A 72,089-nucleotide genomic window follows, 5' to 3' on the forward strand; every position below is an offset into this window, starting at 1 on the left:
ATAGCCGATAAAAAAATCTAAACTGTTGCGGTCCGGTCCAAGAGGTCACGTGATTTGACTTTTGCTGCGCAGATAAGTATATAACGTTAGTTTAATGAACGTTACCTGAACAGGCAACAAAACTGAACTCAACTAATGGGAGGATCCAGGATTCTAGGCGATCAGGGTACCTGAGGGGGAAGATGAGACCGTAGACTTTTGGGTAAATCCCGTTCTAATGTAAAATATGACAGATTACAGGATTAAAGAAATGTCCAGTATACTACATGCTATCACACATAAAAATCCCCCTCCATAAAATGGGAAGAGATTTATTTACCTGCAAGTTGTTAACCGTGTTTATTCCTCTCTTTATCAACTACAAATCATGTGATTTCAGTAGCATCTGTTCCTTATTTGCCAGAGTTATGAGGGGGAAACCATATATTTAGCTGACTGTAATAATCTGTTCCCCTCCATAACATGGGATTAAATAAATGTAGCTGTAAGTCTGTTAACTGTATTCCTCTCTTCATCAACAACCGATCATGTGGATTTGGTGACATTTGATTATTATTTGCCAGAGTTATGAAAGGGAAATCAAATATTTTAACCACCTGATATAATCCATTCCCCCAGTAACATGGGATTAAATAAACAAATCTTGGGGATTTTTAAACTGTCATTTTTATATATTATGTTTTAAACATTTATTATTTTATATTTTTGAAATCCAAAACAGTTAAAATAAATATGACTGTTGGTTTGATGATCTTTATTAAAAGTATTTTCAATTCTCAATTCATGTGTTTCATGTGCATGCTGCCACCATCTGGTGAATTCCAGTACTGCACATTTTACTCAGATCAGCTCAGAAGCGAGATCCAGGGCTCTGGGGGAAACATCCAGGGCTGTAGCCCCCCCACCCCCAACCCCTAGATCCGCCACTGCAACCAACCTTACATTGTTACACCTTTCTCAACAGCTCGGCCACTGCAGCAGAGAAATGGCTGAGAACTCTGATGATCTGTGGGCGTTTCTCAGAAGCCGAGGTGTTGCTGAGGAGAAAATTACTGAAATGAGTGAATACGAGGTAATTCATGTCAGGAATGAAGCTACTATTTCCTTAATAATGACTGTGTAAGCTAATATGGGGTTTTAGTTGGCATTGTTTAGACCAAATTAGATTAATGACCATAGACTATACAAAACTGGGACCTGTAAAGATGTGATGTATGACTGCTGATGTTGCATTTAGGAAGTATTAGATCATTTCATCTGGCCTTAGAGTCTAAGGCTGCATAAGACCTAATAGCCTTTGGAGTCTGCGAGACAAATACACATTTTTTAATTGGGAATAGAGCATTTGAGCTGATACTGAAAGGCTTTTACAGAACATTTGTAAGTCCCATAATCGATATAAGATTAATTGTGTTAGAAATGTGCACTAGCACTAGTTGCCGCTACATGGCAATAGCGTTTTAGACATGGTTAAATTCTGGGTTCTGTCATGATTTAGCAGGTTACTAGCCCAAGATGCAGAACTCCACAGACACTGAGGCAGGATTAAAGTCCAATATTTAATGGATTCAACACAGGGTTCTGCCCTGGAAGTCAGAGAAGACAGAGCACAGGTTAAACTCAGGGACAGATAAACAAGCTCAAACTCACAGGTTCGCTGGTTAGACAGGCTGGGTTTAACAGGCACAGATAAGCAGATTCAGGCAGGCATGGCAATGGCAGAGCATGGCAAGGCAAGGCAAGGCAAGGCAAGGCAAGGCAAGGCAGCACATGGCAGAGCATGGGAGAACATGGCAAGGCATGGAAGCGATCCGGCCCAGAGTGAAGCTATCAAACAGTTTATATAGGGAGAGGTTAATCAGCAGAGCTGATGGGAATCAGCTGAGCGCTGAGAACCAGCTCCCAGGAGAGGATCCTAAGCGCCCTCTGGAGGGCAAACCTTTGGATCCCAACAGGTTCGAAGGTCTTTTCACGTTCAGTAAACAAGCCTCCAGGTTCTGATGTGACGGAGCTTCACCTTTTCAGACCGCAGTTTTAGGTCTTATGAATTAAAAACATGAAGGCAAGTGAATAGAATTAGTTTATAAGCATTTTTGATCGTTTTGTACAGTTTTATTCTGCATTTTTTGAGCAAATATGTTTTTTAAGTTTTGGAAACCTCAAACGTGAGTTGGAACGTGACTTCCCCCTGCTGTGTGGCTCTGCAACATTTTTTATTTTATTTTATTAAGCGTGTGGGGTCCACAATTTCTGACTCAGTTACTCAAATACTTTTTCTTTTCAAAATAATTGCCTTCTGTTTATCTCCTCAATCTCATCTCTGTTACATTTTTCTTGTGGGTTGGGCTACAAAGGGCATGATGGGAACACAAAATAAGACATTAATTTATATTTATTTACTCTATAGCAAAGAACATTTTTGAAGTATTGATTACAAAATTGCATATTACAGTATATGTACTTTGGTAAAACAGTTTGGCAAATAACTTAAAGCTAGCGCTGCTAACTTTTTCTGTTTCTGCATAGATTGACAAATCACTTCTGGGAGAAATAGCTGATGACAGCAACAGCCAGTCATGGTGAGGAATCTGAACTGGAAAACTGGCCTAAAAGGAAAGCAAGGATTGATCGATCTAAAAACGCCTTAAAGGCAGCATGAAAAATTGAGACGGGGTGGATACATGAGGGAAAACAAGTCAGAAAGCGTTGTGGTGGGGGCACCAGGTTGCTAATTGTATCCAAGTCATCCACCAAAAACGACCTTATTTCTCAATGAAACAACAGTTTTTTCCCAACGGTGAGTCAACAAAAGGAAAATGGGAGGACTTTATCCATGATGTTTATGATTTTAAGGAATCAGTACTCGATGACAGCACTACTGTGGGTGACTTGTACACACTTTCTAAATTTGGGATATTAAAAAAAAGTGAGCACTTTTTTTACACTGAAAAAAGAAAATCCTTGATCCAACTTAATTGAATTGCTTCAATTGGTAAAAAGTAATTCAGTTAAGTTTATCCAACCCAATTTATTGATTTTGGTTAACTTGACATTTACTTTATTCCAAATAAAAAAAATGTAAATCCATCTTACTTAATTTTAAAGAAAGTCAACTCAAAAGTTCAAGTTGTTCCAACTTAAAAAACGAAACTACCCCAAATTAAATTATCACTCACATTTTACTTAAGATATAGCTTGCATTTAAATCATTTTAAAAGTGTTTTTTTTAGCATGTTATTTTAGTTTTTCAAATAGGAGTAAAATACTTTATGCTACTCAGAAATTCAACTTGGTTAAAATAATAAATCTGCACAAATGGAACATTTTAAATTTTATTGTGAAAGCATCACAAACTTACAGGTTTTTCATAAAATATTGTACATTTAACATGCTGCATAGACCTTTTGAAACTTCATACGGGATTTTACTTTTCTGCTTAGTTGGGGTTGTTGTACTTTTGAATCCTTAAACCTTTTTGGTCAGCGAGCTGCTAGATCAGAGGCGCTCAAATCCAGTTCTGGAGAGGCATCATCCTGCAACTTTCAGATGCATCCTATACATCTGAATCAAATGAACTGCTGAGCTGAATGTCTGCTGGTGTGTGACTTTAGAAATGAGCTTCAGGTGGGATTGAAATAGGGTCCATCTGAAAGTTGCACAATGGTAGCGCTCCTGGAAAAGACTTGGACACCCCTGTGTGAGGTTGTAGAATCCAGAAGTATTCCTCAGGAAAAAAATGTGTTTTTTTAGATTAAACACAAGTCCTCCTCTTAAACCATAACATTTGCTGATACCATGTTTTTGACATAAAATATAATGACACTAGTGACTATTTTTACACTGAAAACAAGTGCAATACCCAAAAAATATTTAGGCAAGAAGTTTTCAAACAAAGATCTGCTGTAATAGCTGCCTAGTTTAAACCAAGTCCGTTAATTTAACTGACACCAGAAAAGAACCAAAGACTATGATCTAGATCCATTAAACCTCCTTTAAAAAACAATTGCACAAATCTGTTGATTCAAATAAGAAAAAAAGTGCAAAATGAAAATTCTGTGAAAGTTTCCACAAACTGCCGTAGCTCACTACTTTCCTTAACCTGTTTTTTTTTTCCCCCAGACAAAACCAAAGAGATGAATCATGTAACTTTATGTTATCCAGTAAACTCTGTATGACTTGTGGCTTTAATATGAACAATGTCCCAAAAGAAGTTCACAAAGCTCAGGTCCTTCAGGTGTTAAGCTTCCAAAACATGTTGCTCTTCTGTTCCAACAAACAAGATAATCTGTCCTGTTGCACAACATGCCAGTGTCTTTACTGTGAGGTCCTAAGTCTTCCAAACAAAGTTTGAACTTGTGACATCTTGTGCTGCTCAAGCTGCATGAAGATGTTTTGGAACATTTCAAATGTGAAGCGCAGAGCCTTTGGATAAGCCCGGTTAAGGGAATATATCAAACCCATGAGCAGGGCACATGCTGAGGCAACTGAAGTCAGGTCATGCAACACCTCCACTCCCTCAATGACGATGCCGATGTCTTCTGGGGTTCTTTCAATCCCTCTCCCTCCTTCCGAATCACAAACACTGCCATGGTGATTCCTTTGAGTTCCTGTCATGATTTAATTAAAGGTCAGACCCAAAATGCAGAAGTCCAAACAGAGAGACACGGACGAAAAGTTTGACAGATTTTATTGAAGAAGTTAAGCTCGGTGCAAAGTTGCTCTGAACTCTGCTCAGCCGGAACTGGAAGGCGAGGGGAAGACAGACTATTAGTTCAGGCTCAGTGGGAAATCTGATTCGTTAATTTGAAGCAGAGGATCTGGTTGTTGACTCACGTCTCCAGAGAAGTGAAGGATCCTTGACTCCAGTCTGTGTGTTGGTTTTTTAGAGTTTGTCCGACTCGGTGAAGGGCGGAACAGGGTTTACCCAGAACTCGGACGGTGTAGGTGAACGGAGACGCTGATTGCCACTCAGATTTCCTGCTGTACTTGAATGGGTCGTGGTGAAGATGATTCCCTTGCTCAGAGAGTAATTTCAACATCCTCAAAGGAGACTTGATCCAAACCTCCTGTTTGAATCCCTGGCTCAGTTTAGACTCAGTTGATCCCTCCTGGGAGAGGAGGTCCGAAAAGGTCCAGTTTGCAGGATGACTTCCTGCCGAGAGGCAAAGACGAAAAAAAACAAAGTTAAAACTCAGGGAGACATGAACTCAGTGTTACTCAGAAAAAAATCAGCTTGGCTAGAGTACCAAAAACTGGCAAACACTCTGGCGTCGAGGTAATGGCTATCAGCAGCTTAAAAGCACTCTGTTAATGAGGTAACCGTCAGCAGGTGTGTGAGGAGGCGAACCAGAACCAGGCGCCTCCTGTTGGTGGAAGGGAGACAAAGACAAAAACAAACAAACAAACAGACAGGAGTCCTGACACTAAGAGCAGGTGACGCCTACAAACGTTCTCCTAACAGGTAGAAACTTTGAATCACCTGCGCATCCCCCTCATGTTGATGCTGTGTTCCATCACACAAAAAAAATCCTAAATTGCTGTTTCCAGCCGCTTCGGATGTTATCATCCAAATGAATGGTTGTTATTAGCACCTATCAATCCCACAGAATGGCTTCAGATTGTGCCTTTAAATCAGTAGGTTGTTATAACCAAGTAAATCCTAAAGTTCCTTTTCCCCCCTAATCTATTTATGTGTAATCTGAAAGTAACTTCAGTAGTTCTTCATGTACTGTTAAAAAAAAAAAAAAATAAAATAAAAAAATGATCCTCATCTCGTTCATATTAAACAAAGCAGAATCCAACAAATCTTATATCCTATCAATGTCAGGCTCAGAACAAGAGGACCCAATATTCGAGGCAGTGAGACAGTAAGGATTAACAAAATTTTTATTTAGGATCTAGGAGTAGAAACCAGCAACGGCATCTAAGGAACCTCTGCAGAAGGAGAACACAGGTTAGTGACCACGGCTGTCTGGTGGAGGACGATGATGAACGTGTGAGTCACTAACCTGCTTGAGAAGTTCAGTCTGTGCTCATAGGACGAGGTAGATTCTAACCAGTCACCTGCCAACGAGATGTGGCGGGCTCCCACAGAGAGTCTGAGGTGCTGTAGTCCCGGACTACACATCTCTGCACATCTCTGCAGCTTCTCTACTGTTACCCACTCTTTACTCCATCCAGACAGTGTCTTGCCCACGACCAAAATCTAATAAATTAGCAAATATTCCCAAAGGAGTAAATCATGATAATCTAATTAAAATCAAAATAACTCCAATTGGGGAAAAAGTTAAAACAATTAAATGCGGTCTGTTTAACATAAGATCGCTTTCCTCTAAAAGTCTGCTAGTTAATGACTTGATTTGTGATAATCACATTGACTTGTGTTGCCTTACAGAAACCTGGCTGCAGCAAGAGGATTATGTGAGCATAAATGAGGCAACTCCTTCAAGCTATTTAAATTTTCACATACCATGAAGTTCTGGGCGAGGAGGAGGAGTAGCAACAATCTTCCAGTCTGACTTACTGATTACTCCCAAAACAATTAATACCTACAACTCTTTTGAACATTTAACCCTTAATTTCCCTGATCCAAATTTCAAGGCAAGAAAACCTCTTTTTTTTGTAACTTTGTATCGTCCACCAGGTCCTTACTCTGAATTTTTTGTTGAGTTTTCAGAGTTCCTTTCTGATTTGGTATTAAATACTGACAGGGTCGGGGACTTCCGGGAAGGCAATGGAGGAGACGGACGCATAATTTTGCTGCTCCACCAGACCCACAATAAATAGCCGACAAAGTAATGAAAAGTGATAAATGAGTACTAAAATAAAAGGAAAGGGCTCAAGAGGACGGAGTTCTAGTCAAAATACGGAGAAGAAAGACATGAAGGCTGGTAGAAAAGACGACGTTATGGCAGGCTCCAAGCAGCTAACGTTAGCTGAAGCTACACCGTTGAAAGCTACAGGAGAAGCTAGCGGGGAAACAGCGATGCTAACAGAGTAACGAAAACTACGGCAGGAAAACACAGACTCATTTCGGGACCTGAAAAGCTCTCTACATCGAGTAGAATCATCCATGGAGGATTTAAAGAAACGAATGGAGGGGCTGGACAGAAGACTGACTCAAGCGGAGGACAGAGTAAGTGCAACGGAAGACCGAAGCATACGGCAGGAGAAGGCGCTGGGATACTTGCTAGAGAGGGAAGCTATTGTAAAGGAAGAAAATATTCTAACATAGTTAACTTTGGAAAAAGGTTGGCTTTTCATTCTTCCCTTTCCAGGTCCACCCGGCGAGCTGCGTGTGGTCTCTATGAAAACCAACATTGCGTGTTGACATCACATAATTACACAGTTTAATCCAATATAAGACAATGCATACACTTAGAAATAAGACAATGCACAAACCTACACCAGAAACTGCAGAACAACAGAGACATACATTCTATTACCTGACATGAATGGAGAGAAGAAAAGAAAGCAAAGACGTACAAGGACATCTTTGGAGAGTTGCATTAGCAAATCTGATTTTTTACTTCTATGTAAAAAGCTTTATCCTCTTGTGTTTAATTTATTCACATAAGGCTGGCCCTTGGTCCTCCAACCATAAGCCATCTCTGACACTGCTAGGGCTTCACCTAATTTACTGCAAACATCTGGGGTCATTTGCTTCTTTGTTTTAACAAGAAAAGGCGGAAAGCTTGTCCTGGCATCTAGAATTCTTAAAGTCACAAAACACAAGATAAGCTTCCACAGACAGCTTGTGGAATGCGGGGGGCCTCACCATAAATTCTCAGGAACAAACTTAAATTTAGTAATCTGGTTCAAGGAAAGGTTATCTTCACAAACTTGTTCAAAATAAGAAATATGTTCACAAGGAGAGTATACAACATACCTTTTACACATGCCATAAGATTAACTGTATTAAAGACTAAAAATAATCATTTTTCTTTAACAGTCCCCGTTTTGAGGTCTGAGACACACAGACCTCACAAATAAATTGATTACGCCTTCTAATAGAGGAACCAAAAAACTATTTAGTATACTAAAAAACTAAAACATTAGCCCAATTTTATAACAGTCCCCTTTTTAAACAGCACCTCCTAGTTCCACTGCCAGGTCATGTGTCTGAAGCTGAACTCCATTATCTGAACTTATCAAATGTATCTTGCACTGTCCAACAATTTAATACTCACCTGATGAACCACAAAATTTTAACCAGTAAAAACTAAACTAAAAATACATTTCACTTATCAAACATGAAAAATCATAAAACTCAGTTATGTCAATAGAAGAAAACACACAATAGAAATATCAGCCCAAGTATAAAATTAGAAAACCAGAGTAAGATATCTCGAAATTACTAAAAAATGCTCAGCAGACTTAAAAGACAATACTCGCCACAAAAATTACAATTTGTCAATACAAAACAATAACAACATCAAAAAAGAAAATAAATCATAAACACATAAAAATTACAAAAGACCTTTTTTTTTTTTCTTTTTTTCACAATTCAACAATAAGAAGTTAGAGTTCGTCTCTATGCTCCTTCGATAGTCTTTCAAAAATGAATATGAATTCTTCGTCAGGAAACGATCCAAAAATACGCGCAAAAAAAACGAATGTTCTTGAAGAGTTCACAAAAAACGAAAACACGCAATAAAGAGAAGATAAGTTAATGATGATCTTGTAGCCTGATCCTTCACGTGTTCCTCCTCGGTTGTAAACCTCAGGTTTTCCACCTGAGTGTCCGTTGCTCACTGAAAATTGGAGTCTTGTGCCAATATAACAGTGAGTTTAAGGAGAGGTTGCAATCTCCTTTTCTCAATGGAAGGACACCGGAACAGGATTATTGTGCCTGTCCGGGCCTTTTAAGCCTTGTAATTCAGGAAAATTGAGTGGTTTTGGCAGGTCTGCCTGCCACACTTCTGCCTGGAAATGCAGATCCTCCTCCGCGCTGTGATGGCCCTCAGACACTCCTCGACCGCAGGTTGAGACTGTAGATTCTCCTGTATGCCCTGCAGCGTGCGTTGTGGCTCCTCAGCTGACTCCAATGGAACCACGTGTCTCCTTTCCCTTGTAGACGGACAGCATGAGATGTCCTCTCCACGACTCGGTATGGTCTGGTGAAGCGAGGTTCAGACCACTTTCTTTTGATGACCTTCAGGCGCACCCAGTCGATTTCCAGAACTGATCCCGAGCCTGGACGTTCCTGTGTCGTCTGGTATTTTGTAAATTCCGCTGCCAGGACCTGTAACTCATTGAAGAAATCTTTATGAGATAAATGTGCAAGCTTACCTTTCCATCCTGGAATGCGGGTAGCAGGTCCTGGAAACATCCGTCCTGTCTGGAGCTCATATGGAGAGAACCCTGTTGATTGGTTAATGATTGATCCGACACTTTATGACAGCTTCACTGTCTTCCTTTTGTATTATAAATCTGCTACTTTGGAGCTGTATTTTATCAATCCTTTGACCCTCTTTTTATATAAGGCCTACGTGAGAAATAAATGTTTCCTATCATGTTGAACCCAAAACTTAACTGTATTTTAGAAGCAGTTCCATAATTGTTAATTTGTAAATCTCCAGTTTAGACCAATTTAATTTCAATCATCATATTTTCTATTCTTTAAAACCTTAAAGAATGATCAGCCTGTTTTACATGAGTCACTAAATATCAAAAATGACCTACTTTATTCCAATCATAGTTTTAAATCCCCAAAATTTCAACCATTTTTACCTTTGATCCATTTATTCATTTGAAAACCTATTTATAAAATATTTAATTGAATAATGTATTACCCTTTTTATATTGTTTATCAATTATCAATGCCTTTTCAGTTTTGGAGAGAGATTCGATACAGCTAAATTTATTAAATGATGTAAATCTTTAGTTTAGACCTTCCTGGATGTCTTAGTTAAACAACTTATTTTAAAACATATGAATAGAGATGCAACAATTCAACAATCACCTTCCTTAGTTTAAGAAACACTATTTTATGTAAATTATTTGATAGGCAATATTTTGTTTAGTATATTCAATTTATAAATTTTACTTATTTCATATCCAAATAGTTAGCTCATCTTTAATGCTGCTAATACACCGTAAAACATTTAATGTATTTTGATTTGACTTCAATAACCTCTTTTTCCGAAAAGTAAATTCAATTCAATTCAATTCAGTTTATTTATATAGCGCCAAATTCACAACACATGTCATCTCAAGGCACTTTACAGTTCAACCAGATCAAATTGATACAAAGTTTTCTATCTAAGGAAAACCAGTTGATTGCATTGACTCATTGACTCAAATACAATCCCCCACACTAAGCATGCTTGTAGCGACAGTGGAGAGGAAAAACTCCCTTTTAACAGGAAGAAACCTCCAGCAGAACCAGGCTCAGTGTGAGCGGCCATCTGCCGAGGCCGACTGGGGTTCAAGGAGACAGAAGCAGAGATACAAAAAGCAGCTGTAAAAGGCGGCCCCGTCCAGGAAACACACAGCCAGGCAGACGAGCTCCAAGGCAGCTCCCATGCCAGAGGACGAAGAAAGCACATCCACTCAGTCACGGTCAGAGAAACAGGACCACACTGGAAAACAGGCCGATCTCCAACATCTATAAACAAGGGTGTTGATAGAAGCAGCACAGCTGATGTTTCTTTCCAGGATGACGTCACAGCCAAACAGGAACAGACGAGGCAAAGCTACTCTGAGGAAAAGCAGAGAGAGCAGAAGGTTAGAGATTGAACTAACAGATTCTGCAGAATAGGAGAACAGAGAGAGAATGAAGCAGAATGATGAAATGGGGGTCCCTATGTCCTCCAAAAGTCTAAGCCTATAGCAGCATAACTATAGAGATAGCTCAGGATAACCTGAGCCACTCTAACTATAAGCTTTATCAAAAAGGAAAGTTTTAAGCCTAGCCTTAAAAGTAGACAGGGTGTCTGCCTCACGGACTAAAACTGGTAGTTGGTTCCACAGGAGAGGAGCCTGATAACTAAAAGATCTGCCTCCCATTCTACTTTTAGAAATTCTAGGAACCACTAGTAAACCTGCAGATTGAGAGCGAAGTGCTCTGTTAGGAACATAAGGAACAATCAGATCTCTGATATAAGATGGAGCTTGGCCATTTAAGGCTTTATATGTGAGAAGGAGGATTTTAAATTCTATTCTTGATTTAACAGGAAGCCAATGAAGAGAAGCCAGGACAGGCGAGATATGATCTCTCTTTTTAATTTTCATTAGAACTCTGGCTGCAGCATTTTGGATCAGCTGAAGGCTTTTAACTACAGTTTGTGGACTTCCTGATAGTAAAGAATTACAATAGTCCAGCCTTGAAGTAACAAATGCATGGACTAGTTTCTCAGCATCACCCCTGGACAGGATATTTCTAATTTTTGCAATGTTCCTCAGATGAAAGAAGGAAATTCTAGAAACCTCTTTGATGTGGGATTTAAATGACAGGTCCTGATCAAAAACAACACCAAGATTTTTTACTTTATTATCTGAAATCAGTTTAATCCCATCCAAATGAAGTGACTGGCTAATCAGTTTCTTTTTCAGAGACTCTGGTCCAAAGACTATAACTTCTGTTTTGTCTGCATTCAGAAGCAGAAAGTTAAGAGTCATCCAGGTTTTTATGTCTTCAAGACATGCCTGTAATCTATGTAATGGGTTAGCTTCATCTGGATTTATAGACAGATATAGCTGGGTATCATCAGCATAACAGTGGAAATTAATCCCATGCTGTCTAATAATTCTACCAATTGGGAGCATGTATAAAGTAAAGAGAATTGGTCCTAGCACTGATCCCTGTGGTACTCCACAGGTAACCTTTGAGCGTGTTGAAGATCTATCATTAACATGAACAAACTGAATTCGATCAGATAGATAAGATTTAAACCAGTCTAGTGCTGTTCCTTTAATTCCAACAAAAATATTCAAGTCTTTCTAAAAGAATATTATGGTCAACTGTATCAAATGCAGCACTAAGATCCAACAGGACGAGCACAGATACAAGTCCATTATCTGAGGCCATGAGAATATCATTAGTGACTTTCACCAGAGCTGTTTCAGTGCTATGATGAGCTCTAAAGCCAGACTGAAACTCTTCAAAAAGTTCATTATGGTGGAAGTGATCGCAAACTTGTTTGGCAACTACTTTCTCAAGAATTTTGGATAAGAAAGGAAGATTGGATATAGGTCTATAATTGACCAAGTCATCTGGGTCAAGAGACGGTTTCTTAAGCAGAGGTTTAATTACAGCAACCTTAAAAGCTTTAGGTACATATCCCTGTAACAGAGATAGATTAATCACATCTAAAATGGAGGAGGAGATCAAAGGGAATACCTCCTTAAATAACCTGGTTGGAACTGGATCTAACATACAAGTTGAAGGCTTAGATGAAGACAATAATTTTGCTAATTCAGAGAGTTCAACTGGATCAAAGCAGTCTAAACCCAGTTCAGATTCCATGACTACCTCAGGTACAATCGCGGATAGAGGAGTGCTTATGATCTTATTTTTAATAAGATCAATCTTATTTATAAAGAATCCCATAAAGTCATTGCTGCTAAGAGCAGGTGGAATGGACGGTTCAACAGAGCTATGGCTCTGGGTGAGTTTGGCAACTGTATTAAAAAGAAATCTAGGATTATTCTTATTCTCCTCTATTAATGAGGAGAAGTATGCTGCTCTTGCTTTACAAAGGGTCCTCTTATACAGCAGTAAACCATTTTTCCAGACTAGGAAGGACTCTCGCAGGCCTGTGGAGCGATATTTTCTCTCCAGTTTCCTAGCATTTTGCTTCAAAGTACGCAGCTCTGCATTAAACCAAGGAGCAAGCTTTCTATTTTTAACGGTTTTCATTTTCAAAGGAGCTGCGTTGTCTAAGGCAATACGCAGAGAACTAGCAACCCCATCAACAAAATCATCAACCTGTGAAGGGGAATAAGCTAAACTTTTGCACTCTGCAGCACTGCTCAGTGACACAGAGGAGAGAGAAAGTGAAGCAGATTCTTTAAAATTTATAACTGCACTATCTGATAAAGATCTACTAAAATTGAACCTTCTTTTGGGGGAGGAGAACTCTGTTAAAGTAATCCTGAAGGTTATTAGAAAGTGGTCAGAGAGGACAGGGTTGTGAGGAAATACTGTTATTTCTTCACATTCTATGCCGTATGTCAGCACAAGATCCAAAGTATGAAGATGAGAATGCGTGGGACTATTCACATTTTGAACAAAGCCAATAGTGTCTAAGATAGCATTAAAGGCTGCTCTTAAGCTATCGCCTTCAATGTCAGCATGGATGTTAAAATCTCCCACTATGATGACCCTGTCAGTATTTAATACCAAATCAGAAAGGAACTCTGAAAACTCATCTAAAAATTCAGAGTAAAGAGAGATCCAAACTAAAAATTTGCTTATCAGATCAATTCCATTCATGTCCCCTTGTTTCTATAACAGAACAAATGTTCTGTCATAGAATACAATAAAAATCCTATACAAGTCATTGAGATGAAATCCGCTATCACCACTAACTTTAGCCTCATGTAACACAGTTGGATGCAATTCAAACATGGTGTCCCAGATGCTGCTACAATCTGCACACCTCAATCAAAGAATTTAATGTTTGATTAAATTTATGAAATCAACACAGAACTTGGTGTCATTTGCTCAGTAAGCTCTATAGACACCCATCAATCCACTTTAACACCTTAATTTCAAATTCCATTTAAATTGAAATTTAGTTTTACTGAATGGTAGCCACTGTACTATGCAAATAAAATTTAGATCATCTTCCTTAGTAGATGAAGCGTAACACACAATGCAATTCAGCTATAGTTAAAAAAAATATGTAATTGCAATAATTAGTCCCTGCCCATGCTTTGCAGGCAGGAAGGGAAAAAAGACACATTAGCATTTTTGTGAGACAAACAGAGTGAACCATTGAGAGTTAATGCATTTCCGAGGAATGCAGTGTCCCTCAAACTGCATTGTAAAACCTCTGACCCCAGGAGATGGGGTGTCCTCAATAGTTAGAATTACACTGCAGGGCTTCAGGAAGTGAAGAAAACAGGGCGCCTCAGTGCTATAACTAAAGTAAGAAGAGAAGAATGGCATCACACACTACAAAAATTTAAAAAAGAACTTATTCACCACTACCAAGTTTAGTTGGCACCCATTTCGTCTCCAACCTGCAGACTGAAGGGAACCCCAGGAGTGGGCTTTGGCGCCCAGGTCACATGATCAGAGGTGAGAATCCAGGATCAAACATGAGAACACACAACAGGACCACCGCTGAGCGACTTGCCATGCCCTATTTCTTTATCTGCTGAATCAGAAGGTGTCCAGAATAGCAGTCATTCCTGCAGTGCAGAAACATCTGGATACAGTCCCGCGTTGATGAACTTTGGTCAGCCTTTCGTGGTCGACAGAGCAGGACATAGAAACCAGCAGACCAGTCATCTACTGAAACCCCCGTCCGGGTTTGTCTATGATCTTTGTGGTCCCGACTCACTGCTGATTTCCAGCCATAGAAGACTCCCACAGATAACGCCTGAGTCCCTTTTGTTTTCATCCAGGTGTGAAAAGCAACACTCAAAGGAGACATCTGTTGCCAGGTAACAGTTCGCCTTCACTGACCTTCGTAATTGCTCAACAGCGTTTGGCTTTCATACAGCAGTCCAGCAGAAGATGGGCACAGTTCAGCATCATCATGTCTTTGTTCAGCAACAACAGCGGCCTGATGCGGTAATCAAGAAGATCCCTTCAAATACATCGTCCCATGATCTCTGAGCTTAAAAGACCCTTCCCCCAAGATCACCATCAAGTCAGAAGGAAGGAGAACTGCCAGAGAAAAAATAATACAAAGTAATTAAAAAGCAAAACTTATATTTGCCACATTTTGTTACTTTCACTATTATAAATAAAATTTATCTTGTGATGCATCCTCCCGTGTGGCTCTAGATTTGTTGTTGTTATAGGACAAACGGCCAACCTCCCCAAATCCTGAACTGCAAAAAGAATAAACATAGAAATGTGTACATGATCAGATTTGCCAGAATTAAGAAAATAATGACACTTACTGTTCAAAATCAATAAACGTCAACACCTCGATGACATTCACTCTGCTTGTGCCAAATATCAACTACAAATTTTAAAATCACAACCTCACAAACTCATTAAAGAATTAGAACAAACTCTAGAATGTCCAAGTACTGATACTTATAAAAGTTGTGAAATTTAGTTGCACTTTGTCAAATAATTATGAATTGCATATTGTTCTACTAAATACCAAACATCCATATCATTGTCCCATGCTTCAAGACAAAGTCCTATTTTAAAATTTCAGAAATTATTTACATTTTATTTGAATTTCATAGCAGTTTTAACCCAAATTTTCCTCAACAAAGAATTTACACCCAACTGTATATAATCAAAGTCAGCAGTGATGCAGAAATCTATCAACAATTTTAAATGTAAATAAACATGGCACAGATGTTATTTGAAACCGTTCAATTTGAGATGATCAAATCTAATTTAGTAGAAGCTTCTATATCACATACACCATATTTTAGCAAAGCAGGAAGGCCATATGACTCTACATTAAAGAAATCCATAATTCACTATTGTTGAATCGAAAAAAAATCAAAATTATTGATTAACTAATTTACAATTAACCATATCCAAAAATTTACCAGGAATTAGGGTCTACTTCTCCTTCTCCCCCTGTTGATATAATAAAATTATCATTTTGAAAACAATTTGGAATCTATGTCACTTTTATATAATAATTTGCTGAAAAAACAAAATTTTATAAGATGTTCCACCATTTCTCCAAATCTTCCATTTAGTATTCAAACTAGACTGAGATTATTTAAATTTCAAAGTTCCATCCGTAATATTTTATCTTTATAACATCCCCCTGTGTTTTCTTATTTCCAAAAGAAAAACAATTTAGAGGTGGAAAAACAAAAATGGAAGAACTTTCCCCCATTATGCTAAAATTTCAACATGTCCAATCAGTCACCCATATGAAATATAAACCAAGTTTACGTGGTTAGAATTTAGGTTAGTTTGTTAGTGTTGTTAGTCAAAGTGGATAGCACAGTTTCCTAATAACTACATTTATCTGCTTTAAACCAAGGCTGAATTCTCGTTTCATATTAATTTCACTGCACAAGCAGATGAATCAGCTTCAACCAGATTGTGACACCAAAATATGAAATCGTCATTACCTTAAAATTGTCCGTAAAGCAGTAATAAAAACATATTTATGAAACAAAACCTTTACTGTCCCTAAATAGTTTAAAATAAGAAAAATATCACACAGCTACACACTAAACTGAGGTCATATTTACACAGAGCATCCTAAAACCCATCAAAGGCCATCTGCCTACACATTCACTCTCATTCACACTCAAGCAGACTCATCAACACCCCATTGTAAGAAAGACGCAGGATGTTACCCCAGATTTCAAACCAAAATTCATCCTGTAAAAGTCTTAAACACAAATATTATAACACCATGGTTGAAAAAAAAATTATCCAATAAGTCTAATATTGTTCAGTTTTGAGTGAACCTTTTTTTTTTTTTTAAAACTCCATATTATACACACAACCGTATTTCATGATAGCCCACTGTTATTAAATGGCTACCTAGACCCCCTGTAGGAAAACCCAAAAACCGTTCATGTGGTCATTTAATATGCAAAATGGGCTGCACACGAAGATCGTCCTACAAGAAACAAAGTCATTCATTAGTGTTTCAACATGTCCTACATTAACAGTGTAGAAAACACTGTCAAGCAGAAAAACATCCATATGTTCTCATTTTTGTTCTCCTGTTCCAATCAGTGAGGGTGTTCCATCCTGTCAGGAAACCTAGAAATTGAAGTGATTGTCAATGTTACAATATTATAAAAAAAACAATTGGATCATTCCAGTGCTCCAGCCTGGAACTGATGCCACACATTTCTCCCACTGAGAAAGTAAAAACATCTGTAAATCTGTTATTTTGTACTTTTCATTTCAACACAAAACAAAGTTCTAAAAGTAATTCACATCAAAATCCAAGAATCCTGAAAGCGTGAGCTGGAAATAGCACAGAACTGAAGCACTCCCAAAATGCAAATGGGGGGGTCAATCAATCCCCCTGCTGTGAAACAAAACTTGCATCCAAAATGGAGACACCTCTGTCCCACAGAAGCACATTTTAACAGAAAGTTAGTAATACAACATCCAGCAAAAATATTTAAGTATTTCATAACACAATCTTGAAACACAAATCACTTCCGCACAATCTCAGCACAATTCAGACACAGACAGACGAATAGACAGCAGCGCGTGGTGGAACATACATTATAACGGGGGGAGACAGACACAGCAATAGATCAACCCGCAGCCAAGCATGCACACAAACACAAAGAAACGTACAAAACACAGAAACACAGACAACGTCGTTGTTCAGTGAAGAAAAGACAGAAAAGAAAAGAAAATGTCAGGTGCCGGCTAAAAGAATGTATGACGCATCTTTTAATTTTCCAATTTCAATTTTACAAATCCCTTTTATTCTCATTTCAACTTCTCAGTCCTACACTTCAGAGCTGGGTGAAGCTCGAGGCGAAAATAAGCCTCAATTTAGTTTATTCGATCAATCAATCCGCCCAGTGACAAAAGTTTTTTTTTCTTTTTCAGCTGGGGAGAGCGATTGAACCCGTATTAAATGAAATAATTTATTTTAGTCCTTTATACTATAAGCAACCCGATTAAGGGTGCCAAAGAAAGGTGATCCAACCTGCTATTAGTCCTTTATTTTCCACGAGTGATACAACTCGGTCCAATTAACCCAAATAATTATAAGTCCACTGGAGATGAGTCGAAATCTCCGGGCTGATACAAGCCCCTGCTAATTAATACACAGACACCCGAAATTCTTTTTTAGAGGCACAGGCATTGTTCCTCAGGGTAAAAAGAATATACATTTTATAAAACCCAGCTTAAGTCAGAGTTAACGTAAAGCCTCTGTTTTGAACTAGCCACAGTTCCCTGTAATGTGTATTTATTCAAATCCTTAAACAACCGACTCTTAGGAGGGATGATTCTATCTACCTCTGCAGCTTCTGAATTCTGTGAGGCCGCACACAGCAAATCAGCCCCGGTCCGACCACACGGCGCTTCAGACAACTGAAAAATAATCAAATACTGTCTTACCACACCGAAGCGTTGGGCCGAAACGGATCAATCAGGACCAAACAGCCGCCCGCCGAGACTCCAGAACCGGCACGAGCCCCCAATTGTAAAGGAAGAAAATATTCTAACATAGTTAACTTTGGAAAAAGGTTGGCTTTTCATTCTTCCCTTTCCAGGTCCACCCGGCGAGCTGCGTGTGGTCTCTATGAAAACCAGCATTGCGTGTTGACATCACAGAATTACAGAGTTTAATCCAATATAAGACAATGCATACACTTAGAAATAAGACAATGCACAAACCTACACCAGAAACTGCAGAACAACAGAGACATACATTCTATTACCTGACATGAATGGAGAGAAGAAAAGAAAGCAAAGACGTACAAGGACATCTTTGGAGAGTTGCATTAGCAAATCTGATTTTTTACTTCTATGTAAAAAGCTTTATCCTCTTGTATTTAATTTATTCACATAAGGCTGGCCCTTGGTCCTCCAACCAGAAGCCATCTCTGACACTGCTAGGGCTTCACCTAATTTACTGCAAACATCTGGGGTCATTTGCTTCTTTGTTTTAACAAGAAAAGGCGGAAAGCTTGTCCTGGCATCTAGAATTCTTAAAGTCATAAAACACAAGATAAGCTTCCACAGACAGCTTGTGGAATGCGGGGGGCCTCACCATAAATTCTCAGGAACAAACTTAAATTTAGTAATCTGGTTCAAGGAAAGGTTATCTTCACAAACTTGTTCAAAATAAGAAATATGTTCACAAGGAGAGTATACAACATACCTTTTACACATGCCATAAGATTAACTGTATTAAAGACTAAAAATAATCATTTTTCTTTAACACTATCCTCACGGCTAAATGTGACGACATGGAAAACAGACTTCGCCGTAACAACATCAGGCTGTATGGCATCCCAGAGGGAGCGGAAAAAGAAGATATGGTGAACTTTGTCACAGACTTTCTGAGCACTTCTCTAGAGTTTCAGGAAGAAGTTGTAATTAAACTAGAAAGAGCACACAGAGCGTCAGGTCCAAAACCTAAAGCCGCGGCGCCCCCAAGATCCATTATAGCCCGATTTCTGGACCTTGATGTAAAACAAAAAGTGCTATTACAAGCTTGGAAGCAAAGAAACATAAAGTACCAAGAGCACACAATTTACTTCGACCATGACTACTCACCTGACTTGCAGAAGAAAAGGAAAAAGGTCAGAGAGGTAATAAAGAAGCTTAAAGAAAAGAACATTAAAGCCCAGTCACCATACCCAGCTAAGCTTAAGCTCTTCATGAATGGGGGTACAAAACTCTTTCCCTCACTTCTAGCTGCACACTCTACACTGAAAGATCTTGGCATTGAAACATCCCTGGAGGACAGAGAGATATTGGAAGAGGAGTTGACAAGGGACAGATGGACAACCCAGGGAAAGAAGGGGAAGAGCCAACAGCTTAACCCTGTTGAGATCAGAGCCATTATCCATGGTGACAACAGAGAGGAGAGAGCCAATGGTCGTGAGTAAGGTCCTCATGTCTACTCTAGAACTGGTTGGAAGGTAAATAAAGACAAAATCTTTTGACGAAGAACACGGAAGACAATAGACAATAATTGTAGAATAAAAGAAAGACTAGAGTGGATTTGCAGGGGAATGTCATTTATCACAAAATATTTACTTAAATATATAGATTTAGGCTATAACATAATCGTTGGTAAATAAGCTACAAAACAGTGGGGAAGGGAGAAGGAGGGAAATTGGATGAAGCAAACATTACAACCATGGCGGTGTGAGGACACTTCGGGGACGTCCTGGAGGACCATCGCCCAGGCACTTCGTGCACAACACCCAGAGAGCTTTGCCTCTCTGCCTAAAGAAGATCAGGGGTGGGGACCCCCTGACTTTGTTTGTATGGTTATGTTTATGTTCACTCCAGTTCAGGGGCAAACCACTGGGGAATTGGAAGTTCACAGTTGTTTTTCATGTTCAGGAAAACTGTTTTTTCTTTCTTTAATGTTCTGTGTCTCTCAGCAAACAATGTTTTCTATGTTGCTATGGCTTTTGACATTACACTGATGATAGTTATTAAGCACAGTTACAGGGAAGAGACAATAGTCAATTAGGTATGTTTATAGGGAAGGAAAAAGAAGAGGAAGAGAAGAAAAAAAAAAAAAAGGGAAAGAAAGGAAAAAAAAAAAAAAAAGACCTTAAGCAATAAAAATGGATACATTAACAGTAATCACGTATAATATAAATGGAGTAAACAATCCAATAAAGAGAAATAAAATTTTGACCCAGTTAAAAAAGCTGAAATGTTCAATTGCAATGCTTCAGGAGACCCACCTTAATGAGACGGAACATAAAAAACTTAGAAGGGCGTGGGTAGGGCAGGTTTACAGGGCTTCATGCGAGGGGGGTAGGCGGAGAGGAGTCGCCATCTTATGCCGTAAGTCACTAGGCTTCGTTGTAGAGAACACGTATGAAGACAAAAAGGGACGCTACATTTTGGCTGCAGGTACAATTGGAGGAGTGAGAATATCCCTCCTAAACATTTATGCGCCTAATGAAGATGATCCTAGCTTCTTCAAGGAAATTTCAGCTCTTTTGTCAGCAAAAGCTGATGGATTTATACTAACTGGAGGGGATTTTAATTGTGTGATGAACCACAAATTGGATAAATACCCACATGAACAGAGACCAGTGCCCCAGAAGGCAAAAATTCTGCCTAGTTTGATTGAAGAACTGGGGCTAGTGGATATATGGCGTCAAAGCCACCCCAAGGGGCGTGATTACACCTTTTATTCAAAGGTCCCTGGAAGCTACTCCAGAATAGATCTCTTTTTTGTCTCAAAGAGGGATGCACATAAAGTTACAAATTGCCATATTGAACCAATAACAATATCAGATCACAGTCCAGTAGTGATGACAATAAATTTAGAGAATAATACACAACCTAAACAGTGGAGAATGAATGTTTCACTTCTAAATGATCCAGAAATAGTTCAAAGAATTAAAAGAGACTGGACTGAGTATATGGAACACAATGACAATGGGGAAGTATCAGTGTCAACTCTTTGGGAAGCTGGAAAAGCTGTGCTGAGGGGTAGGTTGATTTCTTTGTCATCCCAAATAAAAAGAGAACGCGATAAAAAAAGAGTGGAGTTAGAAAATCGTATACGACAATTGGAGGAGGAACATAAAAAGACTAATGATGAAACTACTTTAAAATCTCTTGGCGAACACAGACAATCACTGGATGTTTTGTTGACGCACAAAGCAGAGGGGGCATTACGGTTTGCTAATCAAAAGTATTATGAATCAGGAAATAGGGCCAGTAGGTTACTAGCATTTCAGCTGCGCAAGAAACAGGCAGATCGAACAGTGGAAAAGATAATGAATCCTCTCACAAAGAAAATTCTGTCTCAGCCTAAAGACATTGCAGAAGCTTTTTCAGCTTACTATGAGACACTTTATGACTCAGAGGAAATAGACAGTAAAATAGACAAGATTAAGAATTTGATGGGTGAAATTCAGTTACCAAAATTAACTGAAAATGATGCCAAAGAGATGAGAGATCCAATCACAAAACAAGAAATTGAGGTGGTCATAAAAAATTTAAAGAACAACAAAGTGCCAGGAGTCGATGGATTCCCGGCGGAATTTTATAAGCATTTTAAAACCACCCCCTTATTACAAAGAGTATTTAATTATGCCCTCACGAATAAGGACCCCCCAAAGCAATGGTCAGAAGCAATAATATCCATAATTCCCAAAGAGGGCAAGGACCCCATAAACTGCTCGTCCTACAGGCCAATAAGTTTGCTCTGCTGTGATTTAAAAATTTTAACTACAATACTGGCAAACCGAGTTCAAAAATGTATCCACACAATAATTAAGCCGGATCAAACAGGGTTTATAACGGGACGTTTAGGGATAAATAATATTAGGAGAACCTTGAATGTGATCTCTGTGGCGAGACAGAAACAGGATCCTTCAATGCCTTCTCAGCCTTGATGCTGAGAAGGCATTTGATAGGGTGGACTGGCAGTACCTGAAACACACACTGGCAAAAATGGGATTTCATAGAGACTTTATCTATTGGATTAGTGTGCTATATTCTGGACCCACATCCATAGTACGGGTGAATGGATACTCCTCAAAGAAATTTGGTTTAAAAAGAGGAACTAGGCAGGGATGTCCTCTTTCACCTCTACTATTTGCTATCAGCATTGAGCCCCTGGCAGAAAGAATACGGATAGACCCTAGAATTCATGGAGTAACAGCAGGTGGAGTCACTCATAAAATATCACTATATGCTGATGACATTATTTTGTATATCTCTAATCCTCTGTGCTCAATCCCTAGACTTATGACTAGTTTAAAAGACTTTGGAGAAATCTCCGGCTATAAAGTTAATGAAACCAAGTCAAAAGCTATGATGTTAGTGGTAAAATGGCCTACAGATTTAGATAAAGAGGTCACCTTCAATTGGTCCAAGAGGGGATTCAAGTATTTGGGTGTGACGATTACACCACAAACCTCACAACTATTTAATGGAAATTTTAGTAGCTTAATCACACAAATAAAATCAGACCTGTCTAGATGGGAGATTCTCCCTCTGTCCTTTTTGGGCAGAATAGAAACAGTGAGAATGAATATACTCCCACGATTAATGTATCTATTTCAGGCACTTCCTATTTGGATACCTGCCTCCACTTTTAAAATTTTAGATAAAATTATTAATAACTTTATTTGGCAAAGGAGGAAAGCAAGAATCAGACAGAAGTTACTGTTAAGCCCAAGAAGAATAGGTGGCCTTGGTTTGCCTAATTTGAAATTGTACTACTGGGCAGCACAACTTAGCGCGGTGGTCCAGTGGCTTGTGCAGGATGAGGAGACGAACTGGATTGGTCTGGAGAACAATGCTTGCCCACTGGTACCTCTTGAAGCAATGCCATTTATGGAGGGAAAAAATTGGAAGGATTTAAAAATTGAAAATGAGTGGATTAACTGTACATACAGAGTCTGGTCTCTAGTGAGGAAGAAAATAGGAGCACCTTTAACTATATCACGCATGATAAAAATAGCCAAGATTACTGACTTTTTTCCAAACAAGCTAGATACGGGTTATCAGAGATGGGCTCAGAAAGGATTAATAAAAATTAATCAGTTATTCAGTGGAGAAAATATTAAGACCTTTAAGCAATTACAGGACAAATATGGATTATGCTCAAAAGATTTCTATAAGTATTTACAATTAAGAGATTATCTTCTATCACATAAAGAATGGCCTAAATTGAAACAAAATACTTCACCTTTGGAAATATTTTTGATAAAATGTGTGGAGGAAAATAATAAGAGGAAGATCATATCTAATCTATATAAACATTTACAAATGCATTTCTCTGACAGCTCTATAGACATAAAACAAAAGTGGGAACTTGAAATGAATATTGTTATTGAAGATGAGGAGTGGGAGGAGATTTGTGAGAAAGGTTTTAAGATCACCCACAGTCCAAATTGGAAAGAATTTGACTGGAAGTTAAAAATGAGATTCTTCAAAACACCTTTCAGTATTTCAAAATACGACAGAAATGCTACAAATATGTGTTGGAGGAATTGTAGTCAGATTGGGGATCACACTCACATTTTTTGGGACTGCCCAGTACTGATTCCATTCTAGCAGGGGGTTCAGACAGAAATTAAAAATATACTCAAGTTTACGTTACCACTGAACCCACTGCATTATATACTGGGTTTGACCCCAGGAGATGATATTGGGAAAAAGGAAGTCCAGTTACTACAGATCCTGCTACTAGTAGCAAGACAAATTATAACTTTGTCTTGGCTCAAGCCTTTGCCTCCCACCCTTCAACAGTGGCAAGACAGATTGAAGAATGTGTATATCATGGAAAAGATAACAGCAAAACTTCATGTAAAAATTGACATTTTTTTGAGTGTTTGGACCCCAGCTATTTCCCACTTTGGATGGCCACTTTGATAAAGATGCTAAAACTGCTAATCCCCTTGACATGTCTCTCTCTTTTAATGAAAGACACTGGATATAAACATTTCTCTTTCATGTGAGCCGATGAGAACCTCTAAATGTCAATTGCCAAAATGGACTTAAGTGTTTGCTGAGACCCCCCCCCCCCGTTTTTTTTTTTTGTTTTTTTGTTTTTTTGTTTTTTGTTTTGTTTTTCTCTATGTAAGTACATGCATAAATATACATATGTATATGTTCTGGATTCCTAATAATCTTAAATAAAGAATGTTAAAAAAAAAAAAATACTGACAGGGTCATCATAGTGGGAGATTTTAACATCCATGCTGACATTGAAGGCGATAGCTTAAGAGCAGCCTTTAATGCTATCTTAGACACTATTGGCTTTGTTCAAAATGTGAATAGTCCCACGCATTCTCATCTTCATACTTTGGATCTTGTGCTGACATACGGCATAGAATGTGAAGAAATAACAGTATTTCCTCACAACCCTGTCCTCTCTGACCACTTTCTAATAACCTTCAGGATTACTTTAACAGAGTTCTCCTCCCCCAAAATAAGGTTACATTTTAGTAGATCTTTATCAGATAGTGCAGTTATAAATTTTAAAGAATCTGCTTCACTTTCTCTCTCCTCTGTGTCACTGAGCAGTGCTGCAGAGTGCAAAAGCTTAGCTTATTCCCCTTCACAGGTTGATGATTTTGTTGATGGGGTTGCTAGTTCTCTGCGTACTGCCTTAGACAACACAGCTCCTTTGAAAATGAAAACCGTTTAAAATAGAAAGCTTGCTCCTTGGTTTAATGCAGAGCTGCGTACTTTGAAGCAAAATGCTAGGAAACTGGAGAGAAAATATCGCTCCACAGGCCTGCGAGAGTCCTTCCTAGTCTGGAAAAATGGTTTACTGCTGTATAAGAGGACCCTTTGTAAAGCAAGAGCAGCATACTTCTCCTCATTAATAGAGGAGAATAAGAATAATCCTAGATTTCTTTTTAATACAGTTGCCAAACTCACCCAGAGCCATAGCTCTGTTGAACCGTCCATTCCACCTGCTCTTAGCAGCAATGATTTTATGGGATTCTTTATAAATAAGATTGATCTTATTAAAAATAAGATCATAAGCACTCCTCTATCCGCGATTGTACCTGAGGTAGTGATGGAATCTGAACCGGGTTTAGACTGCTTTGATCCAGTTGAACTTCCTGAATTAGCAAAATTATTGTCTTCATCTAAGCCTTCAACTTGTATGTTAGATCCAGTTCCAACCAGGTTATTTAAGGAGGTATTCCCTTTGATCTCCTCCTCCATTTTAGATGTGATTAATCTATCTCTGTTACAGGGATATGTACCTAAAGCTTTTAAGGTTGCTGGAATTAAACCTCTGCTTAAGAAACCGTCTCTTGACCCAGATGACTTGGTCAATTATAGACCTATATCCAATCTTCCTTTCTGATCTAAAATTCTTGAGAAAGTAGTTGCCAAACAAGTGTGCGATCACTTCCACCATAATGAACTTTTTGAAGAGTTTCAGTCTGGCTTTAGAGCTCATCATAGCACTGAAACAGCTCTGGTGAAAGTCACTAATGATATTCTCATGGCCTCAGATAATGGACTTGTATCTGTGCTCGTCCTGTTGGATCTCAGTGCTGCATTTGATCCAGTTGATCATAATATTCTTTTAGAAAGACTTGAATATTTTGTTGGAATTAAAGGAACAGCACTAGACTGGTTTAAATCTGATCTATCTGATCGATTTCAGTTTGTTCATGTTAATGATAGATCTTCAACATGCTCAAAGGTTACCTGTGGAGTACCACAGGGATCAGTGCTAGGACCAATTTTCTTTACTTTATACATGCTCCCAATCGATAGAGTTATTAGACAGCATGGGATTAATTTCCACTGTTATGCTGATGATACCCAGCTATATCTGTCTATAAATCCAGATGAAGCTAACCCATTACATAGATTACAGGCATGTCTGAAGACATAAAAACCTGGATGACTCTTAACTTTCTGCTTCTGAATGCAGACAAAACAGAAGTTATAGTCTTTGGACCAGAGTCTTTGAAAAAGAAGCTGATTAGTCAGTCACTTCATTTGGATGGGATTAAACTGATTTCAGATAATAAAGTAAAAAATCTTGGTGTTATTTTTGATCAGGACCTGTCATTTAAATCCCAGATCAAAGAGGTTTCTAGAATTTCCTTCTTTCATCTGAGGAATATTGCAAAAATGAGCAATCTCCTGTCCAGGGGTGATGCTGAGAAACTAGTCCATGCATTTGTTACTTCAAGGCTGGACTATTGTAATTCTTTACTATCAGGAAGTCCACAAACTGTAGTTAAAAGCCTTCAGCTGATCCAAAATGCTGCAGCCAGAGTTCTAATGAAAATGAAAAAGAGAGATCATATCTCTCCTATCCTGGCTTCTCTTCATTGGCTTCCTGTTAAATCCAGAATAGAATTTAAAATCCTCCTTCTCACATATAAAGCCTTAAATGGCCAAGCTCCATCTGATATCAGAGATCTGATTGTTCCTTATGTTCCTAACAGAGCACTTTGCTCTCAATCTGCAGGTTTACTAGTGGTTCCTAGAATTTCTAAAAGTAGAATGGGAGGCAGATCTTTTAGTTATCAGGCTCCTCTCCTGTGGAACCAACTACCAGTTTTAGTCCGTGAGGCAGACACCCTGTCTACTTTTAAGGCTAGGCTTAAAACTTTCCTTTTTGATAAAGCTTCTAGTTAGAGTGGCTCAGGTTATCCTGAGCTATCTCTATAGTTCTGCTGCTATAGGCTTAGACTGCTGGAGGACATAGGGACCCCTTTTTCATCATTCTGCTTCATTCTATCTCTATTCTCCCACTCTGCAGAATCTGTTAGTTCAATCTCTAACGTTCTGCTCTCTCTGCTTTTTCTCATAGTAGCTTCATCTGGTCTGTTCCTGTTTGGCTGTGACTCCATCCTGGAGAGAAATATCAGCTGTGCTGCTGCCATCAACACCTTTGTTTCTAGATCTTGGAGCTTTGCCTGATTTCCAGTGTAGTCCTGTTTCTCTGACTGTGACTAACTGGATGTGCTCTCTTCATCCTCTGACATGGGAGCTGGCTCGGAGCTCGTCTGCCTGGCTGTGTGTTTCCTGGACGGGGCCGCCTGTGGAGCTGGTTGACAGTTGCCTTTTGTATCTATGCTTCTTTTTCTATGTCCGCTTCTGTCCCCTTGAACCCCAGTCGGCCTCAGCAGATGGCCGCTCACACTGAGCCTGGTTCTGCTGGAGGTTTCTTCCTGTTCAAAGGGAGTTTTCCTCTCCACTGTCGCTACAAGCAGGCTTAGTGTGAGGGATTGCTGAAGAGTCAATGAGTCGATGCAATCAGCTGGTTTTCCTTAGATAGAAAACTTTGAATCAATCTGACTGGATGATCTGGTGAACTGGAAAGTGCCTTGAGATGACATGTGTTGTGAATTTGGCGCTATATAAATAAACTAAATTTAATTTAATTGAATTTATAATTATATGATTTTTTTTGTTAGGATCAACATGAGAACTAAATTTTAAACAGCATCACACAGTCACACTAATGACATTTTATATATTTAATGCAGAAAAACAGTGCAGTGGGTATCAGGCTTGGGAATGGTTTTGAAATTCAGATCTCTTCATTATGTTCTTCGGCCTCCCAGGATTCCTTAATGTTCACCGTTCATCTTTGGAGCTCCTGGATCAAGGCTTAAAAAGACAAAGTGATAACATGTCATATTGTGGTGCAAGCACAGAATACAACACATAAAAACTCGTCTAAATCTAGGAGCTGGACTTAACAGGAAAATTAAACCTTTCTTGTTTCTTGTTTGACTTGTGGAAGATAACTTCTGATTTAAAATAGTTTGATACTTTACCTTTGATAATTTCTTCCTTCATTTCCTGAAGTTCTTTTTTCACCTCCTCTATGATCTCCTTTAAACACAAATAGCTGTTAGATTGGTTTAGCTTTTAAATAGTTCATTAGTTTAAAACTAACCTTAAGAGATAATCAAGCAACATAACACAATGTCTTTCAATGCAACATCTGATTGACACTAATTTAAATATAAAGTTTTGATCAAACCTGTTTGATACGTGCGATATCACCATCACCTTCTGCACAATCAGAGTTTTTCGTCGGCACTTTTAGCCTGTTGAGGTAAGAGAAAGTTGTGCTTTCAATATTGTTTTAGACAGACCCAAAAGTACTTCATGCTGTCACTGAAAGGCAATAACTACTGAAAACATAATTTTTCTTATTTGCAAGACACAAAAGAAATCTTTTTCTGACGACTTGTAATTGTTAGTAAATAGTTCAAATGACATGTGCTTGTGATCTGAAAATAGATTAATAGATAGGCTGACCAGACATCCTCCTTTTCCCGGAAATTTCCTACTTTTCATACCTAAAAAAAGGTCTGGGGGAATTTCAAAATCATCTGGGATTTTGGTCGACTACAGTGCAGTGCAGCACGTAGTTGCATTTCACTGCTTAGAGAGTCGCTACGTGGTTGAAGGAGAGACACACAGCAGCACTCAGTGAATATTAACCAGCAGCTAATTCCGTGTTTAAGTAAATGTTAGGAGACGGGTTGGTTACGAGTTGCCACCAAAAAATCTGTTCGTTAGCAGAGGTGTCAAGTAACAAAGTACAAATAATTCGTTACTGTACTTAAGTACACTTTTTAGGTATCTTTACTTTACTCCATTACTTATTTTCCTCCTAATTCCTGCTTCTGCTCATTACATTTTCACACAAGTATCTGTACTTTCTATTCCTTACATTTTTAAAACAAACGTTGCTCGTTACTCTTGGCTCTGGTTTAATGCAGAGGTCACGGATTAGCGGACCGCGGTTCGGTGTTATGCCGAATAGTGCATCCCTGCCAAGATATGCATCCACAGTCGCGGAAGCGCGCCTCGCTCTGCACAACTGAGGCTATCGACGAGGAAAGCAGATTCAAATGGGACCAATGGCGCTACTTGTTGTTATATTAATGATATAAAAATGTTTAAATATTTCTCTCGTGGGAAAAAGTTTGTGGTTATTTGGCAAATTCATTTACAAAAGTACAGGCGTTATGAACAACATTAAATCCAAAGATTTTGTCCGAGGTACGGCTGATTGATTTGTTCTAGGCTCTTGTTATTTACACATAACAATGAACAGTGATGCCGACGGGAGTTTGGAAACTGCAAAGCTTTGTCTTAAGCGGAAAATCAAACCCGCATCTACACAGCACAGCGTTCACAGACCAGTGTGATACATTCGCAAGCGTCAGATAGCTATGGTGCATTCAGGAGAATAGGACATTTCACATTTACAAGGAAAGATACATAAATGGAACAGAACTTAATTCATACAATAATGTATTTATTCAGAAACATTGTGGGCTTTCTAACAATACTGAATGCTCTATAATTGTATTTCTGTTATTCTTTGATTATGCACAACTGCTAGCTTTTTATTCCAAAAATTCTATACTATTACAGCAGAAAATTATCAAAGTTTTTCAAAAGCTTTTTTAAAAGCTCCAAATGAAGCTTCAGATCAGACAGCGACAATTACGCTGTCAGTGTTTTACAGTAGAGACTGACATTTTTTCGGGAATCCGACGGGTCACTGGATTCCCGTGGGATGGGAGTCAGTATTAGTAATGATCACGTGATTGCGATGGTACAGGATTAAACATTAACGGGAGTAGACGGGAGCGGGAGCAAACCAATAGCAACTAAAAAAACTAGGATCGATGCCAAAAAATTTAATAAAATAGAAAGAAAAAAAATCCAGTACTGGCGCCGCCATTTTGTAGTTTTTTTTCTTGAAGACTACAGTATAATGCGAGTCAAAAAAAACTACACGACCCAAAAACCAACAGTGCTTCCGCTCTGAGTTTTTCACTCGCGCTCAAAAATGACAATGCATTTGCTGACCCTTGTCCTTTAACTACTGATGGATATACAGTCATACAAGAGTCAACACCTCTGAGATAACAAGCGATGCAATTAATGGCAATTTCTATATATTTTTTTTTCAATTAAAAAATTCAGTGTATAACATGAATGCATAAATACCTCATTTTATTTCAGTGTTAAATTCTGTTTATAAATGCTAAAGGAAATCATCAGAAGCCAGCAGGTGTTCTTCAAACTGCTAACGTGAATTGTCTATGCCATGCTACAATGTGGGATTCAGAAAAAGATGTTGAAATGTCTGAAAGGTCGGACACAGGCGAGAGCGTATCGGGAGACGGAGACCAACAAGACCTCCCTCATCCATGGCCCTATCTCAAAGAATTTATAGAAATAGTCGAAGCTTTCAGTTCATATAGCGGCATCTGGCCGTTTTTTCTTAAGGTTACTTTATACTTCTTTTATACTTTAAGTTGTTTTTGGAGCACATACTTTTTCACTTTTACTTGAGTAAAGAGCTCAAGTTGATACTTCAACTTTTACCAGAGTGTTTTTAAACTGCAGTATCTATACTTCTACTGAAGTAACAAATGTGTGAACTTTAGACACCACTGTTGGTTAGACATACTGAGCTTTTTCAGCTAAAAATGGCAACAGATTGTAAGTTTAAACAAGTTGGTGTTGTAATGCAGACGCTTGAGAAAACATAGTTTGTTCTTCTTTACTAGTTAAAAAAAGAGGACCATGACTCCCAGTTACAGGTTAAGCAGGGAGAGCTGCAGATTTAAAGTTGAAACTGATTTACTGGGATATGCAACATGCAATAAAATATATCTCCAAGTTTACCAGAAAGTTTACAAGAAAAAAACATGCCATTCTATATTTAAAATGCAACATATGCATGTTTTTCCAGATGGACTTGAAATTGAATGGAATTAAAGTTCTAGGGTTGCATGATTTATCAAAGTTGGCATTGGAATTAACTCTTATTAATTATTTTTTTCATACAATGATATTTTGGGGCCCTATATTTGTAATGCACTAAAAGGCATCTCTCTAACATCTATAGTTATAAATATCAGTGTGTTGTGTTCTTGTGTTCTCCAAAATAGGAAAGCATTCAATAAATAGATGTTTGAGCTCATTTTTGGAAAATTAGCCTAATGAAAGTGTAGCTGTAGGTCCATGAGCCCCCACCCGAGTCTCCCCACCAACTTTCATCACACAGTTACTCCCTTGCAGTAACGGGAGCCTGGACCCAGTCCAGCCCAGCAGCCCCCCCAATCCCCAACCCCCAAAAATAGTCCTCCTTTTCAGAGACGGAGCTCTTGTACGGCTGTCCTCTGCAGATTATCCATGATCACAATGTCAGGTTGGACTGTTTGTATCTGGAAGTCCCACAGGACCTGAGCCCTCTCATGCTTAACCACTTTGGGAGGTCCAGATTGTCTGAAAGCTAACGGTTACTAAGCATTAAGCCTGATTGTCAGGTCTTGGTGATGTTTTTGTATTCTGGATTGCCTTGCTCTGCCTTGCCCTGTGATTGCGATGGTACAGGATTAAACATTAGCAGACGGGAGCGGGAGCAAACCAATAGCAACTAAAAAAAACTAGGATCGATGCCAAAAAATTAAATAAAATAGAAAGAAAAAAAATCCAGTACTGGTGCCACCATTTTGTAGTTTTTTTCCTTGAAGCTATAATGCGAGTCAAAAAAACTACACGACCCAAAAACCAACAGTGCTTCCACTCTGAGTTTTTCACCCGCGCTCGAAAACGAGAATGGGAGTGGTGCAGGAGCGGGAGTCATTCTGAATGGGAGCGGGATGGGAGTCGGAGTAATTTCACCAGGAGTGGGACGGGACAGGATTTAGATTTCTACTCTGGCCCAGGATCGGAACGGGACACAATTTTTTTCTGTGGGAGTGGGACGGGACAGGAGTGAAAATCCACTCCCGTCTCAGACTCTACTGTCCACCCTCCTACACACCATCACCAGAGAGAGTCTCAGTTTGCACCTGGACCCAGGACACCATCCTTCCAAGCCCTCTGTGGTTGCCCTGATTCAGAGTCGTTCTTCCCTAAACATGACACCGTGTGGATTTCTGGATGGATCTGGGTAGCATAAATGTTTTGATTGTCTGCACCATTTAAAAAAAATTTGCACATTAAAACTGAACAGCTACTGAGAAAAGACAGTTTAGTTGTACCTGGACCCTGGACCTTGGGTAGGGTTAGAGGGGGCAGATGGGATGGAGCTGGAAATCGGGTCATTTTGGGTAGCAGTTAAGCTTTTTGGCCTGTTCCAAAACACAGACATATGTTTATCAGAGGCTAGCTAAAAAGCTAAAGAAACTTTTTAATATTCCCTGTGCTGACCTTATGTACTGAAGGATCAGATTCTTACCTCGGTGTTGAAACTGATTTTTCTTTTGGCATGTTGGTTTCTGTTGAAATATTTAATTTTACTATGTTATACATCAACACATCTAATTGATTATTGACTATAAAGTTTGCAGAATAAAGCTTTATACAGCATAAAGAACCTTTTGCTGTGTTATACAACAATAGAGGAATCGACTCACCTCCTGATCCAGGAAGTTTTGAAACTGTGGGGGAAAGTTCTCCCTATCAAAACATACAGGAAAAGCATGCGCAGTATCAAGATACATATCCAACAATCACTCAACACAAAAGCTAGCCCACCCCTTAATACAACAGAGAAATCTTACATTTCCAGGTTCTTTGACTGTTGCCACAGGATTATCAGCAGCTTTCCGCCTTAGAGAGTAATATATATATATATATATATATATATATATATATATATATATATATATATATATATATATATATATATATATAGAGAGAGAGAGAGAGAGAGAGAGAGAGAGAGGGGGAGAGAGAGAGAGATAGAGAAATGGATATGTACATTTTTTTGATTATTGAAATACATTCTTTCCAACAATTTTTTGGGGCTTTTTTAATGTTGTATATGCTATATACAAAGACTCTTTGAAAGAAAATGTGAGTTACAACAACATTTAATTTCCACACTGGAACGCTTTTCAATTTTTTCTGAATTAAGTTGACTTCTAGTGATAATGACTAGAAATAGCCTCCAAACATAGCCTGGGCTCAGGATCTGAGCTCTTTCAAATAACCTGGACTCTCTTCTACTCTGGAGTGGCCCACAGGAAGAGGTGGAGGGCTGAGGTTTGCCTGGTGCAAAAGTGTGGTGCAAAAATGCATTGACATGGAAGTTCAGAGCGTTAATATCTATGGAGAAAATCTGCAGTATTTTGGTTTGGTGTTATTAGTGTGATGCAGAGTCTGTGACATGATTTAGGATGTTCTCAACAGTTCAGCAGTCTGATGGCGGTGGGGAAGAAGCTGCTGCAGAACCTGCTGGGACCTGCAATGAATGCTGTGAAGCCTCTTCTACAGTCCATGGTGGGGGGGTGATGGGCTTATAGATAGCTCAGGATAACCTGAGCCAGTCTGCCTCACGGACTAAAACTGGTAGTTGGTTCCACAGGAGAGGAGCCTGAGAACTAAAAGATCTGCCTCCCATTCTACTTTTAGAAATTCTAGGAACCACTAGTAAACCTGCAGATTGAGAGCGAAGTGCTCTGTTAGGAACATAAGGAACAATCAGATCTCTGACATCAGATGGAGCTTGGCCATTTAAGGCTTTATATGTGAGAAGGAGGATTTTAAATTCTATTCTGGATTTAACAGGAAGCCAATGAAGAGAAGCCAGGATAGGAGAGATATGATCTCTCTTTTTCATTTTCATCAGAACTCTGGCTGCAGCATTTTGGATCAGCTGAAGGCTTTTAACTACAGTTTGTGGACTTCCTGATAGTAAAGAATTACAATAGTCCAGCCTTGAAGTAACAAATGCATGGACTAGTTTCTCAGCATCACCCCTGGACAGGAGATTTATCATTTTAGCAATATTCCTCAGATGATCAAAATAACACCATCATTTTTTACAATATAATAATAATTCAACTTTATTGATCTCAGATTGGAGAAATTTACCACTGCATTTAACCAATCCCCTTGGGGAGCAGTGGGTTGCCATTTTGCAGTGACTGGGGAGCTTGGTTCTGTTTTAAGGGTCTTTGCTCAGAAACCCAGAGAGGCAGCCGTGGGAGTGGGGCTTGAACTCAGTACCTCAGGATTCCAAGCTCTATGCCCTAACCACTAGGTCACCACTTCCCTTAAGTTATCTGAGATCAGTTTAATCCCAAAGTCTGCATTAAGGGGCATAAAGTTAAGAGTCATACAGGTTTTTATGTCTTTAGACATGCCTGTTATCTATGTAATTGTCACAGTCTTGGTTTTCCATTTGTTGTCCTCTGCTGCCCTCTTGTGTCCTCTTTCCCTAGCTCTGTTTTCTGCTCTCCCCTCACCTGTTTTCAATTCCCTCGTTAGCCCTCTCTTTGTCTCTGTCTCCTTTAAAAGCCTCCCTCTTCAGTTCCTGTTTGCTGGATCCTCGTCAAACATCTATCTGCTTCCCTCGTCTCTCCCTGGCTCCTAGAGTTTGGTTTTCCCCTGATGTCTCCTTGGTTCTGGTTCGTCTGTTATTTCTGTTGGATTTTTGATTCCTGCCTCGGTTCCTGTGAACATCATTAAACCCACCTAAATTCACCTCTGCCTACTTGCCTCTGCATTTGGGTCCTCAAACCAACACCAAATCCTGACAGTAATGGGTTAGCTTCATCTGGATTATAGACAGATATAGCTGGGTATCATCAGTATAACAGTGAAAATTAATCCCATGCTGTCTAATAATTCTACCGATTGGGAGCATGTACATGGTAAAGGGAATTGGTCCTAGCACTGATGCCTGTGGTACTCCACAGGTAACCCTGGATCATGAGAAAGATTTGTCACTAAAGTGAACAAACTAAAATCGATCAGATAGATAAGATTTAAATTGATAATTGATTACAGTAATCCAGGAGGTTATTATTAAGGGGTCTGAAGGAACCAGGTTATGAGGAAATACTGTTATTTCTTCACATTCTATGCCATATGTCAGCACAAGGTCCAAAGTATGAAGATGATGATGTGTGGGACTATTCACATTTTGAACAAAGCCAATAGCATCTAAGATAAGATCAAAGGCTGCACTCGAGCTATCACCTTCATGTTAAAATCCAAGACTACGATGACCCCATGCGTATTCAACACCAAATCAGATAGCAACTCAGAAAATTTTCGAGTGCTTTTTCTAGATTTGGGGGAAGGCTGGAGACAATTTAGAGTCAGAGGGGACCCTGCCACCATTGTCAATACGGCAGCTACAGGCTGCAATGGGCAGCTACAACCCGAACCAAGATCCAACCAATTTTGTTTAACACCTGAAGAAAAAGAGACAATTTCCTTTGGTTGGTGATCAAAAACTGCTGATAGCCATAGTCTAAATTTCTAAATTGATAAAAGACAACTGGATTGTAACAGCTGGCCCAGAATTCCAACCTTCAGTAAAAACATTATTGGTGAGTAAGAAGATATCAATTATGATCATGTAACTAATTATCATAAATTGGTTTTACTCTTAATTTGAATGTCATACTAATTAACTGTAACTTACAGCTCTAGTTATTTAATGTATACATAATCTGTTGGTTCAAACATGATGTTATGATCTTGGCGCTGATGAATGGCTTGATTGTTCGTTCTATTCACCTTTATCTATTATCACCTATGACCTTAGAGTCTCAATCTTTATGTTTGCCTGGCTTTAGAAATTGAGTTTATGATTACATAGGAGTGCGTTTGCAACTGTGGAGGCAGACATCTTTTGCGCTGCGGCAGTGCAGAGCTGAAAACCTGGTGAATATATTATTTCCGTAAAAGTTTAAAAACATTCCACTGGACTTCGTTTCCAAGGTTGAAGATGTTTTGCTTCCCCTCCAGGAAGCTTTCTCAATTCAAATGTCTGGATCCACAGTGAGTTTGAGGCTTTATATAGACAAGGCCTTGTATCGCTTGGAAGCAAATTGAAACCGACGAGCAGGTCGTTTGGTTCCATTGTTAGCCTGTAATATCTGAAACCTGTCTATGATTATGAAGGTCGTTAAAAGAGGGATTGTCTCCTTTAATACCTGAAACATGTCTATGATTCTGAAGGGTCGGTCGTTAAAGGAGGGATTGTCCACCTGGCTGGAGAGAGGAGGTGCTTAGTTCCTCTGTGAACTGATGGGGGTTGTGGTGATACCTGGAAGGGATCATCTCTATAACTGAATTGTAAGTTTTTGGAAGCTGGAATCTGAGTCCACCACCTCTGTTTAAAGTTGTTTTTTCTCTCTTAACATAGATGCTTCCTTCACGCCCCTCTCAAACCACCTATATCCTTCATCCAGAATGTGAACATTCTGGTCCTCCAAAGAATGTCCTTTGTCCACAAGGTGTAGGTGTACTGCGGAGTCTTGTCCAGAGGAGGGCGCTCTTCTGTGTTGGGCCATGCGTCTGTGGAGAGGTTGTTTGGTTTCGCCACTGAACAGCATTTACCACTCCGCTCATATTCCGTCTCGGGGTTTTATCTTTCGGATGCACTAGCCTCTGTTTAAGGGTTTGGTTTGGTTTGAAATGCTCTGGGATCTTGTGTTTGGATAAAATCCTCTTGAGTTTTTCAGAGACTCCAGTAACATAAGGGATTGTGATGGTTTTGAGTTTTATTTTCTCATCGTCTTTTGGATTTCCTTGCTGATTTGATAAACACCCAGTTTGGATATCCACAGGTTTAGAGAGCATCCCTGATGTGTTTCTGTTCTTTGTGCTTCCCATCTGTTTTAGTAGGGACACGTTCTGCCCAGTGTTTTAAGGTTCTGATGACCGAGAGTTTGTGTTCCAGTGGGTGGTGTGAGTCAAAAAGAAGATTTTGGTCTGTGTGAGTAGGTTTCCTATACACTTCAATGTTTAGGCTTCCATCTCCTTCCATGCTCACCAGACAGTCCAGAAAGGGTAGTTTGTTGTCCTTGGCATCCTCCCTGGTGAATTTGATGTTAAGGTCAACAGAGTTGATGTGTTTTGTGAAAGCTTCCACTTCCTCTAGCTGGATTTTGACGAAAGTGTCATCCACGTATCTAAACCAGTGGCTTGGTGGTGTTCCATTGAAAGTGTCTAAAGCTCTCTTTTCCATTCCTTCCATGTAAAGATTGGCTACAATTGGTGACACTGGAGATCCCATTGCGCAGCCATGCTTCTGTCTGTAAAAACTATCTCTGAATTTGAAATAGGTTGTGGAAAGACAAAGGTCCAGTAGTGTGCAGATCTGGTCCGGAGTGAAATTAGTTCTGTTGTTTAAGTCACTATCTTGTTGAAGACGTTTCCTGACTGTTTCCACTGCCTCTGTTACAGGTATGCATGTGAAAAGTGAAGTAACATCAAATGATACCAGGGTTTCTCCTGGTGCCATCCTTAAATGTTGGACTTTGTTAGCAAAGTCTTTGCAGTTTGATAAATAATTACAGCTGCAATATTGGTGATTTTTTTCATTTGCTTTGTAAAATATTTTTTGTTCCTTTGATTTCTTCCTTGGTGTTACTTCAAACAACACCATGCAGCCACTTTGGACCAGCAGAAGTCCTGGAGTTCCTGATGAAGATGAGGAAACGTCTAACCTGTAGATTATATCCTGCATCAGACATCCAGATATTTGTCTGATCAGCTAAGGGCAGATCTAACAACAAATGTTAGTTTAGTTACAGTTAGTTAGGGTTTGCACTGCTCTGAACATGCCATATCAATGCTTTTTGCACCATTTCTTAAAACTAGTTTTCCTTTTCTCCTAAACTGTTTACATTTTGAAAACTGCTGCACTTTATAAATGGAAATGTTCATTTCACTGCTAAGCTGCTCCTTTGCTGTCGCCAAGCAGTATGCATCAATATTTTGTTTTGTGTACAAAATGGCAACAAGGTCTGTCTAAGTCTAAGTTTTTAAGATGAAGTTAGCAAGACTGCTGTAAATACATGCCCTGGGTCACATGACCCATCCAGCCACGGAGAGTTTTTTAGAAGGGCAGCTCATACCGAACATGGATATGTGCCAACCTCTCTCAACTGACCTGAAATATCCTTTGATATATATTTAAAGTAAGATAATACTTGAGACAGAAGTTATACAGTGTTGGTTTAAACAACCACATGGAGCTGTCCTGCAAAAAAATCACATATAGCTTCAGTTTTATGGCCAAGTTTTTTTAATTGGCCAGATCTTTTAAAAACAAATTAGAGTGAACTTTACGTATCACATGCTTTCCTTCATCATACCACTTGATAGGTCTGTTCTCCTATTACCACTACACAAAGAGTCTGTCATGGCTCGTGGCATTTATGTTTTGAAATACTTAAAGATTAGTGGGTAGAAAAATGTTTTACTAATATTTGATTAAAGAGAAAACTGTGTATTCAGAAGACAAATTTCTAAATACACATATGTGTTGGTGGCTGGAAAACAATTATATGTGAAGTTAAAATTAACAGGCTTTTTGGCATAAAAATTAAAATAGAAAATATATTTGAAATTATTTAAATATTAATAAAATATAGATTACTTACCTCCTTGCCAAAATTGCACTCATTTCCCCCATTAGGTTACCTCCTCCGCCCCCACCAGATGATGATGATGGTTTGGAGGCTGGTGCTGCCCCATCATCCTGTATGAAAGAAAAACACTTCCAGTTAGGTTCTATCCTTTGATTTTAAGGGAAATAAATGTGTCTTATACTTATATTGAAAACTAAAGTAAATGCAGTGCTTCTCAAAAGTATTCAGCCCCCTTGAACTTTTTCAATTTTTCCCCACATTTCAGGCCTAAAACATAGGGATGATAAATAGAATCCACCTGTGTGTAAGAGTTAGCCTCCGTATAAATGCTCCTGCTTTGATCGTCTTTAAAGCGCAGATAACATCAGGAAGAACAAGGATCACACCAGGCAGATCCTAGATACTGTTGTGAAGAAGTTTAAAGCCAGAGAGAGAGTAAACTCTGTTACCTTTTTACTCCTGTTTTATAGTCCGTTTTTATATGGTTTCACCCAGTTTGAGTTAAGAGAAGTAAATAACTTGCTCCCAGTAAAAGAGCCGGTAGGGAAGTTCTGAGGCACAGCCGCTTTCAGGGCGACCTGACTTCCATATTTAACAAACCTGAACACACCATCCCCTCTGTCAGACATCGCATTGGCAGCATCATGGTTTGGCAGACACCCTGTCTACTTTTAAGGCTAGGCTTAAAACTTTCCTTTTTGATAAAGCTTCTAGTTAGAGTGGCTCAGGTTATCCTGAGCTATCTCTATAGTTCTGCTGCTATAGGCTTAGACTGCTGGAGGACATAGGGACCCCTTTTTCATCTTTCTGCTTCATTCTATCTCTATTCTCTAAATAAAAACTAAAACAAAAATTTAAATTATCATGATGGAGCCATCAAGGTGTCTTTACCTTCACAGTTTTCCGCAATTTAGCTCCTGCAAGAGCAGCTGCAAGATCTGTGCTGCCTCCTTGTCCTCCAACTTTTCCACTTCCTCCAGCAGGGGGTGGTGGTGGTGCAGGTGGGACCGCACCACCAGAGGGAGGGGGAGGAGGTGCTGGTGGGCAAGGCCCAGCAGAAGGAGGAGGTGGTGGTGGTGGTGGTGGTGGAGGAGCACCTGGTGATACAGAGCAGGTAGGGGCATCTGACCCTATGGGCTCTTTCTCCTGCTGTTCCTGCTTTTGTTGCTCAATCCTGTACAAAGACAGAGGTTTATTTCCTGCTGTTTCAAAACGTTATAAAAACAAACATGAAACACATAAGTATGCTGTATCACTGTACCTTTTCTGCTGTTCAGGCTGTTGTGGGGTTGGTCCATTTTGACTTGACACTGGAAAACCGTTCAGAAACATCATATATACCTTAACAGTCACAAACTTCTTTTTATTTGTAATTAAATCCCTTTATTTTCCCACAATGGGGGGATTTACTCTCTGCATTTAACTAATCCCCTTGGGGGAGCAGTGGGCTGCCATTTTGTGGCGACCGGGGAGCAGTGTGGGGTTAAGGGTCTTGCTCAGGGACCCAGAGTGGCAGTCTGTGGGGATCATTATTTCTATCCATATAAGACACTGACTCACATTTATTTTAGTTACTGTGGTTATGTTTAATCCTAATATTTAACCTAACCATTACCAGTATATTCCTAACCCTAACTGTATCCTAAAGTTGTTTCACATCATACCTCTAACCTAACCATCCAAAAGTTGACTGACGCTGAAATCCAGTTCTGGGAGGAGAAAATGTGCCACCTCATCAGCAGCATGCTCAGGTAGATATCAGAACCATCCTTCAGGCACTTTGAGGTCACAATTAATTAAAGTTTTATCAGCCTGTGATCTGATATTACTAGTCTAATTGTATTGTAATGTCCTGTGAGATCGGACTAGTCGCAAAGGCTGCTGGTTAATATCAAGATGGGAAACACCTCAGGATAAGCTAACATTATATTCTTGAGGTTGCAATTAAGTTAAAATTGGCACCTTTAGAAGAGTGTTTCACTATCTGCTTATGAGGGGAAAAGCATTTCTTGGTTGGTTGAAGTGAATTAATAGAGCTTCGCTCCTGGACGCTGGTTTCAATGTTGAGTTAGTTACATGCTGACAAACATGCTACAGTATGATTCCAGATACACACCTCTATAGGGTAATAATTTAGTTATACTTGGATTGTCTTTAGGTTATTTTGTTTTTTGGTGAGCTTAACTTGTAATGAATGTTGATTATTAATTGGAAAATAATTATTCATCGTAATTTAGGAAAATATTTCAGTGTTCCCTTTATTTTCTTTTGACATTTATTTTCATTCTTTCAGGACATCCTGGTGAGTAGAGGATCACAGTTAAAGTTGTCATTGCATTTATAGAAAGTTGTTTCATTCTCAGATCACTCAGCTTTAGGTACCTGCAGTTCCAGGTGCACCGAGAGCCTCTAATGCATGCGTCATAGAGTTGGCAAAAACAGCTGCATCTTCTTTATTCCCAAAGTTTAGGCCCCAGACGTGTTTGGGATCTCGCCACTGATGAAAGCTTGGTGTTGCCTGATTGTACTTCATCCCTTTGACAATGGGGCAGTTGAGCACTACCTGACAAGGACAAGGAAAAATGTTAGAAAAGGGAATGCATTTTCATACAACCAAGGTTTCAAGTCCATCACATTCAGTTGCTGTATATGCTTTCTTTCAGCTATTAAGGATAATATCCATCCAACCATCTTCTTCCTCTTATCTGGGGTCGGGTCGTGGGGGTAGCAGCTTCAGTAGGGAGGCCCAGACGTCCCTCTCCCCAGCCACTTGGTCCAGCTCCTCCGGGGCAATCCCAAGGCGCTCCCAGGCCAGCTGTGAAATATAGTCCTTCCAGGGTGTCCTGGGTCTCCTCATGGAGGGACGTGCCTGGAACACCTCACCAGGGAGACGCCCAGGAGGCATCCTAACCAGATGCCCGAGCCACCTCAACTGGCTCCTCTGTATGTGGAGGAGCAGCGGCTCTACCAAACGGGGCCATGGAATTGGAATACACGGAACCGGTTCTGAACAGGGACCAGTTTTCGATTCCCATCCTTAGCAAGAGGTGACTGAATGATATTTTTGAAACTATATGTTGTCATCATATCAATGCGATCTGAGGAGCAGAGTGAGCAAAGTAGCGTATGCCCTGACTTTCTCTCTCCTACTCCTCTCTCGCTCTAATGTTTTTAATTCTTTCTCCCTTTTTTTCTCCCTCTTCTGCTCTTTAAAGTATCTCAAAAACTGCACCACTGGGAAGAGCAGTGTAAGGATTAGTAGATACCTAGTGGGGTCCTGGCTGATTGGTGAGGTATATGTGCCAAACAGATCATTTTAAAAATTGTTTATATAACAATAAATGTAGTAATCAGCTGATTGGGAGCAGGTGTGGGCAGAATGATCTAGAAAGTAGTTAGGGGAAAGGAGACTGACACAAGGGGGCAACAGAGAGTAAACAAGACATACAACAGTGCTGAAATATAACCTAAAAACATGGATGACACTAAATTGAAATGAAACTGACAGAAAGCACAGAATGACATAAATCAAAGTGGGACTAAAAACCCAAAGTAAAACTCAAACAGAACCAAAGGGCAGAAAAAGCAGAATCCTGACTAGTGGATCAGCCTGGTGGAGCATATACAGTAAGACCTGACATTATAAATGCTCCCAGACAACATGGTGACCAAAATAATCAGTGATAAAATGGTCAAATGACTATTTAGTTAAAACAAAATAAAGCATACGAAAGAAATAATGTAACAAATGTGATCTATTTGTCTTTACTGTTTCCAGGTACAAGTAGGCAGTAAACCACAGACATTACAGAAAGATCATTAATGACTTAAGTTAAATCTCACACTAAAACCAGAAAGTCATAGTTTGTAATTTCTACAACTTTACTGCTTTTTTGTTAGTTTTTTATACGATACACATCTATTTTGTTTAACCCATTTAGGCCGGGAAAGCATTACCGCATTTCTACCATTCAAGCCGGGGGCGCTGTTGCGTAATTCTACCATTGACGCCGGGAGAGCATATAAGTCAAGCAAGAAGAAAGAAGTTTTTTTCAAGCAAACATGGAGGAGTTTGACAGAGAAGAGATGTCGGAAGGCAGTGATTTTGAGGAGTGTGTCGGCTTTGATGACGGTATAGATGAAAATGATGACTTTGAACGCGCTGAACCAATCGAACTACCACCGCAATGCACGGAGTGTTTTCAACCGCACACCTGGAGTGAAAGTTGATTTGCCTGCAGACACCACACCGCTGCAGGCATTTGAGCATATTTTTAAAGAAGAACTTTGGATGCATCTTGTTACCGAGACGAATAGGTACAGTGACCAAACAAACCAAACTCCAACAAGAGCAAAGATGGCAAAGTGGTCACCCGTGACTGTGACGGAGATGAAGACATTTATTGGGCTGTGTATGGGCATAGGACTTCTTGTGTTGCCAGTAGGCTACGAAGAGATTATTGGCGACAGAGTAAACCTCTCTTCAGGACGCAGTTCCCCCAAAATATGTCCCGGGACAGATTTGTGGCCATCTGGAGGTAAGTTGTATGCAATTAATAACACAGACATATGCATTATTATGCATAATAATACTGTTAATAAGTAATCATCAGATAGTTATTTATGTAATGTTTGTTCTTTATTTTAAAAACGTTTTATATTGCACATTCTCAATGAAGACATGATCACATATGGAAAAAATAAAGGTTGAATTTTTTATTTTTTTATTACTGCTTTTCACTTTTTTTTTTTGGAAGAATTTCAAAGATAAAATATATTTTGAGTTCTATCTGCTACAGAAGCTGAGATATCAATAATTTACTAGGCGTTGACACAGTTGCTGAATTTACAGAAAAACTTCAGGTTTTAGGGGTATTTTTTAAAATCGGCCATAGGTTTTTAAGGTGTTTTTTCCAGGCGTTTTAGGCCTAAATGGGTTAAACAACAAAGGAGATGTGTATTACTTTGGACGACATGCAAGTCCCTAATATTTTGTGTCCCATACCTGCTGATCAGCCTGCAGTCTGCGGCCCACCACTCTGAAGGTGTTGGTTGAAAGGTTGTGGTAGATCTGGACACGGCTGAATTGGGGTGCATCTGATCCTACTGGCACCCAACGCTTGCTGCTGTCATCGTACAGCAAGACCGTTGCTCTCACTTGACAGAGACTTGACTCACTACAGGAGAGAGCAATATATGGGAAAAACAAAAGATCATTGAAACCAGATTGAAAACGTCTGTCATGTTGTCGTCCACCATCTTTGTATTGAACCTATACTTAGTTTGCATAGTTAAACTCTTTCCCGTAACCTCCAAAAAATTCTGTTGTTGTGTTCAGGGTTTGAGCTTGTCGTGGGGAAAAAAGTAAGAAAGAGAGCAGTGGGCTTTAGGCTGCCCTGCAAGGCTTTAAACCTGGGTTTAACCGGAGACTAAGCCATTCTCAAGCACATATCAAGGAGCTCATTTTGAGCCTGGATCCAGATTTATTGTTGATTCTGTTCATGGTGGAGAATCCTGCTTCACAGCAGCAGGTTGAGCCAAACATCCTCTAAATGTTCAGGCTCCGCTCCAGTCCGGCCAGGTCAAGATCCACTACTGCAATCGCACCAAATAGGAGAAAAAACGGCGAAAAGATCTGCTTTGTCAAATTAAAATACAGTAACAACAGATCGGTAAATACAAATTAGAGCATAATTCTTATGTATTTCAAAAAACTAACACCGTTTATTTAAAAGATTGATGCAAACTATTGGTCCTTCAACAGATCAGGAAGCAGATTTCTCATCTCCATCAGAAACCGAACATCTGCTGGATGCTGATGGGGATTTTTTTCAATCTGTCATGTTAAATTAAGCGTTAATATCTGCTGGTTTTAAATGTTTTAAATCAGGTGGATCCAGATCCGGACCACGGTCCGCTAATCCTAGACCTCCGCCTTATAGTGTCCCCACCAACTTTCATTACAAAGTTACACGCTTTCTTAAAAGTTTGTAGAAACAAAGCAAAATAAGGGGCCGGGTAAAAAAAAGACTAAAAAAATTAAAATACTGTACTGTACTGTGTTTTTTGTGCATCTGGAGAATAAATAATTAATAAACAGTTGTGGACATTTTCACTGTGGTGACTTTATTTTTTCCTGAGGGGAGATTCTTTTCCACATACAGAGCTCATTTACACAAAGACATAAAAAAAGACACCACAGTAAACACCAACACCAGCAAAAGTACAAGACATGATACGAGACATGATACACTCAATTGGGACTGTTGTTTAAAAAGGTGATGGCTGAAGGGATCAGGCTCATGCCAAAACGGGCCCTTCTACACCTGAGTGCCCTGTACCTCCGTCCAGAGGGCAGGGGTCTGAGGTAATGGGTGACTGGGGTCTCGTGGATATGGAAAAATATCAGCAACACCAGAGATGTGCAAAATGATAGCAGCATGTTATTTAAGTGACTAAAACAGAAACTATGCAAAAATCAGCATCAGTGTATCAACTTACCCACTGCCTCTGGGCAGCGGCTTGATACAGGTCTCAACAACTCAACAAAATATGCCACTTAGAACGCACTATGCTGCGCCAGGGAGTGGGCCAGAGGTCACAGCGAGCTAAAGATTGAGCTTAGAAGGAATCCCCACAGACCACGAATCCTATCAATCCTGTTCTCCAACGTCCACTCATTGGATAACAAAATGGATTATCTCCGCCTCGAACACTCTTCAAAAAAAGAGCTTAGCAACAGCTGCGGCATCATCCTGACTGAGCCATGGCTACATTCATCTATATTGCGGACAATGCTGTTAGCCTGGAGGGCTCTTTAGTGCGCCGATAGAAAGAAAGAACTCATCAGTAAGACCAGAGGAGGGCCTCTTGGTGTACATAAACAACAAATGGTGTAAAAATGCTAGATCAGTCGCCAGCTTCTGCTCTCCAGACATCAAGTTTCTGACTGTTAGCTGCAGGCCGTTCTTTCTGCCCCGAGAGTTCAGTGTGGTTAGCATCACTGCTGTTTATGCCCCCCAGAGCTTTTACAAAAATAGGCCATGAAGGCTCTATACCAGGCTATCTCTGAGCTCCAATCTGCACACAGAGGCTGTTTTCATCATTGCTGGGGATTTTAACCAGGCTAAGTTGAAGACTGTTCTCCCTCATTTCTACCAACATGTGGACTTTGGGTCAGAACACTCTAGACACTATTACCCTTCTCTAACACTAAAGATGCATTCAGAGCAGCTCCTTGCTCCCACCTCGGGTCATAAGTTCACTTTTCTGTAATGCCAATTTCTGCATACAGGCCCCAGCTAATCAGGGCTAAACCGACAGTTAAAGAGGTCAGAGTGTGTGGTCTGAGGGTGCCATGGAGAAACTCCAGGACTGTTCTGAATGCTCTGACTGGAACATCTTCAAGGCTGCAGCAACATATGACAACTTATTAAATATTGATGAGTGTACCATGACTGTGTCAGCCTCCATCAACAAATGCATTGAGGACGTCAGCATCAAAAGAACATCACCACCCAGGTCCAACCAACCACCCTGGATAAATGGAGAGGTTCAGAAATCGCTAAAAGCACCGAACTCAGCTTTCAAGTCTGGTGATAAAGAGGCACTGAGAACAGTGCATGCCAACTTAAACCATCAGATCAGAGAAGCAGAACCACAGCCAGAAGATCCAGGATCTTTTCCACGATGACAGCAACACCAGGAGGATGAGGAAAGGCATTCTGATGATCACCGACTACAACTCACCCTCCCTCCCCGGTAGATGCAGCAAACACTGACTTCCTAAATGAACTGAACAACTTCCTTGGAAGGTTTGAGGCACTAAACAGCCTCCAGCAGTGAAAGCTGTTCCACACCAGGGGGAGGAGGCACTAAACCTGGACGTAGCTGAAGTGAGGAAAACTCTGAGGAGAGTCAAACCAAGGAAGGCCCCAGGGCCTGATAACATACCTGGGCAGGTGAATAAGGAGTGGTCAGATCAGCTGGCTGCTGTCCTCACAGACATCTTTAACACCTGGCTCCACTGAGGACGCCATCTCTGCTGCTCTCCACCTGAGCCTGACACACCTGGAGAAGAACATCTATGCGCGGATGCTGTTCCTGGACTTCAGTTCAGCTTTCAACCAACGAGATCATGGTGGACTTCAGGAAGAACTCTCCTAACCACGCTCCACTGCTCATCAACAGCTCAGCTGTAGAGGTGGTCAGCAGCACCACATTCATCACAGACACCCTCACCTGGACTGGAAACACCACCTCACTGGTCCAAAGGGCCCAGAAGCGCTTGGATTTCCTGCAGGGGATGAGGAGAGCCCACCGGCCCCCCCATCCTCCCCACCTTCTCCAGAAGCACCATAGAGATGCATCAATGACCCCTCACCCCCCCACCATGGACTGTTCTCCCTGCTGCCCTCTGGGAAGAGGCTTCACAGCATTCAATGCAAGACCAGCAGGTTCTGCAGCAGCTTTTACCCCACTGCATTTTGAATGCTGGACTGTAAAAAAAAAAAACTCTTAATCAAGACACAGACTCTGCATCACACTAATAACACCAAACCAAAAAGAACTCAACAAAAAATAATATATTTGTCTTTACGCCTCTCTGAACTTCCATATTAATGCGTTTTGCACCATGTTTTTTCCCCCCACGCTATTTAAATTTGATTACTGCTACACTTTATGAAATGGAAATGTTTATATCACTACTTAGCTGCTGCTTATTCACTGTCCGAAGCTGTACAAAACAAGGTTTATTTCTGTAGACACTGTACAAAATGACAATAAAAGTTGTCTAAGTCTTAAGTTATTGAGGTTGTTGGGAACAGTGGTGGTTCTAGAGTCTTCCAGCTGCTGGGAGGAAGGATCTGTGATAACGCTCCCTGGTGCATTTAAGGTGCAGCAGTCTGTCACTGAAGGAGCTCACCAGTTCAGCACCAGCTGAACCAGCATGGGGGGGGGCTTCCTGATCAGCTGATCCATTATACTGAGATGACAGACTCAGAGGATTTAAAACTGATCATTTCTAATCTAACTACTAAAGAATAATGAACCAGTTTTACCAAGTAAGGAGGAGATCCTACAGATAGGGTTTTTTCTACTCACCCTAAAGTGGTGAGTAGAAAAATGAATAAAAGCTGGAGAATCATTTGAAAAATTCATCTTCTTTAGAGGCTGGAAGTTTCGTCTGCGGGTTTACAAAGGTTAGTCAGGGACTAATCCTGGTTTAGGGACCAAGGCATGGAAAATCTAGGGAATCCCAGTTAGTATATACAATATTTAACTGAGTGTTCTGATTGAGCCAATTTGTTTGGCCAATTCTTCCTGTTAAATCAATTGGCTTCCTGTTAAATCAAGAATAGAATTTAAAATCCTCCTTCTCACATATAAAGCCTTAAATGGCCAAGCTCCATCTTATATCAGAGATCTGATTGTTCCTTATGTTCCTAACAGAGCACTTCGCTCTCAATCTGCAGGTTTACTAATCGTTCCTAGAATTTCTAAAAGTAGAATGGGAGGCAGATCTTTTAGTTCTCAGGCTCCTCTCCTGTGGAACCAACTACCAGTTTTAGTCCGTGAGGCAGACACCCTGTCTACTTTTAAGGCTAGGCTTAAAACTTTCCTTTTTGATAAAGCTTATAGTTAGAGTGGCTCAGGTTATCCTGAGCTATCTCTATAGTTATGCTGCTATAGGCTTAGACTTTTGGAGGACATAGGGACCCCCATTTCATCATTCTGCTTCATTCTCTCTCTGTTCTCCTATTCTGCAGAATCTGTTAGTTCAATCTCTAACCTTCTGCTCTCTCTGCTTTTCCTCAGAGTAGCTTTGCCTCGTCTGTTCCTGTTTGGCTGTGACGTCATCCTGGAAAGAAACATCAGCTGTGCTGCTTCTATCAACACCCTTGTTTATAGATGTTGGAGATCGGCCTGTTTTCCAGTGTGGTCCTGTTTCTCTGACCGTGACTGAGTGGATGTGCTCTCTTCGTCCTCTGGCATGGGAGCTGCCTTGGAGCTCGTCTGCCTGGCTGTGTGTTTCCTGGACGGGGCCGCCTTTTACAGCTGCTTTTTGTATCTCTGCTTCTGTCTCCTTGAACCCCAGTGGGCCTCAGCAGATGGCCGCTCACACTGAGCCTGGTTCTGCTGGAGGTTTCTTCCTGTTAAAAGGGAGTTTTTCCTCTCCACTGTCGCTACAAGCATGCTTAGTGTGGGGGATTGTATTTGAGTCAATGAGTCATTGCAATCAACTGGTTTTCCTTAGATAGAAAACTTTGTATCAATTTGACTGTATGATCTGGTTGAACTGTAAAGTGCCTTGAGATGACATGTGTTGTGAATTTGGCGCTATATAAATAAACTGAATTGAATTGAATTGAATTCTGACGCTCTTTCAATATATAAGCTTATTTTAAGGGTAATGCATGATAAAAATGCAGGTAAACAGATAATTTTACTCAACTTTTGAAAGTAAATCTTACTTTGTATGTTTGTGAGGGAACCTATTCTTAAAGTTGTTTCTCATTAAGAGTGAAAACAACATTTTTTACTCCCAATATCTTTAGACAAGAGTTGGACTGGAATCCCAGAACAGCAACTTAATCACATCTTTTTACAGAATTTGAAGCTAAAAATCCTGCTATTGGAGGAGCTCTGAGCATTTTCACAAAGCGTTGTCATCTTAAAATGGATGTTTTTGCTTGATAATTCTCTGTCCTCTAAAGGTCCTGCTTTAGAGTCTGCACACTCATTATATACTCCACCTACATTATTGTAAAATGAGCTGAAGATTATTTCAGCACAACTCGTGTAAATAAAGTTAGTAAAATGAGTGTTTAATATTGCTCTATAGATTATTTGATCCGAACCTGCAGTGGGGTTGGAACGCCATGTTGCTTTTATGAGTATTAAAACTCTGGGTAATGCATTTATATCTGAAGCCATATTTTGTACTTGTTCCTACTTTTCATGTGGCCAACAAAATCTTAACTTCCTGTTAAACAAAGATTTTTATACCTCGACCACTTCCTGTCTCACTTCATTACCTTTTATGAACGATGCGTTCCTGTCAGTCGGAAATATGTTATTATTTGCAGAATAACTTTGCCTATCTGACAGTAGAGTTTGCAGAAAAATCTGCTTTTTTGTTAGTTTTTTACCTAAACAGCTGACTGGTGTCTGTTAAACAAAATGTGCATGAAAGCGAATGAATACACCCCTCTGATAAATATGTCACAGAGTTTTAGATTGTGTTGCATTTAAAAGTATTTAATATAAACGTCTCATCTCTTCAATTCAATGATGTTCATTTTGCTTTTATTACATTGCTTCATTCTGTTCTCTTAAGAAAATCAGTCAAACTTTTTACTCTAAGTGCAAAAACAGTGAAAGTCTGAACATCCGATGTGAGGATCAGATGCAACACAAACAGGAAATGAATGCAGAACATTTTAGATGTTTGGTTTCTTTTCTAGAAATATTCAAAGGTTGATTTTGTCCTATTATGGCAACATTACATTTTTGTGGAAATGTGCAGTTAGATGTTTGTTATTATTATATACTGCAGCTCTCCAACATTCATCCCTGAAGCGATTTCAGAAAATGAATCCTAACTTAAAATATAATTAATACATTTAATAAAGCATAACTTACCCCATTTTAAAACAATGATGAAAATCCAACGATTGACTTTATGAGACTACTTTCCTGTAAAGACTGAGTGGAAGAAAGCTCGTACACCCCTTTCACTGGTTTTCTGGGGAAACCAACTGGTTTTGGTTGGTGTTTGAAGAGCGCTGCAGCATTCTGTCCTCAGACTGAAACCAACTTCTGCCTTTCTATTCTCATATCTGACGCTGCTTTTTTCTCTCTTCCTGTTCTTGTTTGTACCCTTTTTAACCCTCATTTCCTTTTTAACTTCCGTACCTGTTGTATTGGTTTTACTTTGTTCTCCTCTCTTCATTAAACACTTTAGTTTTACTAACTTATTCTGGGGATGATCTGAACTAAGCTGTAAAGTTGCTTAGTTCAAAAGGAGTTTAACGAAAACTCCATGACTGTGCTGTGAGCAGAGCTGACATTATCACATCAATGATTGCAGCTCTACTTAAAGAGGTTAAATACGGAGCAAACGTTTCTTTTTGGTTTCCTCCAACAAAACTCTGCTCTGTTGACTTTATTTCTATCTTTTATTGTAGCGTTTGACTTAAAAGATAAGCAGGACTTGACATCTGAAAATATGAAACCATGTTAGAATTACCAAAGTTAAATTAAACAGGTTCTAAAGTGCAGAACATTTTTAAGGGAATTATGGTTTAAGACTTTTCAACGACAATGTTGAGTTTTGTTTTCAATCAAGTATATTTTTCTCAACTGACGACAGGGTATTTCTGCTGCTCTACTTCCTTGTTAAAGCTTCTCATATATTATAATGTGTGAAATGATAAAGCTTATAAGCAATGAAACAACTGCAGCTGTGCTGCAACTCAGAATGCTGTAAGAAACTCAAATTAATGTTTGATAATTCTTTGACAATAATTTTCATACTTTTTTCTGCCAAGTCATAGCTTTGCCAAAAAGTAGTTTTTTGATAATGTGGCCTCTTCTGCTGAAATTGCTGAAGTGACGTGCAACTATTGCATGACATTTACATGTTTTGCAACTGTTGCATGAAATTTAACGAACTTAAAACTAATGTCATTTGAAAACTATTTCCTTTCATTTGTTAGGCTGAAGCACCATATGTGGTGTGAGGTGTGGTTTCAATCCAGGTGTATATTAATGCACTTCTGTCTGCCACTGTAGAACGACTCACCTCTTTGAGACCTAAATATAGAAAATGTTCACATGTTAAGAAAGGTAAAAGTGTTCCCATATTAAGAGCTGGGAAAAAAACCTCAGCAGTAAACCGCACTGCAGACTTTATTTATATACAGATAAAGCCCTGGGTGTCATGGTCTTGTTCCTGTTGTGCTTTACGTTGCTGCATTTTTCCTAGTTTTATTGGTTTAATTGCTGTTTTGTTGTCATTTCTACACTGTAAAAAAAAAGCAGTCCGTTTTACAGGAAAACGCTGGCAGCTGTGGTTACCGGAGAATTCCTGTAAAAAAATGCAGCAGTACAGTAGATAAATTAACAGCTCCTGTATGTAAAATGATTTACAGTGAGTGAAATCACATCTGAATTCCACTAAAAAAATGTTACATTAACAAAAAAAGTGTTAATTTTGCATAATTGTGCTGTATATAAATAGACTATTTCCTGTTTTGTTTATGACTAATAATTGCTTATTATACATTAATGAATGGTTAAATTAACAGGAAAATACTAAACAAATAACAATTTAAACTGCATTTCAAAAGGAAATCTCTGTATTTTACACATAAAATCTACTCATAACATACTGTATATTTATGTTTTCATAATAAAGTTATATTGTAGAATTAACTTGTAAACCTGCAAAATAACCTACACCAAAACATGCAAAAAATCATCTTCAGAAAAAAAAATAGGTAAGACATCGCTCTTTGGAAGATTTATTGAACAGCCAGCATCAAAAGTTAACAAGTGATGCATTTGTAGTTAACATCAACATACATGTTAATTGTAGAGCATGTAGCATGTTTATGACACTTAAAAGTTTTTGTTGCATAAAACTAGAATTCAAATCTGTGGTGAAATCCTTCACTTATAACTGAAGAAATTACATGATTCTTGAGTAGACTCTGGTGCAGACACAATACGAGTCAGGAAGCAGCGGCTAGTCAGGAACTACAAGGGGAGAGAGATCAGTTAGATTCAGGCTGGGTAACTGAGTAATTTAGAAAAGATGCAAACTCCTTACAGATCCTTGGAGAGCGGAGCAGATGGAGGGGGTGTCAGGATCCAGAGATCTGCCACTTGATCTCCAGCAGAGAGCGCTGTGGGCCTCCTGAGCTGATTCCTCTACACACCTGGAGATCATCAGCTCATCAGAGGTCCACACTACTTAAGCAGCTGCCAGACCTTCCTTCGACGCCGGAGTGTTGACCTAGTTTGGTTAGCGAACCTGAGCCTCAGAACGTCTGAACTTTACTAGTAGACTCTAGAGAGGAACTAGTCTTCTAATCGCCTTTGTCTTTTGTGCTCACAGGAAACCCTGAAGCTCTGGATGAGCTCCACCTAGAAACCTGCCTGCCTGCTCATGAAAGCTAAACCTGAAGATCTCAGTTTGGATTCCTTCTTCAGCTCTTGGATTGAGCAAGAAACAAACCCAAGCCAGAAACCTTCTAGCTCGGAACTAGACGCTGCTGCTGCTTAAACTCTCTGCCACATCATTGACTCTGGACCTACGGTATCTCACCTCACGGCTCTGTTACAATCTCCTCAAGGTACATCTTGATTCTTCTCTCTATCAATCCATAATCAGCCTGGCTAACCAAACTCTCATCTCTCCAGAAACTCTGAGACCAGTCCCGGACCAGTACCAGAACCAGATCCAGTATTATATCATTGTACATCTTTCAATAAACCTTGTTAAACTTTCCTTCAGACTCTGTTGTGTTCTGCATGTGGGCTAAGTCCTTAAACCCAATCATGACAGAACACTCCGGCCATCAACAAGACCCAGAGGAACACCTCCAAAGGAGGCTTGCGGCTCAAGAAGCCTGGATCGAAGGGCAAGCCCAGACCCTCGGTGAGTTAAATGCTTTTGTTGAACATCAGAATCAAGTTATACAAAGATACGCTGGCTATGAGAGAACTGCTAACACCGCTCCAGTTGTACTTCCTGTTCCTGAACCACTTCCGCCTCAAGGGTCAGAGGTAACGACGTCACTTCCTGAACTCCGTCCTAGTTTACCTGAACGATTTTCTGGAAATCAGTCAAAATGTAAGGGTTTTTTGTTTCAATGTCGTTTACTCTTTGAGGGGTCTCCTGCCAGTTTTTCTACCGATAGAAGGAAGATCTCTTTCATTCTTTCTCAACTCTCAGGCCGAGCTCTTGAATGGGCGGAAGCCAGATTTTCTGATGAAACCAGTTTTTCATGCACATATTCTGAATTTTTGAATGAATTTTCTCAGGTTTTCAACCAGGATTCAGATCAAACAATTGATTCCCGGGCCTTGCTTAATTTAAAGCAAGGAAATTTGTCGGTGGCAGAATTCTCCATTGACTTCCGGGTCAACGCTGCAGCTTCAGGATGGAACGAATGTGCACTAAAGAGTGTTTTTTTCAAGGCTCTTAATGAAAACATTAAAGATGAACTCGCCACAATTGACGAGCCTTCTAGCTTGGAGGATTTAATCCGGTTATCAATAAGATTGGATAACAGACTTCGGATTAGAGATACAGCTAGACAAAAGAACCATGGAATGTCTGCTTCCACCCCTGCATCTAACCGCTCTTCTGTTTCTGTCAGATCACCAGGGTCCAGTACCAGACCAGGGATTAAGAATCAATCGCCTCCAGCTTCAGCTCAAGTCTCTCATTTCTTCTCCCCATCCACAGAAGGAGCGGAATGTGAACCCATACAGATTGGTCATACAAGACTTTCTCCTGAGGAAAGGCAACGGAGATTCAAGGGGAACTTGTGTCTCTACTGTGGGGAGCCTGGACACTTTATTGCTTCCTGCCCAGCAAAATCAAAAGCCGGGGTCCGTCAGAGGATGTGAGGAGTCTGAAGGACCATCTAAAAACTGATAAATCTCCTCACCTACTATTACCAGCAACTCTGTTTGTCTCCAACCAGTCTCTGACCTTGTCGGCCTTTATTGATTCAGGATGCGAAAGGAATCTCATTGATTCAAATCTGGTTCAGCAATTGGGGATTGAGACTGTTCCTTTGCAGAAGCCCCTCAGGGTTGCGGCTATCGATGGGAAACGGCTGCAACAGGTCACTCTTCAGACTCAACCTTTGGAGCTCCTCATTTCTGGTAATCATCGTGAGACTCTGACTTTTTTGTTTTTCCCTCTGCTTGTTCTCCCCTGGTGCTTGGATTCGAGTCATGGTATACTTCCTGATTCGAGTCATGGTATACTTCCTGTAATGAGTCATGTCTTCGTTCTGCTGCTCCCACTAGACAGCCCCCTAGAGAGTCCTTAAACCCAATCATGACAGGGGGAGGTTGGATGAGCCCACAGAGACTGAGTTTGGCTGAGGTGCCGGGCTTCGGCTTGAGAGCTCCAGAGGGTGGACAGGCAGGTGAGCAATCGAGGATGGATCCAGGAGGAGAGAACCGGCTTGGAACTGCAAGGCTTCTGGAAGACAAGGAGGACAAGGAGGTGAGCTTGAGTCAAAGCACAAAGATCTGTCTAGGAGAGCTAGCTGGTAAGTTACCACTGTGTGGAAATTAACCGTCTGGCGTCCGTCCCAGGTAATCCACTCCTCTAAATACTGCTCCCTGATTGCGTCCAATTGGAACCAGCTGGAGGCTTTTCTGGGCTGGAGACTCTGAGGAGGAAAGGTAAGAGAAACCCTAACACAGCTCAGCACACAATCCTGTGGGCCCAACAAGAAAAGCAAGACAGTTTTACATGAACCTGTGGAACATTCCTGCAGGAGGATTATCTTCAAGAAAAAAGTTCGTAATCGACCCTCTACCAGAAAGCTGCAAAATGCACATTTAGACCTCAAAACAAAAAAAAGATACAGTGCCTTAGTTGACATAGTGCACACTGGAAAACAACAAAATCAGTTTGAGGCTTTCAGTAAAGAACTGCTAACATTTGAAATTTTGTCATAGAAAAACAAAAGTTACTTAGCACACTTACAAAACACCAAGAAAACCCCAAACATATTGTGCTGTTATTACCATGACAAGCATTGTGTGTTTAACACAAAACTATAAAACCATTTAATTGATCAGTTAACACCAGTCCTACCAACTCTCTGAACTTTTTTGGTTCCCACAATTTATCTACTATCTCCCGAAGGAATTACAATAAAATGTCTCCATCTCACATCACATATGGCACACATGCAGCCAACCTGAATTTAGTTGAGGAGGATAAGTGTGATGAAGGAGGAAGAGTGTGATAAAGGAGGAAGGGTGTGATAAAGGAGGAAGAGTGTGATAAAGAAGGAAGAGTGTGATAGAAGAGAGTGATAAAGGAGGAAGAGTGTGATAGAAGAGAGTCTGATAAAGGAGGAAGAGTGTGATAGAAGAGAGTGTGATGAAGCAGAACGAGTGTGATAGAAGAGAGTCTGATAAAGGAGGAAGAGTGTGATAGAAGAGAGTGATAAAGGAGGAAGAGTGTGATAGAAGAGAGTGTGATGAAGCAGAATGTGTATAATAGAAGAGAGTGATAAAGGAGGAAGAGTGTGATAAAAAAGGAAAAGTGTGATAAAGAAGGAAGTGTGATGAAGGAAGAGTGTGATAGAAGAGAGTGATAAAGGAGGAAGAGTGTGATGAAGGAAGAGTGTGATAGAAGAGAGTGATAAAGGAGGAAGAGTGTGATAAAAAAGGAAGAGTGTGATAAAGAAGGAAGTGTGATGAAGGAAGAGTGTGATAGAAGAGAGTGATAAAGGAGGAAGAGTGTGATGAAGGAAGAGTGTGATAGAAGAGAGTGATAAAGGAGGAAGAGTGTGATAAAAAAGGAAGAGTGTGATAAAGAAGGAAGAGTATGATGAAGGAAGAGTGTGATAGAAGAGAGTGTGATGAAGGAGGAAGAGTGTGATAAAGGAGGAAGAGTGTGATAAAGAAGGAAGAGTGTGATAAAGAAGGAAGAGTGTGATAGAAGAGAGTGATAAAGAAGGAAGAGTGTGATGAAGGAAGAGTGTGATAGAAGAGAGTGATAAAGGAGGAAGAGTGTGATAAAAAAGGAAGAGTGTGATAAAGAAGGAAGAGTGTGATGAAGGAAGAGTGTGATAAAGAAGGAAGAGTGTGATAGAAGAGAGTGATAAAGGAGGAAGAGTGTGATGAAGGAAGAGTATGATAGAAGAGAGTGTGATGAAGGAGGAAGAGTGTGATAAAGGAGGAAGAGTGTGATAAAGGAGGAAGAGTGTGATAAAGAAGGAATAGTGTGATAGAAGAGAGTGTGATAAAGAAGGAAGAGTGTGATAGAAGAGAGCGTGATAAAGAAGGAAGAGTGTGATGAAGGAAGAGTGTGATAGAAGAGAGTGTGATGAAGGAGGAAGAGTGTGATAAAGAAGGAAGAGTGTGATAGAAGAGAGTGTGATGAAGGAGGAAGAGTGTGATAAAGGAGGAAGAGTGTGATAAAAAAAGGAAGAGTGTGATAAAGAAGGAAGTGTGATGAAGGAAGAGTGTGATAGAAGAGAGTGATAAAGGAGGAAGAGTGTGATGAAGGAAGAGTGTGATAGAAGAGAGTGATAAAGGAGGAAGAGTGTGATAAAAAAGGAAGAGTGTGATAAAGAAGGAAGAGTGTGATGAAGGAAGAGTGTGATAGAAGAGAGTGTGATGAAGGAGGAAGAGTGTGATAAAGGAGGAAGAGTGTGATAAAGAAGGAAGAGTGTGATAAAGAAGGAAGAGTGTGATAGAAGAGAGTGATAAAGAAGGAAGAGTGTGATGAAGGAAGAGTGTGATAGAAGAGAGTGATAAAGGAGGAAGAGTGTGATAAAAAAGGAAGAGTGTGATAAAGAAGGAAGAGTGTGATGAAGGAAGAGTGTGATAAAGAAGGAAGAGTGTGATAGAAGAGAGTGATAAAGGAGGAAGAGTGTGATGAAGGAAGAGTATGATAGAAGAGAGTGTGATGAAGGAGGAAGAGTGTGATAAAGGAGGAAGAGTGTGATAAAGGAGGAAGAGTGTGATAAAGAAGGAAGAGTGTGATAGAAGAGAGTGTGATGAAGGAAGAATGTGATAGAAGAGAGTGTGATAAAGAAGGAAGAGTGTGATGAAGGAAGAGTGTGATAGAAGAGAGTGTGATGAAGGAGGAAGAGTGTGATAAAGAAGGAAGAGTGTGATAGAAGAGAGTGTGATGAAGGAGGAAGAGTGTGATAAAGGAGGAAGAGTGTGATAAAGAAGGAAGAGTGTGATAAAGAAGGAAGAGTGTGATAGAAGAGTGTGATAAAGAAGGAAGAGTGTGATGAAGGAAGAGTGTGATAGAAGAGAGTGATAAAGGAGGAAGAGTGTGATAAAGGAGGAAGAGTGTGATAAAGAAGGAAGAGTGTGATAAAGAAGGAAGAGTGTGATAGAAGAGTGTGATAAAGAAGGAAGAGTGTGATGAAGGAAGAGTGTGATAGAAGAGAGTGTGATGAAGGAGGAAGAGTGTGATAAAGAAGGAAGAGTGTGATAGAAGAGAGTGTGATGAAGGAGGAAGAGTGTGATAAAGGAGGAAGAGTGTGATAAAGGAGGAAGAGTGTGATAAAGAAGGAAGAGTGTGATAGAAGAGAGTGTGATGAAGGAAGAGTGTGATAGAAGAGAGTGTGATAAAGAAGGAAGAGTGTGATGAAGGAAGAGTGTGATAGAAGAGAGTGTGATGAAGGAGGAAGAGTGTGATAAAGAAGGAAGAGTGTGATAGAAGAGAGTGTGATGAAGGAGGAAGAGTGTGATAAAGGAGGAAGAGTGTGATAAAGGAGGAAGAGTGTGATAAAGAAGGAAGAGTGTGATAAAGAAGGAAGAGTGTGATAGAAGAGTGTGATAAAGAAGGAAGAGTGTGATGAAGGAAGAGTGTGATAGAAGAGAGTGATAAAGGAGGAAGAGTGTGATAAAGGAGGAAGAGTGTGATAAAGAAGGAAGAGTGTGATAAAGAAGGAAGAGTGTGATAGAAGAGTGTGATAAAGAAGGAAGAGTGTGATGAAGGAAGAGTGTGATAGAAGAGAGTGTGATGAAGGAGGAAGAGTGTGATAAAGAAGGAAGAGTGTGATAGAAGAGAGTGTGATGAAGGAGGAAGAGTGTGATAAAGAAGGAAGAGAGTGATAAAGGAGGAAGAGTGTAAGACTTATTAACTCACCTTTGAAGAAACTCAAGGGTGGAAGCCAGCTCAGATGGGTAGTGGATGTTAAAACAGTAGTAGCTCCCAAACATGAGGCACAATGCAGAGATGAAGGATGAGATGTTTGTGTTGATGAGGTTCCGGTCCAGACTCAGCATGTATCTCCTTGATGAAAAGCAGGACTGTCCTGTGAATAAATCATTTAAAAAAAGGTTGTGTTAATAAATGCTGCACTCAAGACAAATTCTATAAGCAGTGCTATAAAAAAGAAAGGAAAAAAAGATGAGACTTACCACAGACAATAATGGAGGGTGTCAGAGGCACTTGCTCCAGTTGCACCTCCTCTGCCAGACATGTATCCTCCACACAGAAGAACATGGACTCCTCCTTCTCATCAAAGTAGCTGAACAGAAGCAGGATCATCTCTTTCAGGTCATCCGAGCAGCCACTCTGCGGTCCCCGCATCCTCTGAAGTCTTGTGTAAGTCTGAAGGAACTTCTTGCTCTTGTTGACACAAACCGTGGTCATATAGTTCAGAAGCCTTTGCCCTTTCAAATCCAAATTTCGTGTGAATGTCTCTTTGAGGTCAATCCCAGTCAGTTCCTTGAAATGAACTTACATGCCAAGTTCATCAAAACAAAACGGCCACTCCTTTCTAAGCCACATGATGCTTTTTCTCTGGTTGACATGTCGGCGCTGTGTGTAAAAAGTGGACTTCTCTAGACTTCCTCTGGATTGTCATCAGAGTGTTGGAACATCACTTTGAGTTTTTCCATCTTTAGCTGCTGGCTCTGTTCAGTTTCTTCACGGGGCAGAAATTTTACATTCCATTTGATGCATCCATACGTATCTTGCATTGCTGCTCTTTCTTGTAATGGGATCTCATCTGTGTCGTCTGACTCTTCAGTCTGATGTTTTCTTTTTCTAATTTTGGGTGTTGAAGTGCGCCTAACATTCTCAATTCTGTTCTGCAACTGTTTGACAAGGGAATGGTAGCCTGCCCCAACAATATCCCCATCTATTACATCTTGCAGGGAACTGGGAAATTTTGCAACCATTTTTTTGGCTACATCAGTGGAGTGCTTTTTACCTACATGAGGGCATTTTTCCATCATGTCCGCCACGATAATCCGGACCATTTGCCTCCTCAGTTTCGAGCCAGGCCTTTTCCCCTTCTCCAAAGCATGCATCACCTCTTCAGGAAATTTCCTCCATGGAATTTCAAAGTTGTCTTTCCACTGTGTGTCAAGTTCTCGGCTGCTTGCAGATGACGTACTTCCGGGTGAAACCGAGAGCGATGACAGTGATTGGGTAGGTAAGGCGTCTACAGATGAGGGTGAGCTGTTCTGAGGAATTTGGTCTTTAAAAGAGAAAAGATATATACATATTTTATGATGCAAAATGAGCTATATTACACAATGTCAATGTCTGCTTTTGAATACTAAATATTTTTATGTGTTGAAACATATTGTGCAGAGTTTCTACTTACATTTCATTTTCCAAGCAGAAAGAGGCTTTCTAGCTTGAACAGGTCTTAATGCTGTCATCAAATCAGCCTCTGTTACGAAGCGTAGATCATCATACATCTCAACTCTGATAGACTGCAAGTGCTCCACCAGGATGTTTTTGTTTACTGCTGGAAGTTCTGGTAGGACCTCCACGATAGGAAGGTTTGCTCTGAGTCACTCATATTTGTCATGAAGAAATGGCACCTTCAAACGGAACAGAAAAATAATGCAAAATATTACACATATACTTAAACTTAACAGAACAGGGACATCATGTAACATTTAATGTCAAACTATTTACAGTCAGAGGTAAACAAGCTACAGTGGGCTTTATTTTGCCACAATACTGTTTCAGGGGAATGACTTGGTATCCATCGAGGATGTACGATACCAAAGGATAGAAATCGGGCAAGTCATTAATGTTAACACACTGCAACCCAAGACTGTCTTTCGTCACAGAATACAGGTGGTATTCTGAGAGGAAGATGCCTTTGTGGATATCCATCAGCACATACACAGATGTGTCATTTTGAATCAAGATAAGTAGAAGTTCACCAAACTCCATGTACTCATCATGACTGTACACAAGAAACTGTCCTTTTTTATATGCAGTGCCTTTGTACTTAATTTCTGTTGCAACCGTGGTATCCCTTTCTGAAAAGGCCAAGCCCTTGACTGCATGTTTTATAGCGTCACTGTAGAGGTAAGATAACACACACAGCTGTCCTTCACTTGCAGGAGTTTACTGTATTCTCGCCCAGCTAAAAGATATGCCTGATACATCTGATGACGCTCTGACAAGGTTTGACAAAGGTTTTTGAAGTTTTTCAAGTTTCTTGCACATCTTTTAAAATAACTGTATTTACTTTCAAACCCAAGCGTCCACAATCTCATCAATGGGCCAAATTTCAACAACAGTGCTGAGTAATGGCGCAAAAAGTGGTGCTTTGGTTTTAGTTGATTTTCAGGGAACAACATCTTTCTCAACTCCAAATATTCTTGGATCAAAATGTCAAGATATGCTATCTGGGACAAGGATATTTTTTGAGCACAAACAATATCAACAATGTCTTTTAGGTGGAGAGCCAACTGCCACACTTCATCCTCATGGTTTTGCACTTAGTCACCAATCAAAACTGGTAGCAACCTCAAAAGGTTCCAGTTTTTAATGGCTTGCCCTGATAACTTTGCTCCATCAGGGTTGACAGCACATAGTTTTGTGAGCGCTTCAGATCCTTTATACCGAAACTGTTTGATGCGCCTGTTTAAGAGTGAGTATGTGAACCATTTTTTCTTTTTAATGAGGTTATTCAGGTACAGTGCTAGATCATATGACAAGACTCCTTCAAAGAGGTCATGGCCTAGACAAGGTGGGAGACCAGGCTGAGATACATGAAAAGACTCAAGCGTATTAAAAATAGAGTTTACCTTTATTCCTCGAACACTCTGGATGCTGTCAGCCTGGAGATCAGCAACAGCTGAGTCATATGCCTCTGTGGTGCGTGGAGGACCACAGGCATTAGGATCAGCCTCAAACTCACTTCTTGTGACTTCACAGTACCTGCAAAAATATTGAGAGCAGCTGAAGTTCTCTGTAAACCACCTATAAAATGAGAACCCAAGTTGTCCCCAGCAATGCAGTAAAGGCCTCCATTGACTGTTTCTCCATCTACGTTTATTCTGCTCCCAAGGATTTCAGATCTGCCAACAACTCTCAGAAAACTTTGGCCATTCCAAAACTCTTAAGATCATTCTCAAGACACAGCAAGACTAAAAACATATTATCAGTATTTGAACGCAGATGAATGGGAAAATTTGCCAATGAAAGATATACAGAACCCAGGGGATTCACAACTTCAAAGGAATCTTGGTACAAAATCAGTTTAAGGCTTTCAGGGTTTTCCTTAAAAAACTGGTGACATTTGAAAGTCTGTCCATCATATAGATCCATAAAAACCTCTTCATCAGGATCTCCCAACTCTTTGTGACATTGTGCAGACGATAAAAATGGCCCTTGAAAGCTGAGTAAGTCGTAAAAGTTTGACTACAGTTAGCACCAACACATTTAAATAAACAACGAGGCTCATTTCTATGCACTCTGCAGTGTAGTATATAACTCCTCAACGTGTCCAATTTCTTCTTGCAGAAGACGCAGGTGATCATTTTAGAATTCTCAGTGTTTGTGGTGCTAAAAAGCATAGGCTAAGTTAATACGAAAATAATTTGGACTAAAATATCAACTACTAGCATATACCTTGTGTTTATCTGTAGAGATTTTCGCTTGCTCAAAAAAGGAAGAAAGAAAAAGAAGGACGTTTGAATCTTACCGTGTAAACTCTTGATTTTCTGGTTGAAATGAACAGCCAAAGATCCTCAAAATATATGTTAAATCTTAAAATGTTCCTCTTTAAACGGCCAAAATGATCCAAAGATTGCCCTGCTCCTGTAGTCTCTACTGCTCTGAAGACCGCTTAGCTCTGGCCAGCTCGTTAACGAGGCCAACAGCTTCATCAGCTATCCAATCAGGGATTAGCATTTTGAACTTCAAAATAGTCTCTGCTGCATCCAAAAATAAAGCTAAAAAAGAGGAATCCTCCCGCCCAAAGACCGTCGACCGCCCAAATATCCCGCCAGAACCCACTCAAATCAACTGACAAGGTTGAGCTGTTTGATCAGGTGTCGGTGCGTTCAGGAATTCTGCAATGACTGAAATTTTTCAGAACTTAAACTAAAATCTTTAATGTCAGATTTACAAATATTTTTTTCAGAGGACATTTTTATTACATCTGTAACAAACAGAATCTTTCCTTAAGAAGAAAGTATATACATCATATATTCTGGACTATAAGACACTTTTTTCATAGTTTGGCTGGTCCTACAACTTATTAGTCTGCTGCAACTTATATACCTTATATACTTCAACATGAATTTTATTATGTTTGTGCAGGACTCAAAGACCACCGCGCGTTGCTTCGTTTAAGGCGTTTATTGAACTGCCGCACACAACCCTTTACGGCATTGCCGTACCTAGATGCCGCAAACCTTAAAGTCACAGTAACTTGTCAGTTTCAGTGCATCGCTTCACACAGTCCAACCGGACAGATGAGAACGGTCAACCGCATGTTTCCGAACATAACATTCCCCCCCCCCATCCCCAGAGAACAGAGGGGTGGCATAGGGGTAACTTCCAAAATGTCAATGTTACCCTGTCACATAATCCCCATGCCAGACAGGTGGGACCCTCAACCTCTGAGGGCGAACTGGTCCCTGAGCTGCATCAAGTTGTGCAGGAGGGTCACCCGCCGCCCGATTACCTCCTGGCCTGGGCTGCCAGCCTAGAGCCACCGGGGACAGAGGCGCTGCTGGTGCAGTGGGACTTGAAACTCTGTGCAGGCGATTTGAGTGCCAACGAGTCCCATTTTCCAATCTGTAAGTGGCTGGCCCAAGCTGCTTGGTCACCCGCAAGGGCTCTGACCAGTATGACTGCAACTTATTTGGACGGTGGAGATGTTTGATCCTGACCCAGTCCCCCGCTGAAAGGGAGGGAGTCTGCACTCTATGTGTTGCATCATACTTCACTTTCATCAGAACCTGTGAATCTTTCACCTGAACTCTGGCTTTCTGAAGTTCTGGGCTCTCACGTGCAGGGGCTGGCTCAGCTCTCAGGCAGTCCAGCGGTTGTTTCAGTTCACGACCGATCATGAGCAGTGCAGGTGACACTCCAGTGGTGGAATGTCTGGATGCTCGGATGGTCAGAAGAGTTTGGTTGAGAGCAACACCGAAGGTCTTCCCCTCCTCCAGACAGGCTCGGATACCGTTCTTCAGCGTTTTGTTCAGCCTTTCCACTCCCCCATTACTCTCTGGGTGGTAAACCGCCGTCCTGATGTGCTTGATGGAGCGCCGCATGAGAAACTCCGTGAACTCTGCTGATACAAATTGGGGCCCGTTATCTGTCGTGACCACATCTGGGAGGCCCCAGCGTCCAAAAAGGCTGTCCAGGCGATCGATAACGGAGTGCGCAGAGATGGAGCTCATCTGAAAAACCTCCGGCCATTTTGAATGAAGATCGTGCACCACCAGCAGGTAACGGGCATGAGCAGGCGCCCCATGAAGTTCTCCGCAGAGATCGACCTGAATATGTTCCCAGGGCGAAGACGGCCAGGGGGTTGGGGTAAGAGGGGCTGTGGCAGGCTGGCCCGTTTTCCCACTCAAAAGGCAGCAAGCGCAGTTACGCACCAGCTCTTCCACGTCAGAGTCTATGTGGGGCCACCACACGGTATCACGGCAGCGCTGCTTTACCTTGACCATCCCAAGGTGCCCCTCATGCGCCATGTGAAGTACTCTGGACCTAAGAGTCTCTGGGATTACAGCACGGTGACCCTGAGCAAGACAAACTGCCCCCCAGCAGGAGAGCTCTTTACGGAAGCGATAATATGGAAGCAGCATGTCATCCACTTTGGCGGGCCAGCCGTCCTGGACGTAGGTGCGGAGAGTTGTGAGGACCTCATCAGCTGCGGAGGCCTGCTGCAGTTCTGTCAGTGTGACAACTGAGCCAAGGGGCTCGTGCAGGATGTGGACCCAGTCCTCATCGCTCTCTGGGTCTGACGATACTCCACCCATCTCCTTTGTCACCGACACAGCCCTCGACAGTAGGTCGGCCACCATGTTGGCCCGCCCAGGCACAAACTCCAGACTGAAGTTGTACTGGTTCAGTCTGTCGGCCCACCTTAACAGTCTCATTGGTCTGTGCCCCGAGCCTTGGGTAGCCAGCAGTGCTGTCAGCGCTTGGTGGTCGGTGCGAATGGTGAAAGACCTACCATATAAGTAAACGTGCCAACGTTCACACGCCCACAGGCAGGCGAGGGCCTCTCTCTCCCCCACTGAATACTTCTGCTCTGCAGGAGTCAGTGCTCGTGAGGCAAAAGCCACCGGGCGTTCCACCCCGCCCTGAATCTGGGAAAGCACAGCACCCAGCGCCACCCCAGACGCATCACAGGTGACCACCGTGGGTGCAGTGAGGTTGAAGTGGGTCAGTGTGGGTGGAGACGTAAGCTGCTGTTTGATGACACGCACAGCTTCGTGGCAGGCTGGGGTCCAGTCCCATGCGGCTTCCTTCCTGAGCAGCCGACGCAACGGGGCTGTCAGGTCTGAAAAGTGCGGCATGAACCTGAGATAATAGGCAGCCATTCCCAGGAAGGAGGAAAGTTGGGACGGTGACTGTGGATCTGGGAGTGACAGAATGGCTTCAGTGTGGGACATAATTGGAGTGATCCCCTCCTTCGAAAACCTGAAGCCCAGAAACTCGACTTCCCCAACTCCAAACATGCACTTTTCAGCATTCAGCGTGACCCCGTGCTGTTCGAAACGTTGAAAAACTTGCGCCAGGCGAGCGTCATGCAGCGTGGCGGAGGGTGCATGCACAACCACATCATCCAGGTAGATGGAGACACCCTGGATACCAGCCAGAATGAGTGACATTATCTTCTGAAAGCAGCTCGGTGCTGACGAGAGTCCAAATGCCATGCGTTTGAACCTGAATACCCCCACGTGCGTAACAAACGCTGTAAGGTCCATGCTGGCTTGTGCTAGGGGGACCTGCAGATAGCCGTTTCGCAAATCCATCTTACTGAAGACAGTGGAGCCATGGAAATGACTAGTGAGCTCCTCAGCTGTAGGCAGGGGGTACTTATCGGGAACGATGGCTTTGTTGACGTCTGTGAGGTCCACACAGAGTCGCAGTCCCCTTCCTCTTAGCAATCACAAGATTCGACACCCATGGCGAGGCGTTGACGGGCTCGATGACATCTGCCTTCACCAGGCGCTGAAGTTCGGCCTCCACTGCATCACGGAGAGCCAGAGGGATGCGCCGTAGAGGCTGGATGACTGGGCGGACAGACTGGTCAACCGTGGGTTGGTGTACAAATCCTTTCATGCAGCCCAGCCCGTTAAACAGCTGTGGGTAGCGGTCAGGCCAGGAGGCGGCGACCTTCAGGACATGCTGGCCTCTGGCATCCCTCACAGCAAAACCCAGGGCGAGGAACAGGTCTAGGCCCATAATATTCGCTCCTCTGTGGGTGATACAGAACTTGGTGTTAGGCGCATATTGGTGGTCATATCTAACGGGAAGGCAGGCCACACCCAAAGTGGAGATGGGGGAGTGGCCATAGCCCAGCAGGGGTTTAACTGCGGCTTCCAGGGGTACGTGGCTGAAGAAGCGGTCATATGTGGATTTGTTCAGGATTGAGACTTTGGCTCCTGTGTCCACGGGGAGCGGGATTAGGGCCGTGCCCACACGGCATGTGCAAAGCTTGAAAGCAGGCAGTAAGCTCTGAACTGTGTTTATGGGAACAGCAGCAGAGTCAAAGGAAGCGGGGGGAGGAGCGACAACAGCGCGCAAAGTGGCTAGACTTGTTGCAGTTGCGACGTTTTCCCCGAGCAGGGCATGATTGGTCTCTGGCTGCATGTGAAAAAGAGCCACAGTTACTACACCGCTTGGCCCCACTCCCCCTGGGCCCCCTGTCCAGTCTCAGCACGTCCAGACCGTCACTTGCCCCGTCGCTGGGGTCCGCAGCCTCCGTATGATGGACTGATGGCGGCGATGACGTCACCGAGTCGTGCACTGCGCGGCCGAACTTGCGCGCCTCCATTAGGGCCGTTTCCAACTGTTTTCCAATCACTAGAGCCTCCGCTAAGGTCATGGAGTCTGGCTCTAATAAAAGTCTCTCCCTCAGTTGGCCGCATGACGTTTTCTCTATCAACTGATCAACTATAAGTCCATCCTCCAAAGCCCCAAAGTCACAAAGCCTAGCCAGTTCACATAAAGCCGACACGAAATGAGCAACGGTCTCACCCGGCTTCTGGGTCCTCTGACGAAACTCGAAGCGGTACATCCGCCGGCTCCTCCCGGAGCTGAAGTGTTTCTTCAAGGCGGCTGTAGCTGTGACGTATTTATCATCCACTAAAGTGAGCGTGGCGAAGACGTGCTGTCCCTCCTGTCCAAGGCAATGCCGCAAGAGCGCACACTTTCTAGCTTCGGCCAGGTCTGCGTGTCCCAACGCCAGCAAATAATCCTCAAACGACTGCAGCCACCGCTCCCAGGGAACCGCTGGATCACCGGGAACCGGCAGGAAAGGCGGAGGAGGTGGCAGGGCGAGTTCAGACATCCTCGTTCGCCAAATATTATGTTTGTGCAGGACTCAAAGACCACCGCGCGTTGCTTCGTTTAAGGCGTTTATTGAACTGCTGCACACAACACTTTAAGGCATTGCCGTACCTAGATGCTGCAAACCTTAAAGTCACAGTAACTTGTCAGTTTCAGTGCATCGCTTCACATAGTCCAACCGGACAGATGAGAACGGTCAACCGCATGTTTCCGAACATAACAAATTTAAACATTAATTCATAAGGCCTGACATGAACCAAGAAATAAAGATGATCATCTCCAAACACAGAGGGTGCTGTAGGTTTAGGTAACTAAATGCTGCTCTGAGAGGAAAATCCAAAAATGGATGTATCTCCACGAGGACAGTTCATTTTGGGCATCTGGCTACACTGCCTGTGCAGTGCAATAAATCCTCAAAAACATTTTTATACTTCTTATTTAAAAAGTTTATAATTATTTATAGGCATTAATTTTGTGAAATAAATTTTCAAATAACTACAACTTGTACTCCAGAACTATATCATGGAAAATATGGGTAGGTGGAATTACATGAAATACCAAGCAAGCATGAGCTCAGTCATTAAAATCATTAAAAATACAATTTATTACAAAAGTCTTTTAAAACCATGTGAATTGCTTTGAAAAATATTTTTTGTGCAAATGTAACTGGTCATAATAGACCTCTATGTAATAATGGCATGAAACAACATTTTTTCAACATTTGCATGTTAAATTAACAAAATTGTTTTGACATGAGTATTACACTATTTCTTTGTTTAAATTATTAATGTTTTTAGCTTTAACAAATAAATTTGATTATTATCACACAATGTTGCTGTAAATATCACAAAATCTTCTGTTTGATAGGTTCGCTGTGATTTAAACAAAAAAATATGTGCTTTGGGGTTTACAAACCTATTCTGTCGAGATTTTACATAGCTTTTATGTAAATTTCACAGTCTTTTTTTACAGTGTAGATTTATGTTAGTTCTCATGTTTTTCTGTTGTCCTCTTGTGTGTGTGTTCCTTTCCCCTTGGCTCCCTCGTTGTCTCCTCTCACACCTGTTCCTTGTCAGCTCGTTAGTCCTCCCTTTGTCTCAGTCAGCTATATATACTCTCCCTCTGCTCTCACCCTTGGTTGGTTCCTTGTCTCTGCTCTCTTCTCATGCAGTTGTCTACCCACCTCGTCTCTCCCTGGCTCCTCGTTTTCGGTTTCCCCAGTTGTCTCCATAGTTCTGGTTTGATTTACATTATTAGTTGGATTTTTTGGATTTGTTTCTGTTCCTCACCATTAAACTGCAAGAAGTCTCCTCAGCCTCTCTGCCTCTGCATGTGGGTCCTCAAACCTCAACCAAACCCTGACACTGGGGTCCGTTTTACCAAACAAGTTTAACAACAACGGGAAGTGCCTGTTTTATCCCACTGCAACTGGAGGTTTTAATTAAGACACGGAAAAAAATTAAGATTGGGTTTAAAAGAGAGAAACAGCTGCAAAGGCCAGCGAGATGGACTGGGAGGAGATTTCTGCTCAAGTTAATGTGTAAGTTTATAAGTATTCATGTATGGCAGGCTGTTTTTTTAGTTTATTAAAAGCACTTTCCTCTCTGTTGTTCTATTTTTAGATCAGTAAAATAAGATTCTTCCTGATCAAAATAACACCCCTAGTCAAAACTGTATTAAGATTTATCTAAATTACATTTTTGAAGCACAAACTGAATTTCAGAAAGTGGTAAAAAAAAAAAAATAATTGGTACTATTAAGAATTACATTTTATATGCCTAGAAATGTTTACACATTTTAAGTGTTTTTTTTTTTTTTTTTACATTTATCAGCTTGACTGAATATTTATTTATATTTTAAATACGTTGCTTCGTAGTTAAAATACTACAAATGCTGACTCCTAACAGCAGTAATTTAGGTCTGAAATTTATTTCTTGTTAGGTTTCTGTTTCTGTTATGTTTTTCTTTTGCTCCTTGATTTCTAGTGTTAAGTTTTCTAAATCTTGACTGGACTAATTTTTTATAACGTATGTTTTGCTGTATTATGTGAACCATCTACTGTAATTTTGTAATATGGAGACAAATTCTCATTAGGCATCTAAAAATGACTTATACAATGAAAGAAAATGCAGGATCTTTATTAAAAATGAGTGGCAAAAACAACAATAATCTAATACGCATACATTTGCCTTGCCTCAGAAGTAAAAAACTAAAATCAAGAAGCTGTCACAGCGTCTTACTTTAATGACATTTTTTAGGCCATGGCTTAAGTTACAAACAACAGACAATATACAATAGATGCAGCTAATAACATTATAAACAACAAATACCAATATTTTTCTCTATAGAGTTTAAAGCATGCAATAAGTACTTATTGGAATCTGCTAGTACTCGCACATCCCTTTTCATATCAAAGACAAAAATATACATTTCCAGAAAGTTTTACCTACTTTTAGTTACCTTTTTGCAGTGCTGTGCAATGTTCTTCAACCTTCAAATACAGATAAATGCAATATAAACTGTAAAATGCCAATAAAAACAAGAAATGTGGACCGTGATGTGTAAAATTTCTCCATATAACCAGAAAGTGTTCCACTTAGTCCTTGTACATTCACTCAAACCTATAAATAAATCAATGGTACATTTGCAGAAATCAGTATATTTTGGGACATAACTTACAGTACTGCTTCAGACTGTAAGAACAACATCAATCCTGTGATGATATGCAACCCAAAATCATCTCTTTTACCTCCCAGTGGATCAAATTGTGTTGTTATATGTTCCATCAACTCTTCTGGCAATGCACAGTCAACAGGTGGCACAGTGACTCTTTCAGGCCAGTCCAGCAAATGATCATGTGTTCCAGATGTGGAGGTATGACTGAAGGATGCCAAATCTGCTGTGGCAACTTCCACAGCTGGCATAACATCTGTTGCAGTGATCTGTCTACTTTGGCTTGCTGCAAAAATGTTCTCCATTGCCGTTGTCTGACGTCTCTGCTGTTGTAGGCAACCACTTACAAAAAGTTGCAGGGGAGTCATGTGATGCTCAGTCCTCAATCCATGATGATTCCAGGTGCCAATGAAGTGTTTGAGGTCTTTATCAATTCGAGGAAGATAAACATAATGAAGAGCCCATATGTGCAGTTCATTGTCAATGATGCCCTCACTTTCCAGAAAATAAAAGAAATCATAATACACATTTGTCATTCCTCGCCACAGGTCCCTCCAGAGTCTCTCGATTCTCTGATTATGTGTACTCCTGCCTCTAAGTGCGATTCCTCGCTCACGTCCACGGAAGATGTTCATCAAGGCACAAACAGAATTGTTCTCCCCACCTCTGTCAGTCCTGACTCTTGAAGGTGGGCCGTAGCGAGCAATGGATTGGAGGAAAGCATTTAAGACATTGCTGCTGCAGTTGTTGTTGGAAGCTTGCCGACTGTACCCATCTACACCCCCATGAATGACAATCCGCCATCTATAAAAAGCACATAGTGGAGAGTAGGAAAAGGAAATCTAAAGGTTACAATCAGCTATTCATATGTAATTCTACAATGAAATCATAAAAAGACATAATTTATTACCTGATCAATTTATGGTTGCCATCTATATGCCACAGTGAGTTTGGGCCAGCAACCCTGTAGCAACGGCGTTGTGGTCTGTTTGAAAGCTCTCTCAAAGCAACACCTCTTGGGTTTATCCTGATCATGCTTTCCCTAACTCTCCTTCTCTGTATTTTTATCCCCTGTGATCGTAGAGTTGCTCGAACAGATTCTGGGCCAATCAGGTCATTTCCATCCACAATTTGCTGCACCAGTTCATCCAAGGCTGCTTCACTCAAGTCAGCATATGATCGACGAAGCTGGAACTGTCTGAAGGAAAAGAAAGTGCAACACATGAAGATATTGTAAAACATGTAATTACTAAATTTTACTTCAAATGTGAACAGAGTCAAAACTGCATCAGAAATGAAAATAAAGTTGTTGCAGATGTAAATAAAAACCTCACAGTGTTAGGCCTGACTGTTACCTATGTGTGGGGAAAGAGATGATTAGCATATCAGAATCAGAATTCTTTATTTGTCATTGCTCCACAGGGGTGCAACGAAATTACTCGAAAAAGAAAAATGTGTATGTAATAGTAATAGTTATTAAATGGCTAATAAAGCTCATAATTAAATTTAATTCTTTATAAGTCTTCCTTAGAGAAAAATTTGAAGACGAAAGACACACGGTACCAGAACACAGTTGGGAACAAAACCCAGGATGGTTGTTGCGGTCTGAGGCATCTGTATATGGGTCATGCTTTCTACCCCTTCACCATTGGAGTATTTTTGTAGTTTTATTGTTAATAGTGATAAATTTGGTCAAAACATTCATGATACCAAATCTTCTTAATGTGTCTTCCAATCTATTGAATGAGATGATCCACTTTGTAAGATTTCCCTTTCAAAGTTAGCTTAATAATTATTCTTTATTTAAATCCTTTAAGGGGTGTACACCTTTTCTGAGGTGCAGCATCTGTATGTCCTGTGTAATAGGTCAGCAAATCAAACCCCCTTTCCTTTGCTCAGCATAAAAAGATAGCTCAGTGACTTCTCCTTCATTGTCTATTTTTATACTGTTTTGAAGGAAACCTGTTATTTTTACTGTTTTCCCTTAACAACATTGTCAAGGGTGATTATGGAGAATGCAACCATATTGTTTATATATGAGCGGTGAGGGAAGCTGTCAACCTGATAAAGGAGTCCAATTGGGCTTTCTTGGTCTGTGGGACTCTGGAAGCAGCTGATATATACCTGCAGTCAAAGAGGCAGGCGGCTCTGCTGGTCGCTAAGGCAAAAACTTGTGCGTGGGAAGAGTTTGAAGAGGCAG

At 40.6% G+C, this 72,089-nt stretch overlaps 1 protein-coding gene and 1 long non-coding RNA gene across 2 annotated transcripts; one reads left to right on the forward strand and one right to left on the reverse strand.

Annotated features, from left to right (window-relative positions):
- Positions 1–27,759: 27,759 nt before the first annotated feature.
- On the reverse strand, positions 27,760–50,510 carry LOC119777984 (vasodilator-stimulated phosphoprotein-like). Its single transcript, XM_038276990.1, has 13 exons — positions 50,329–50,510; positions 43,688–43,859; positions 41,065–41,245; positions 39,944–39,992; positions 39,574–39,856; positions 38,695–38,792; positions 32,848–32,896; positions 32,701–32,743; positions 32,523–32,562; positions 32,326–32,415; positions 28,287–28,353; positions 28,078–28,135; positions 27,760–27,907 (listed from the first exon to the last, which is right to left on the reverse strand). The coding sequence occupies exons 1-13, from the start codon at positions 50,331–50,333 to the stop codon at positions 27,882–27,884; spliced, it is 1,161 nt and encodes a 386-aa protein (XP_038132918.1). The 5' UTR covers positions 50,334–50,510; the 3' UTR covers positions 27,760–27,881.
- Positions 50,511–52,878: 2,368 nt separating this feature from the next.
- LOC119777981 lies at positions 52,879–53,200 on the forward strand. The gene is made up of 2 exons (XR_005280009.1): positions 52,879–53,045; positions 53,113–53,200. It is a non-coding gene; the product is annotated as an uncharacterized LOC119777981 (long non-coding RNA).
- The last annotated feature ends 18,889 nt before the right edge of the window (positions 53,201–72,089 follow it).

Source organism: Cyprinodon tularosa, unplaced genomic scaffold (assembly GCF_016077235.1).
Source record: "Cyprinodon tularosa strain WSP-4 unplaced genomic scaffold, ASM1607723v1 ctg1298, whole genome shotgun sequence".
Taxonomy (NCBI): domain Eukaryota; kingdom Metazoa; phylum Chordata; class Actinopteri; order Cyprinodontiformes; family Cyprinodontidae; genus Cyprinodon; species Cyprinodon tularosa.

What these genes read in the sequence shown, in the direction of transcription:
- LOC119777984 (XM_038276990.1), bottom strand. An exon ending in CGGTGCACCTGGAACTGCAG is followed by an intron (nt 39,993 to 41,064) that starts GTACCTAAAGCT and finishes ACGGTTTTCCAG; the next exon opens with TGTCAAGTCAAAATGGACCA. An exon ending in ACCCAAGGTCCAGGGTCCAG is followed by an intron (nt 28,354 to 32,325) that starts GTACAACTAAAC and finishes TTACCTCAACAG; the next exon opens with GCTAAAAGTGCCGACGAAAA.